The following is a 72,089-nucleotide window of genomic DNA, read 5'->3' as shown; positions in this document are numbered from 1 at the left end:
TCTCATCCTCATGTTCAGATTCCTCCTGTGGTATCTCCCTCCCTATCTCTGTAACCTCTTCCAGTCCGACAGCCCTCCAAGAGCTCTGCCATCCTCCAACACCAGCCTTTCCCACATCCACCACTTCCTTCACCACACCATTGGTGGCTTAGGCCTTATGCTATGAAACTCCTCCACCTTTCCTCCCCCTATCCCTCCTTCAAGACGCCTGTTAAAACTCACCTCTGAACAAGCTTTTGATCATCCCTCCCATTAGCCCTTTCCTTGGTTTGGAATCTATTTTTTGATTGCAACTCTGTGAATTGCCTTGGGAAGTTTATTTCTATATTAACGGCATTATAAAGAAATGCAAATTATTATTGCACCCGCGATGCCTCAGACTGTTTATCGGCACAAATATTGGGGGACTCGATTGGCATCCTTCCTTAAAACAAACAAACTGAATCATGTGCGCCTGGTGTCGCGGGCACATGCTCTTATCCATGAAATCAATCAGTGTTCACATCCTGATGGATTATTGATGAGCAGAAGTTAATCACCACAGAAACTAAAAGAAAAAGTACTGGAGCTTTGGCCAGCTGGCACTGAGCTTAAGGTTCAGTTCGATGCAACACTAAAACAGCCTTCGCTGAGTGAACCATGGACCAAACTGTCCACAGCTTGGGCTGGCTTGATTTGAGTAGAAATTGTCGGAGGATCAGTGAACCAGAACCCATCACTCAGCTGCACAACTGCTCTTGGAAGGAAATGAACAGTTTAACAATATTTATTCAGCAGAATAGGCCTTTTATTTGAATAGCTGCCAGCTGAAAGCCTCACACAGAAGGCCCATTAGTAGTTAGTTACTAACTAAAATTCTGGGTTGGGGAGAAGCCAGGGGAGTTCACGGAAAGTCCCAAGTAAAAAAAAAATGAAAGACTTGCATTTATACAGAGGTTTTCACATCCTCACGTCATCCCAAAGTACTTTACAATGCATGAAGTACTTTTTGAAGTGTATCACTGTCATAATGCAGGAAATATGGCAACCAATTTGCAAGACCCCACAAACAGCAATACAAATAGGGGCGGCACAGTGGCGCAGTGGTTAGCACCGCAGCCTCACAGCTCCAGGGACCCGGGTTCGATTCTGGGTACTGCCTGTGTGGAGTTTGCAAGTTCTCCCTGTGTCTGCGTGGGTTTCCTCCGGGTGCTCCGGTTTCCTCCCACATGCCAAAGACTTGCAGGTTGATAGGTTAATTGGCCATTATAAATTGCCCCTAGTATAGGTAGGTGGTAGGGAAATATAGGGACAGGTGGGGATGTGGTAGGAATATGGGATTAGTGTAGGATTAGTATAAATGGGTGGTTGATGGTCGGCACAGACTCGGTGGGCCGAAGGGCCTGTTTCAGTGCTGTATCTCTAAACTAAACTAAAAGCTAAATACTGCAGATGCTGAAAATCTGAAATATAAACAGAAAAGTCTGGAAATCTTCAGCAGGTCAGGGAGCATCTGTGAAGGGAGAAACAGAGTTAACGTTTGAAAGAAAGACTTGCAGGTCTGCGAACTTTCATCAAAACTGGAAAACGTTACAGAGGTAACAGATTTTGTGCAAGTACAGAGGCAGGGAAAGGGGGAAGAGGGGAAGGATATCAGGTCATTATCACAAATAGCAATGTGAAAACAACCAAGTTATCTGTGTTAGTGATGTTGATTGAGGGGCAAAAGCCTTGCCCAAGGCAGAAGAGAAAGGAAGCTCAAACTTGCAAGTAGAGGCCCTTTACCAGAACAGCATCTCTAACTGAATGTTAACCTGTCTATTTTCTTTACAGATAAACCAGCATCTATGAGTTAAAAGAAAAGAAGACTTGAATTTATATAGCGCCTTTCGTGACCATAGGACGTCCCAAAGCACTTTATAGCCAACAAAGCACCTTTGAAGTGTCATCACTGTTGTAAAGTAATTTTCAGCAATACTTATCTTTACTTCTACAGTTTAAATAAGGACCGTGGCAGTATCAGGACATTTTAAGCAGATACGTCAGCCTGCAGTAAAGCAGTGTACAAGTGAGGATGAAACAGATAATAAGAGGGTCTCTTACAATGCAGGCCATTTACTGCACCCATTATTTTATACTGAGACCAGCATACCCTTTGCTAGAGCTTGTCTTTCATTCAATAATCCTAATGTACATTCAGTGGGTTAAGGCTCTTGGCTGACACCTGCTCCTAACTATTTCCTTACCTTTTTATTAACATAATTACATGTGTTTTTCGCCATGAGTTGGAAATCCTTTTTTTATTTGGTGTAGAAAGTCAATTTGTTAGTTACTTTGTGCACACAATGTGCCAAGAGCCATCTAAAGATGATTGTCCTAAAAGATAAGGCATACAGGGGAGCAAAGAAAGTGAAGCGTAGTTTAGTAAACAGGCAAGCACTGGCAGCTGCCCCATTTACTGCCAATATTTACCCGCACGCTCTGCTTGGGAGACTAGGTACACAAACAACACTGATACAATATTGAAACAGCACATTTTATCACCTTTGTATTCTCCAACTCCTAGCACAGCCCAAGAGCAATGAAAAAATGGAAAGACATGGACAGACGCTTTGTTCCCAACCTAGTTGCACATTGTTAGAAACTAATTAAAATATAAACTGAAAGATTGCTATTCAAGGAAGATAAATGTTGCTGTTCCGTTGGACAAGAGGTTTAGAAGTTACTTCACTTTTACCCTTGAAAATTGATCATGGAAGAGCATTGCTCAAATGGAGACTGCAATCTACCTTCATCTCTCTCCCCTCTTTGCTTTTCTTCCTAATGGGCCCTGCTGGCCTCCTTATACCTCCCCCTCCCTCTCTCCACAGTGTGGACACATATGGTGAGCGAAGGCAGGCTATTTGACCGTGCATGCCATCACGATTCAGTCAGCAACCAAAACTTGCACACATGCACTTTTCAGCCAGGCTGACTGGGCAATGATCCAGGTTGGGAACCTTGACTGATTTTTCCTTTCCCAAGCACGCTGAGGCTAACTGTAGCTCTCGTAACTCTTACCCCAGTTCAGAGATCTGTAAGTTCAACAGAGGCCAAGGAATTGAACTTTGGGCCTCATTGTCCTAATGACTCACTACTACTGTCTTCTTTCAAGTCCCTTTTTTTTAAACCGCTAACATCCAGTGAGCTAGTCAAAAGGTTTCTACAGAGGTATACAAAATTTAAAAAATCTGCACACAAAAAAAACACACTTGAACAATTACAGTTAACTGCTTGACTTTCAGCAGAGGCAGTTACAAAATGGGTCAGTTACATTGGGAGTCCATCTTGTTTGAACCTCTACACAGCTGTTTACACGTATCTGAACACCAGATAAAAGGCCACATTTGCTAAGCAATAGACATTTTTAAACAAATCTCTGTCCACATCAAGCAGACCTGTATTGATTCCAACTAATTAAGTAATGTTATCAACTAATTTTCATTATCTACCAGTTAGACTGGTTTCTGTACACAGGGAAATAACACATTCATTAACAACTCACGTTATTATCTGATCCAGGACTGCGTATTAATCTAGTGTGCTTTACAGAGTGTGACTGTAGGTTTACACGATAGAGATAACAACTTTGAAATAATTCAAATTTAAAAAGCTAGAGTTTTTTTCTCTCTTTATGTCGACCATATTCAAGGATGTTTGATAGGGAAATCTTTTCACACTATATTCAGTGTCAGCATTGAACTTTCCCAGTCAAGTTCAGCATAAATAAAACTGCCTCTACAAACTGCCTCGGCCCCATCAAACACTCCTAGGCAAATCATAGCATGGGCCCTACCAAATTCATGACCGTGAAAAATGCATCACAGATGGTGAAATCTCAGGTCCTCCGTGAAATCGGCCATTTTGCGAATGTTGCGCATTTTACTGACTGAGACAAGGTTCACCTCACTGATTGGTAGATGTGGGAGGGCTTCCAGTGCAATTTTGAGAGAAGCAGTTTCAAGTATTAGAAGACAAGTGAGAATCCCAGAATGAGCAAATCAAAAATGGCCATTACTGCAGCACATCGAGTGAAAGAATTTGGAAGCCAAATTCTACTTGGTGGAATACAGTTTTGTACAAGCTGCAATGTTTCATTGGATCACACACTGCGGGCAACAGTTCCGCGCCGCTTAGAGTCTGAAAGCCATCGCAGCAGAAAGAGAGCATCCGACACCGCACTGCTGGAAAATGAACATGCAGAAAAACAAGCATCGATTTCATCTCTTTTTAAGAAGTTGACAGAGATCTCAGAAAATCGTCAGTTAGTTACAATGGAACTTGAGAATGCATTTGCAAGTGCCAACATACCACTAAAAAAACTTGAACGCCCAAAGCTGCAGGTATTTATTCAAAGCAATGTGCAAAATGGTGCTTGCTTGCCAAGTGCAAATAAACCATGATAGGACTACCTACTGAAAAGTGGCAGATGGAATTTAACCCTGAAAAGTGTGAGGTGATACACTTTGGAAGGAGTAATGTGACACGGAAGTATTCAATGAATGGCCTGACACTGGGAAGTTCCGAGGAACAAAGGGACCTTGGCGTGTTTGTCCATAGATCTCTGAAGGCAGAAGGGCAGGTTAATAGGGTGGTGAAAAAGGCATATGGGACACTTGCCTTTATCAATCGAGGCATAGATTACAAAAGCAGGGAGGTCATGTTGGAGTTGTATAGAACTTTGGTAAGGCCACAGCTGAAGTACTGTGTGCAATTCTGGTCGCCACATTATAGGAAGGATGTGATTGCATTGGAGGGGGTGCAGAGACGATTCACCAGGATGTTGCCTGGGATGGAACATTTAACCTCTGAAGAGAGGTTGGATAGGCTTGGGTTGTATTTGCTGGAGGAGAGAAGACTGAGGGGTGACCTGATCGAGGTGTACAAGATTATGAGCAGCATGGACAGGGTGGATAGGGAGCAGCTGTTCCCCTTAGTTGGAGGGTCAGTCACGAGGGGAAACAAGTTTAAGGTGAGGGGCAGGAGGTTTAAGGGGGATTTGAGGAAGAACTTTTTTACCCAGAGGGTGGTGACGGTCTGGAATGCCCTGCCTGGGAGGGTGGTAGAGGCGGGTTGCCTCACATCCTTTAAAAAGTACCTGGATAAGCACTTGGCACATCATAACATTCAAGGCTATGGGCCAAGTGCTGGCAAATGGGATTAGGTAGACAGGTCAGATGTCTTTAATGCATCGGTGCAGACTCGATGGGCCGAAGGGCCTCTTCTGCACTGTATTATTCTGTGATTCTGTGATACATTGTGAGGACAATTCCAACAAACTCTGTGGATGTGGAGAAAGCTGCGTGCAAACGTAGACAGGTGTTCACAGAACAGAGACAGGGAGTGAGGAAAGGGACAGTTGCAGGTTGCTCCATGCTCACATTCAACCACTGACTTCAGTGACTAAAGATTGTGACCTGTTTATAGTCAGCTTTTTACAATAGTTTTTCATTATACAATAAATGCCAATTGAAACCAGAAACCTCCTTTGCCTTTTTTTTGTTTTAAATGGATCTTTTTCATGGTTTGTTGCGACACCATGAAATTTTCAATTTAAATATGTGAAATCGTGAAATTCACGATTCTTAAAATGTCGTGACCATGAAATTAGTAAAAGTTGACAGTGAAGTTGGTAGGGCTTTAATCATAGCACAGGGTAGATGCAGAGTAAAACTTCCTCTACACTGCCCCTTCAGGCACTCCCAGCTGTGAACTAGCAGAGGTTAAACACAGAGTAAAATTCCCTCCGCACTGCCCTTTCAGGGACTTGCAAGGGTCGACCAGCACAGTTTAGATGCAGAGTAGAACTTTCTCTAGGTTGCCCATCAAATATTCCTAGATGAGGTATAATGCAGTGAATATTCAGAGTAAACCTAGCTCTGAAGTCCCATGAAACAGTACTGGATGAAAAGGAGCACATATTAGGTTCAGACCAAGGATCCCTTTACACTGACATTCTGTAGCCCTTACCTCACAGTTTAAATTCCCTATTTCCTATCTCAGCCATCCATGCAGCTTCTCTGAGTGTGTTTGCCAATTTGCACAGACTTTGTGCCGTGGACTATTGCCTGTGAAGAACCGGGCTGAGGCTGCTCCAAATTCATTTCACATTGGACCCGTACCGCTGGCAGTCTAGGCTGAATCAGGTTCCATTAGTGAAGAACGAGTGTTCTAATCACCAATCCATTTTCATTCTTGCTGCTGATTTCTTTCCCTCCTGGGTTTGGTGCCATCACAATTGCACACCACAGGTTTCTGATGTCAAAGGAGCAAAATATATAGAGACTGTTAGAACCTGTTGTCCAGTCATTTTCATGCAACGTCACTGAGATTAAAAAAAAAGTATGGCATCCCAAGAGGTCTGCAAGGCCCACCATTCCTTGCCTAATGTTGACATTCCAGGTCTCAACGATGCCACCATCGAAGCCTGATCATGACCTTACAAAGAATCAGAGAGGAATGAAGCCTTTTCAAGTTAGTATCTTTGTCACTCAGCAGCACTTCTCAAATGTCCAAGAGTGAATCTGCTCCCATCTATCGCCATCACTGAAAGAAAGGAGAAAGTCAAGATAGTGAAAGAGGACAGGATACAAGCAGGAGAAAGAGAGAAGCAAAAGAAGAATAAAGAGAGACAGCAGCAGTGAAAGAAGACAGCATAAGAAATGAAGGATGGCGTGAGAGAAAAACAGAAAGATAAGTCAGATTGTGAGCAATTAAGAAGGGTGAAAGAACATGGGAGACTATGAGTCATCAGCTCTTCGTCTATCTGGCCTGGGTGTCTGTAGCACCATTGTATTGTGGTGAGAATTGTATATCCAGCATATTATTTCTATTGCTGTTCATTTTTTATAAATACAAGAATTGTGATAGAAGCAGGTCCACATATCACTGAAAACTATAACATTTCTGTATATCTTTCTATGTGAAATTTCCAGCTTGCCAAAGTGCCATGAATTTTAAAATGAAACTTTTGGCTGCATCTGAAAGAGGTCTCAGTTTAAGTAGCGCTCAGTACTCTTTGCAGAATAGCTGATCACTCATTGGGAGGGCCTCACCTCTGTTTACACTTCTCAAGTTTCTGAAATGATGATGTATGCAAGTTTGCTACTGTAAGAGGGAACTGAGCTCACTGTTAATAATCTCTGCCACCAGTAAGGTGTTAGATGGAAAAGAAAGACTTGCATTTACATAGCACCCTTCACAACCGCAGGATGTCCTAGAGCACTTTACAGCCAATTGTCATCACTGTTGTAATGTAGGAAATGTGGCAGTCAATTTGTACACAGCAAGATCCCACAGACAACAATGTGATAGGGACCAAACAGTCTGATTTTAGTGATGTTGGTTAAGGGATAATATTGGCCAGGACACCAGGGAGAGCTCCCCCACTGTTTGAAAGAGTGTCATGGGAACTTTTACATCCATCTGAAAGGGCAGCCAGGGTCTTGGTTTAAAGTCTCATCTGAAAGACAGCACCTCCAACAGTGCAGCACTCAATCATTAGTGTAATAAAGCATAAACCTAGACTATGTGCTCTCATTATAGGAGTGGAATTTGAACCCACAACTCTCTGAACCAGAAGCATGAGTGCTACCACTGAGTCACAGCTGACAAACACAAGACTGCTTCAGGCAAAACAAATGTACAGTCAGAAAGTGAATTCAAATACAATGTTGTCTGTGCACATGGTCTCCTGGACTAGTTTTGATTGCCAAAGGAGGAATTTTCAGATTTTTGTCTCTAATTGGCCTTGTTTTTTTTTAGCTGACTTTCCGTCTCTCCCAGGAGAATAGATGGCCCGCAGTGCATTGGGAGTTTCTTGGGCATGATGGATAAGACATCACAACTAGATGAGGCAGACTAGAGAGACTTTCCCTGTCTGACATTTTCATATGTTCGTGTCTACAGGGTGTATGCAGAACAGATTATGGCATTCTTCAAATGCCTGGAGAGGTCAAAGAGCATTTTGCAGGACAGACCAGGCCAGACAGAGTCTTCCAGGTTATCATTGTCTGCTGCATGGCCCATGATTTCACCTTCCAAAGACGATTAGCTTTGTGGGGTGGAGTGGAGGAAGAGGCCTATTGACAGCCAGCACAGTGAGGACAATAACTCAATAGTGGGCACTGCAGAAACAGCTTTGCTGCCAGGAAAATTAATGCACCAGGCTGCCACAGAGGGGGCAATAAGTAAACTAACCTGCAAATGCTGGTAATATGAAACAAACAAGAAGTCAGCCAGTACCAGCAAAGAGAAAACAGGTTATTAAAATTTAAGGGTACAACATGGCATCCAACCCAATCATTTCCCATTTGTGCAGTAGGTAGTGGACCAAAACATCACCCCCAACAACATCCTCTAGCTAAACTATGGAATCCCACTCTTCCATGCTGCTGCCATGTCATGCCCCAGCTGATAGAAACTCTCTGGGCAAAGCTGAAATAAAAGTGCAACCAATTTATTTCTCTGAAGATGTGTGTTGAGTATTTTTAACCCCTGTGATTCCCTCTGATGACAGTGGATGGCATGTGCCTTCTGGAACCTATTTTAGGGCTCCTTCTACATGTTTCCCCCATGAATAAAAGGATCATACAGCACAGAAGGAAGCCACTTGGCCCATCGTGTCTGGGCTGGCTCTTTGAAATGGCTATCTAGATGGTTCCATGCCCCTACTTTATGCCTATAGCCCTGTAAATTTCTCCTTCTCAAGTATATATTTACGATTCCCTTTTCAAAGTTGGTATTGATTCTGCTTCCACCATCTTTTCAGGCAGTTTATTCCAAATCATAACAACTGGCTCAGTAAAAACAGTTCTCCTCATTTCGCCCTGGAAGAAGTACATGAAGCAGATCACTGTTGGGCCTCTGTAGGGCACCTTCTAGATAGAAGTAGCCCTCTACCTCCTTGTGACAGGACACAAGCTGGTTCTTTCTTGTCACTGTTGCGGTGGCAAACCTGGCTTTTTGGCACATCTATTGTTATTTGATATGGAGGCCTAGAGGGGCCAACACCTAATCAGAGAGAAAACTGCTTCAGCTGTCCCTGCTCCAGCTGTGGCTTGGTGATAGTGCTCTTGTCTCTGAATTAGAAGCTTATGGGGTTCAAGTCCTACTCCAGAAAGTTAAGCACAAAATTCAAGCCAATAGCTCACTGCAGCATATAAAGAACACTGTCCTATTGGAAGCTCTGTTTCTCAGATGAGATATTAAATCAATCCTATCTTCCCCTTAGAGTCATAGAGAGATACAGCACCAAAACAGGCCCTTTGGCTCACCAAGTCCATGCTGACCATCAACCACCCATTTATACCAACCCTACATTAATCCCACTTTCCCTCTCACATCCCCACCTTCCCTCAATTCTCCTACCACCTGCCTACACGTTGGGCAATTTTTACAATGGCCAATTTACCTATCAACCTGCAAGTCTTTGGCATGTGGGAGGAAACCAGAGAACCCACACAGTCACAGGGAGAACTTGCAAACTCCACACAGGCAGTACCCAGAACTGAACCTGGGTCACTGGAGCTGCGATGCTAACCACTGCACCATTGTGCCACCCTGGTAGGTAAACATTACAACAGTGACTACACTTCAAAAGTACTTAATTGCCTATAAAGCACTTTGGAATGTCCTAAGCCTGTGAAAGACATGATATAAATGTAAGTCTTATTTCTATTCATTATTTTATACTCCTGCTGATGACCACTCCCTCAGCATTTTCAATGACCCTTATAGCTTTCATCCAATCCACCAGCATGGTAATGTCAGACAAAGGAGCCCCGCATCTCTATCGCACTGGTCTGTGTATCCACCAGGAGATACGCCCATTTCTGCCACCTGGGGTTCTGCTATAGGGACAATGTTCCTTTAAAAATTCCAATCTCAGAGCTCCACTGGGACAATGTTCCTTTAAAAATCCCAATCTCAGAGCTGCACTGGGACAATGTCCTTTTAAAAATCCCAAACTCAGTGCTACACTGGGACAATGTTCCTTTAAAAATCCCAATCTCAGTGCTACACTGGGACAATGTCCCTTTAAAAATCCCAATCTCAGTGCTACACTGGGACAATGTCCCTTTAAAAATCCCAATCTCAGTGCTACACTGGGACAATGTGCTTCTCTTGACTCAATACCGAGATGGATCAGTTTAAGGTGATTCACCTCACTATAGCTTTAAAGTTATGCCACACTTTGCAGTAAGTCTAATTCATCAGGAGCTGCACCTTTGTTTTAAAATGGGAAAAGGGCCAGCAGCAACATGAAGCTCAAGATAACGCTCAGTGAGAAATAAAATCAGACAATGAAGCTGAGAGCGGAAAACTGTCTGTGTCAGACCAATATGACCTGTTGACTGACGTGCTTCCTGCAAGGTGCTCTATCTGCTCCAAGTGATGACATCTCTTTCCTTTCCATTTTCATCACAGCCTCTAAGAGTTGCCTTGAAATCTGCACGTGCACACACTCCAGTCAACAAAGCTGCCTTGACCTTCGCTATTTAGTTTGGGGACTGTAAGCACTGGTGTTAATGTGGATGCTGAATGTTGCCTCCAGTGTTATGGTGTCTCTGCTCATCATAATGTACTCACACTTTCCATTAAAAGTTCATTCATATCGCAGCTTGCCCAGATTTAAGATTGGGAAGAAATAAGAGATGCCATTGCGTTACAAGCAGCACCAATGTTCTAAAGCACCAGAAAAAAAGTAGGATGTAGGGTTACACCATGTGATGTTTCACACAGTGTATATATGTTTGACCGTGAGGAGAATCACACTCGAGTCTGATCCTGACTCATTAAAGTCACTCATTAATACCATAAAATTGGTTGTCTCCTTTTGTTCCTCCCTCACTTGCTGTCGCTGATCCTGGAGACTGAAATCTGCGGGTGATGATCACATTGTGAATCTCTGCCCAACGTGTCAACAGTTGCTACATTTTCCTCACGCCATTGTAAAATGGAACAGGTAGATAGGGGCAAGACCACTTTTGACATCAAGGGCAATTTGGAGATTTGGAACATGTGGTGCACATGACCCATGCCAAAAGAAACCTAACGGTTATGCCTATGCAAGTGGATGAAAGGGTTAATCACGTCTTCTAAGGACAGAATGTCCAGTTGCTTGCTGCGCCTTTGGCTTCAACAAGTCTGTCTAGTGACAAACTACAATTGAAGGGGTTAACACCCTCTATTTTCAGCAGCCTAGTGAATGACTGATTATAACTCGGAATAAAACAGACACACTTCTGACAGGCTCAGAAAAAACAACCAACAATGGAGTGCCCTGTGTGGCTTCTCAGTCTGTTCCTGCACCCTCCCTACTGTCTCCTCACAGTAAAGCATTACTGCCATCTGCTGGCTGTAATTACCCATTATTCTCTGAAGAAGGAATTATACTCTGAAGAAGGAATTTTCCTCTACACAAGATCAGGTGGCAGGTTGTTCAACCTTGCCCGTCTAAGAGCGAAGTCCAAAGTACGGAAAATCCTCATCAGGGAACTCCGCTTTGCTGACGATGCTGCTTTAACATCTCACACTGAAGAGTGCCTGCAGAGTCTCATCGACAGGTTTGCGGCTGCCTGCAATGAATTTGGCCTAACCATCAGCCTCAAGAAAACCAACATCATGGGGCAGGACGTCAGAAATGCTCCATCCATCAATATTGGCAACCACACTCTGGAAGTGGTTCAAGAGTTCACCTACCTAGGCTCAACTATCACCAGTAACCTGTCTCTAGATGCAGAAATCAACAAGCGCATGGGAAAGGCTTCCACTGCTATGTCCAGACTGGCCATGAGAGTGTGGGAAAATGGCGCACTGACACGGAACACAAAAGTCCGAGTGTATCAGGCCTGTGTCCTCAGTACCTTGTTCTATGGCAGCGAGGCCTGGACAACGTATGTCAGCCAAGAGCGACGTCTCAATTCATTCCATCTTTGCTGCCTCTGGAGAATACTTGGCATCAGGTGGCAGGACCGTATCTCCAACACAGAAGTCCTCGAGGCGGCCAACATCCCCAGCTTGTACACACTACTGAGTCAGCGGCGCTTAAGATGGCTTGGCCATGTGAGCCGCATGCAAGATGGCAGGATCCCCAAAGACACGTTGTACAGTGAGCTCGCCACTGGTATCAGACCCACCAGCCGTCCATGTCTCCGCTTTAAAGACGTCTGCAAACGCGACATGAAATCCTGTGACATTGATCACAAGTCGTGGGAGTCAGTTGCCAGCATTCGCCAGAGCTGACGGGTAGCCATAAAGACGGGGCTAAAGTGTGGCGAGTCGAAGAGACTTAGTAGTTGGCAGGAAAAAAGACAGAGGCGCAAGGGGAGAGCCAACTGTGTAACAGCTCCGACAAACAAATTTCTCTGCAGCACCTGTGGAAGAGCCTGTCACTCTAGAATTGGCCTTTATAGCCAATCCAGGCACTGCTTCACAAACCACTGACTACCTCCAGGCGCTTATCCATTGTCTCTCGAGATAAGGAGGCCAAAGAAGAAGAAGAAGAATATTGTTGGAAAAGACACCCAGAATAGTCGCCAATTCGATCCTCTTGTTCCACAGGACTTATTTAGCCTTACACCCACTTGATTGTAGCCTCAGTCTGAAGCCTTTAAACTTTTAAAACTTAAATGTGAAAGTCCCATCCACTCTTCTCCAGCACTCAGAGTTATTGAGTGACCAGAGTCGAGTACATGCATAGGACTCGCGGTGGGCCGAAGGGCCTGTTTCTATGCTGTACGACTCTATGACTCCTTTGTTGCAGGGCAGCGAGCAATGCATAGCTAGTAATTTAACACTGGCCTGTCAGCCTCATATATACAGGTATTAAGCAGTGACAGGTACCCGTGATAAGTCTTGTGGTTCCCTGAGCTTCTTAAAACATCACACTTTAGACAGAGATACTGGAGCTTACATCATATTTTTTCACATATCCATTTGTGGTGGAATGATACAACGTGTGCTTGGTACTGTTACAAAAGTGCTTCCATTTTCTAATATTTTATTTTTTTGAGGGCTTGTGTTAAAACTGAAAAGATTCCATGGATGTGTTTTTTTTACCAAGATTACTTGAGATGTTGTTTGAAAACAACCTGTGCTGGAAATCATGTGCTTTCGGTTCAATAAACAACAGAAACCTTGGTGACCTGGGGAAGATGTTTACAGCGAAGCCACATGTCAAGGTTTATGGAGGTCAGGAGGTTGACTTTCTGTTTTGGGGTTTGGATTGTTTTCAGTTCAGTTGGGGTGTGAACTGTTTTGAAGACAGTTGGTGTTTTGCCTGCCAAGGAAAATTAAACCACCTAGCTCACCTATTACTCTACCTCTTGAAAGAAACCCTGCAAAGATCCAGTGTAGGAGAGCTAAAATCCCTGGTGCTGCATCTCCCATGAGAAGCTGGAAAAACCTGCCAGATAAATTCTCAATGCTGCCTGAAAAGAACTGCTTTAGAAAAGATCCCAGTGACTCGTCTCCGTATATCCAGATGCCAGACCAAAAGGGACAACTGACTTCCTTCCATATCTTCTCTTTTTTTCTTCAAGAATTAGAAAGTATTTGGCTAAAGTTTTTTTTTGTCTTTTTTGTAACAGATCTGTACACAGAGAATTTCTGTATTTTTTTCAGACTGCGTATGTGTGTGTGTGTGTGGAATTTAAAAAGGGAACTTTCATATTTAAATCTGTGTGTTAATGCTTTGCTTCATTACTGGTTAAGTCTTGTTTGATAATAAACTGATAATTTTGTTGTTTATTAAAGAAACTTGGTTGGTTGGTGTATTCTATTCTGGGATAAAGAGTAATGTATATGATTGATCATATCGGTAACTGGGTTAACAATTTCAAAATATATGTTGTGACCTGCGGAGAAGTAGGACTAGAAAAGACAGTGCACTCCTCTCACCTTGGTTGTAAAAGTACGCAGGGTATAGTGCAGTAGTGTGATGTGACATTCTTAAAATATGTATACATATGCTTGAACAATATAGGCCAGAATTTTACGCCACCCCAGCGAGCTGGATGGTGGCGGGTGGGTGTCGTAAAATTGAGCGGGAGGCTCCGGGAGGCCTTCCTGGCCCACTCCCGCCTCCACCCCACTTTCTGTGGGCCACGGGGGGAGGGGACGAGAAACAGGCCGCCCACCAATCAAGGCCCTTAAGTATTTTGCCTGTGGCAAGCGGAAGTCCAATAGATGTGAAAGGCTGCCCAGTGATACCTGGTGGCCTCTCAGCGCACCGGGGGCAAGGGGGGCTCCTGCTTCCCCAACCACCCCCAGGACCCGAGACACCACCCCCCCCCCCCCCCCCTTCCTCCCAAACAACCACCCTTGCCTCGCCGGTTCGCGACTGATTCCCCCACCGAGGAAAACCAAACATACCTTCTGTCCTGGCTCCATGTCCTTGGCTGGGCTGCAGTCCCAGCAGTGGCCACTGCTACCGGTGGTGCTGCTGGGACTAAGCTTCCAGCCCGATGACTGGCCGGCAGCTCAATGAGGCGGAATGTCCTGCCTCAAGTTGGTGGAAGTCCCACCTCTGAACAATTAAAGCCCGGGGACCCGTAAAATGTGGCTTGGATCCCTGGGCTGCGCAGATGCGGGTTCACCACCAACTTTTATGTCGGTGGCCAGCTCCCGTCCGCCCGGCGTAAAATCCAGTTCCTAAGTCATTTTGGATAATTTAACAATATCATATACCTCTTTCTTTAAAAAAAATTGCAATACCTTTTTACTTGTAACATAACTTTTCCAAACATTAATTTGTTCTTTTCTTTTGGCTAATCTAAAGAAAATTTGCAATCTGGCACAGACACAATGGGCCAAAGGGCCTGTTTCTGTGCTGTATAACTCTATGACTCAACTTTTACAATTAAACTTGTAATTCTGAACACTTTATTCATGATATAGTTCCAGAGGTAAGATGTTGTGCCTCCATCTCGTGGATTTTGTTGTCGTCATCCCTGTCTATGATGAGTTGGTGCTCTGTACTGACAGTGTTGTACATGTTGCTCCTGGTATTGTAGAAGTTGTGCTTAATGTTGGTTATGTTGTCAATGTTGCACCACATGTTGGAGATGTTGCTGATGTTGTGTCACTTGTTGGTAATGTTGCTCATGGCCTTCTCTCGTTTACCAGTTCTGTTGTGGGCTGAATATGGACTCTGTTCCTTCTGATCAGATTTCTGGTTTCAGTCTCTATGACATATGATCTTGGATTCTCAGCTTCACAAAACATTTTGCTGTGTTCCAGATTTTCTGGATTGGATCCTGTACATGCACAATTTGTCCTCTCAACAACTCAGACAATGATTTAGCATGTTTGTTGAAATGCTGACTTCCTTCTACCTGTGCATCAGTGATTTGTCATCTTACTTCCTCATGGTCAGTTGGAGGATGTATCTTGCTTGGTAGAGTTGTCTTGTATTTTCTGCCATTCAATAGCTCTGGTGGTGATTTCATATCGGCCATGAGAGGTGTGGCTCAGAGTGACAATAAGGCAAGGTTTGGGTCTTCCTTTGTCTCTCGCCATTTTATCAGGGTCTTCTTGACTGTCTGGATGTGTCTTTCTATAAAAATGTGTCCCCTTGGGTAATATGGTGATGAGGTTATGATGTTGAATCCACACTGTTGAGCAAACTCCTTAAATTCTCTGGAGAACTGAGTTCCATTATTACATATCACCTTTTCTGGAATCCCTTGCTCAGCAAACAGCACATGCACTGCTGTGGTGATTTGTTGTAGCTCTCAAATCTTTTACCTTTCTGATGAATGGGACCTTTCCGTAATAGTCCGCTACTATCAGATACTATTCTTGGTTTTGCATGAATAAGTCGGCTCCCACAGTATGCCATGATCTGGGTGGTACCTCACTAGCCATCATCTCCTCTTTCGGCTATGTGGTTCTATATTTCTGGCATATGCTGCGTGTAGATACCATTTTTTCAATGTCTTTGTAAATATCTATCCAGTACACAGCTGATCTAGCTCTAAGCTTACACTTTTCCATTCCCATGTGGCCTTTTTATATCCTCTGCAGAAGTTCTCTCTACATCATTTTGGGTATGATGATTCTGGATCCGGTCAGCGGACCACCGTCTTCTAGTGAGATGTCATCTCTGATTGACCAATACTGCTGTATCACTGGTTGTGTTTGATGCATCTTTTCCAGCCAGCCCTGAATCACTTGCTGAGAGAGCACCTGTAACTCTTCGGTCTTTATTGATCTCTTCTCTGATTTGACTCAATTTTGCTGGTATCATGTTCACTAGGTGATGTATATTTATACCTAGATCTTTTATCTTGTTTTTCTCAGGCAGCGACAGACAAGATGGGGCATGCGTTAATACCATTTCTCTCTCTGGTTTGTATTTCAGAGTGAAATTGTAACTCTGAAGCCTCAAGAGTAACCTCTGCAGTCTTGCTGGTGCTCTTCACTGATTTTTCTGTTCTAGTGGACGACGATCACTCTCCACTATGAAAAATCTCCATAGAGATATGTATGGAATTTCTCACATCCATTCACCACTGCCAAAAGCTCTCTTTCTATGTTGTCATATCTGGTCTCAGCTGATGTTAGACCTTTGGATGCAAATACTCTCAGCTTTCTTTCTTGTACAGGGTCGCTCCCTGTCCTTTCGGAGAAGCTTCTACTTGCAGAGTGACAGGTTTTGCTCTGTTGTAGTATGATAGACTTGTCTCCTTGCATATTTGAATTTACTGAAACTCCTCTCATGTGACTGACCACTGGTACTCAACATCTCTCATCAGCTCTTATAGGTTTGCTGTGTGCTTTGACATGTGAGGTATGAAATAGCTCATGTACTGGATCAAGCCAAGAAAACTTCTCAACTCTTTCTAATCTCTCAGAGCTTCTATTTCAGAGATAGCTGTGACTTTTTCAGGATTCAGCTTGACTCCATCAGGTGTGTAAACCATTCCAAAGAATTGGCATTCTGTCACCTTTACAATGCATTTGTCTGCATTTAGCTTGATCCCAGTTTTTTCTGGTTCTCTTCATGGCTTCATGTAGGTAGTAGTTATGATCTTTCTCAACTACACCATAGATCTGGATATCATCAGCTATGCCAATTGCTGCTTTGCATCTTCGGTACGTTTCATCTATTTCCTGCTGGAACATATCCTGGCTCACTTTAAGGCCAAAAGGTAGACGCAGAAATTTGTACCGTCCAAAGGATGTGTTAACTGTTGCCAACAGTGAAGATTCCTCATCAAGCTTCATGTTCCAGTAGATGTTTCTGGCATCAAGTTGCTGAAAACTTTTACCCCACAGTGCTGGCAGGATCTTTTTCAGTGTTGCAGTAGGTTAGTTATTCCTCTTTATTGCTTGGTTAAGATCTTTGGGATCCATGCAAATTCATAGCCGTCCATTTGGCTTCTCTCACTATGATGGAATTTACCCAATATGCAGGCTCTGTGGCTCTGGCAATCACTTTTTCTTCCATCTCTGAGTTCTCTTTCAATCTTTCCTTTTAGCTATTGGTTTCTTCTCGGGGTCAATGGTGATGTGATACTCAAAATCTTCAAAGCATCCAACTGTCTCATCCAAACACTCTGAACATAAGGAGGCTACAAAGGGATATGGATAGGTTAAGTGAGTGGACAAAGATCTGGCAAATGGAGTATAATGTGGGAAAATTGGAAATTGTCCATTTTGGCAGGAAGAATAAAAAAGAAGCATATTATCTAAATGGTGAGAGATTGCAGAGCTCTGAGATGCAGAGGGACCTGAGTGTCCTGGTGCATGAATCGCAAAAGGTTAGTGTGCACATACAGCAAGTAATTTGGAAAGCTAATAGAATGTTATCGTTTATTGTGAGGGGAATTGAATACAAAAGTAGGGAGGTTATGCTTCAGTTATACAGGCCATTGGTGAGACCACATCTGGAGTACTGTGTACAATATTGGTTTCCTTATTTAAGGAAGAATGTAAACGCATTGGAAGCAGTTCAAAGAAGGTTTACTAGAGTAATACGTGGAATGGGCGGATTGTCTTATGAAGAAAGGTTGGACAGACTAGGCTTGTATCCGCTGGAGTTTAGAAGAGGCGACTTGATTGAAACATATAAGATCCTGAGGGGTCTTGACAGGTTGGATGTGGAAAGGATGTTTCCCCTTGTGGGAGAATCTAGAACTAGGGGTGACTTTAAAAATAAGGGGTTGCCCATTTAAGACAGAGATGAGGAGAAATGTTTTCCTCTCAGAAGGTTGTGAGTCTCTGGAACTCTCTTCCTCAAAAGGCAGTGGAAATAGAGTCTTTGAATATTTTTAAGGCAGAGGTAGATAGATTCTTGATAAGCAAGGAGGTGAAAGGTTATAGGGGGTAGGCAGGAATGTGCAGTCGAGGTTACAATTGGATCAGCCAGATCAGATCTTCCTTGCTTCTGATTGGAGAGCACTTTTCAATGGATGTACTACCTTCAACCTTCAGTGATACCTCCTTCATCTCATTGAGATCAGCTGCAGCTCTTCGCAAATGCTCAACCCCAGATAGCTGGACCATCTGTTAGAGTGACGTAGAATATATAGTTAACATCTTTTTCCTAGTGCGTCCCTCTGATTTGGGTCAATGCCAACTGGCAAATCTCAATCTCAACATATGCTGTCAGCATGACATTGCTTGGTTTCAAAGCATCTTTCTTTGGTTAACGATTCTCTTTCAAATGCTCAGTAATGATCTTCTGGTATAGCCTGAGTGGGATGACGTTACTCTGTGCTCCAGTATCAAGCTTCAGCTTCAGATTTATGGCTGTGGGCTTACCTCTCACATTCTTCCTGATCCATATAGTTGTGTAAATTTCTTTTCACTGGGAAGTTTTGCATCCAGATATTCCATGTAGGTCGAAGATTCCTACGTCTATTGTGTCCTCAACCTCGCCATCATCTTCCAGAGTTTGGATGTTTTGGTTTCTTCTATTTCTCATTTGCCCTGTTTCTCTGCCTCTGGTAATTCCTTTACCATCTACTTTCTCTGTCCTGCACATCTTTTCTCAGTGATTTGGCTTTCCACAAGCTCTGCAGTTTGATCCGTATGCAGGATATTTCTTTCTGTCTGTGAACTCATGTAGTTGTCCCCATATCTTGCACATCTTTCTCTCTCTCTGGTGTGAATTCCTTTGTTGTTGTTCCATTGCATCAACCCTGTTTCCTTTCCCATAACTGAAGGCTAACCGTTTGGGTAATCAGCATCTTCATCTGTCTACTCATGGCTTCATGTTCTCTGGCACTGTCTACAGCCTGTGCTATTGTAAACTTGTCCTTTCTAATTAGAGATTATTGTACATTAGGGCGTGCAGTGCCTCGAATGGACTGATCTACCAGTCTTTCATCCATGTCCTTGAATTTACACTTGCTGGCTACGTTTCTCAATCTCATTAGGAAATTGTCAATAGGCTCACCTTGTTCCTGTCTCAGGCTCTGAAATTCATAATGGCAGGTTCAATGGTTTGCCTTGGGCTGAAGATGTGTGCTGAATTTCTCAAAAATCATGCCAGAGTTTTTATTATCATCCTCAAGCATTTCCCAGCTGTTGAAAAGATCTAATCCTTTCTCTCCTGTCCACAAAAGGATGTAACTGACCTTTTCCTCTTCACTAGTGCCTTTCAGAAAACTACTGAATGTTAATTTGCACTTTTGCTTAAACATTTCGAATGCCTCCACAAAGTCATCGGCCTCCCAATTCATCATGGGCTGGAACCGCACGTTCATTGCTGTGGCAGCAGCCATCTCATTTTTCTTTCACGCAATTTATAGTTTTTTTTCCAATTCAGATTTTTTCACAGTCAAATTCAGCATTGACATTTTTCATAAGGTTTGAATTCTATTCACAAACAACTTGCTGCCACCATATTATGTCTTCTGCTTCCCAGAGCGTCTTAAATAATCACACTTTAGACATAGATACTAGATACTGAAGCTTGCAGTATATTTTTGCACATCTTTGCATGTCTGGTGGAATAATACAATGTCTGTTTGCACACAGGTTGCAGTGTGGTAGTGAGTGATGTGGCATTCTAAAGATATATATATATATATATATATATACATACATACATACATACGCTTGAACAATATAGTTCCCAAGTCATTTTGGATAATTCAACACTATAATGCAGAGGTTCCCAAACTGTGGATATTTTACTCCTGGGGGTTCTGGAGACATTTCTAGGGTTTACATAGGAGAAATTGTGCTAATGTTCTGGGGGCATGGGTTCAAATCCCACCATAGCAGCTGGTGGAATTTAAATTCAATTACATTGAAAGCTAGTTTCATGGCACCATTACAGAGATTATCATTGATTGCTGTAAAAACCCATCTGGCTCACTAATGTCCTTTAGGGAAGGAAATCTGCCATCCTTACCTGACCTACATGTGGGGTGGTACTGTGGTTAGCACAGCAGCCTCACAGCTCCAGCAACCCGGGTTCAGTTCTGGGTACTGCCTGTGTGGAGTTTGCAAGTTCTCCCTGTAACTGCATGGGTTTCTGCCGGGTACTCTGGTTTCCTCCCACAACTAAAGACTTGCAGGTTGATAGGTAAATTGGCCATTGTAAATTGCCCCTAATGTAGGTAGTTGGTAGGGAATATGGGATTACTGTAGGGTTAGTATAAATGGGTGGCTGATGGTCAGCACAGACTTGGTGGGCCAAAGGGCCTGTTTCAGTGCTCTATGACTCTACATGTGATTCCAGACCCACAGCAAAGTGGTTGACTCTTAACTGCCCTCTGAAATGGCCTAGCAAGCCATTCAGTTGTCAAGGGCAATTAGAGATGGGCAACAAATGCTGTGCTAGCAACACCCACATCCCATGAAAGAATAAAAAAAATGGATTTAGTGGCTTATGCAAGTAATGAACCATTTGTTTCTTTAATTCATTATTTTTTCATTGTGTGTGGGTGTTTGTATGTAAAGTAATAAAAAGTTAGGATATTTCCTCTGCCTGTTGTATTTTACTGAAATGCAAGGGCACTTGATGCGGCACATGGACACGCGGGCGTGTTTGTCATTTCTTTGAGCTTGCTAGCATGGGTTGGAGGACTCACCCTCTTCCAAACTACTTGGAGCTGGCAGAGTCACCTGGAGGAGGAGACTATCACCTGCACTTACCTGGCCTTTTGCCTGGAGAAGCGAGACAAGCTGCTGACCTCGGCAATTTACTTAGAGGCTGGAAATGGACTGGCAGGGTCTAGATGAACGGGGAATCAACCGCCGACCATGAGCTCTAAGAGATCCCCATATCTTCAGCCTGGCTGCTCCAGGGAAGGGGGAACACATCATCCAGCCCCACAGGGAGTTGCTACACCCTGAGGGGAGCCTGGTTCCTTCAGGATCCCGTCACCGCTAATTGATGTAAAGGAACCAGGAGTAGCAGGAGAGGCTAGACATTTTGCAATACTGTGTAGTGCGGGGTGGGATACTCTGCTAAAATCTAAGAAATTCAGTGTTCTCATACTTTTAAAAGAATCTAACTCTCGCTATCACAGAGTCAGAAAATGTACACCTCATTTAACACTACATTAACAAAACATATCATTTACATTTTATATAAATGTGTGATGATAGCACATACATTGAAAGGGTTATTGTCTTGATAAAAAAACATTTAATTGATCTGAGCAGATACAACACGATAACCTGAATACCAAATGCAACCAAAAACTTGCATTCATATAGCGCCTTTAATGTAAAGAAAAATGTCCCAAGCAACATCAAAAATGGAAGTTGGCAGGGAAAGGAATGTGAGCCCTGGAAGGAGAGATTAGTAGGGGGATGACCAAAATCTGTCCAAAAAAATGGGCTTTAGAGAAGACTTTTAAAGGAACAGAGAGTGGTGGACATGCAGAGGATGTTCAGGGGAAAGAGTGGAGCCGATGTGCAGAAAACAATTTAGAACTCAAACAATCACTCCAAACTGTGTCTATGCTCAAACATCCATCACATTAATGGTGGGTAGTACCATTAAGCCATTATTTAAGTTGCATATGTGTATTATAATTTTTACAATAATAAAAACAAAATACTGCAGATGCTGGAAATATGAAATAAAAACAAGAAATGCTGGAACCACTCAGCAGGTCTGGCAGCATCTGTGGAAAGAGAAGCAGAGTTAACGTTTCGGGTCAGTGACCCTTCTTCGGAACTGACAAAAATTAGAAATGTCACAGGTTATAAGCAAGTGAGGTAGGGGTGGGGTAAGAGATAACAAAGGAGAAGGTGTAGATTGGACAAGGCCACATAGCTGACCAAAAGGTCATGGAGCAAAGGCAAACAATATGTTAATGGTGTGTTGAAAGACAAAGCATTAGTACAGATAACGTGTTAACGGACTGAATATTGAACAGCAGCAAGTGCAAACATGAAAAAAAACAGTGGGTAAGCAAACTGAACAAGCTAAGATGAAATGAAATAAATGCAAAAAAAAATTGTAAAAAATGTAAAAAAGAAAAAAAAAAGAAAAAACAATTAAAAATGAAAGTAAAATGGGGGGCTGTCATGCTCTGAAATTATTGAACTCAGTGTTCAGTCCAGCAGGCTGTAGCGTGCCTAATCGGGAGATGAGATGCTGTTCCTGGAGCTTGCGTTGATGTTCACTGGAACACTGCAGCAATCCCAGGACAGAGATGTGAGCATGAGAGCAGGGGGGGAAGTGTTGAAATGGCAAGCAACCGGAAGCTCAGGGTCCTGCTTGCGGACTGAGCGGAGGTGTTCCGCAAAGTGGTCACCCAGTCTGCGCTTGGTCTCCCAAATGTAGAGGAGACCACACTGTGAGCAGCGAATACAGTATACTACATTGAAACATTACAAGTAAATCGCTGCTTCACCTGAAAGGAGTGTTTGGGGCCTGGGATAGTGAGGAGAGAGGAGGTAAATGGGCAGGTATTACACCTCCTGCGATGGCAGGGGAAGGCGCCATGGGACGGGGACGAGGTGGTGGGGTTAATGGAGGAGTGGACCAGGGTGTTGCAGAGGGAACAATCCCTTTAGAATGCTGACAGGGGAAGGGAGGGGAAGATGCGTTTGGTAGTGGCATCACGCTGGAGGTGGCGGAAATGGTGGAGGATGATCCTTTGGATATGGAGGCTGATGGGGTGGAAAATGAGGACAAGGGGAACCCTGTCACGGTTCTGGGAGGGAAGGGAAAGGTTGAGGGCAGAGGTACGGGAAATGGGCCAGACACGGTTGAGGCCCCTGTCAACAACAGAGGGGGGGAATCCTCGGTTGAAGAAAAAGGTCATACCAGAAGCACCGTCATGGAAGGTAGCATCATCAGAGCAGATGCGTCGGAGACGGAGAAACTGGGAGAATGGAATGGAGTCCTTACAGGAGGTAGGGTGTGAAGAAGTGTAGTCGAGGTAGCTGTGGAAGTCGGTGGGCTTATAATGGATATTAGTAGACAACCTATCCCCAGAGATGGAGACAGAGAAGTCGAGGAAGGGAAGGGAAGTGTCAGAGATGGACCATGTAAAGGTGAGAGAAGGGTGGAAATTGGAAGCAAAGTTGATAAAGTTTTCCAGTTCGGGGCAGGAGCAGGAAACAGCACCGATACAGTCATCAAAAAAGAGTTGGGGGAGGGGGCCCGAGTCGGACTGGATCAAAGAATGCTCGACCTATCCCACAAAAAGACAGGCATAACTAGGACCCATGCGGGTACCCATAGCGACACCTTTTACTTGATTTTTACAATGCTTGGGCCTGAAAGGGGTGAAAATATTAAAGCAGTATGCCAGTAGAATGCAGGACAGGAGAGAGTTTGGCTTGACACAGCAGCAGGACTTCAGTGCTTTAGCTGACATGGAAGCAGGGCAAGAAGAAAACCACTATTCTAGATGGAAGCTAGGAACAGATGCAGGGTTTTTTTGCTTCCTTTGAGTGGAGCAGCGGAGAACTGTTGATTCTTCAGAATCCCAAGGGGCAAAACCCAAGAACCCCGTTACGTTGCAGCAGTGGTCTGAGATTGACCCCATGTGGTGTGGCTGTGACAGATTAGTGTTACACTGCCAGTTAGTTCTAACTGGGGCGGCACAGTGAGCCTCACAGCTCCAGGGACCTGGGTTCGATTCTGGGTACTGCCTATGAGGAGTTTGCAAGTTCTCCCTGTGACTGCGTGGGTTTTCGCACGGTGCTCTGGTTTCCTCCCACAGCCAAAGACTTGCAGGTGATAGGTAAATTGGCCATTGTAAATTGCCCCTAGTGTAGGTAGGTGGTAGGGAATATGGGATTACTGTAGGGTTAGTATCAATGGGTGGTGCTTGGTCGGCACAGACTCAATGGGCCGAAGGGCCTGTTTCAGTGCTGTATCTCTAAATAAATAAAAAAAAAAATCGACTGCTCTGCTCAGGGTGGATAGAGATATATATGTATACTCTAGCGTGCATGTACGGGCATCAGCACAATGACTTCAAAATGCTGCTCAAAAGTTTATGCTGGGAGAGAGAACAGACAGTCCCATCCAAAAGATTCAAAATGAACTTTAAAATGTTGCCAGGAACCCAAATGCAATCCCTAGAATCCTTGACTTCAGATTGCACTTCATTTAATACCGATCCAAAACCCAACCGCAGCAAGGTTCGCTCCCGAGGTGGTTCGATTGCTACTATCTGTGGGGAAGCAGATCTGAATCAATTTTGAACCTTGCAGTAATGGTAGTATAATTGGTTCAATAGTGACAGAATTGCAATTAAAGCTCACACACATTGCTACTGTTGCAAATTGCCTAAGAGGGGATGCAATGATGAACATACATGCCTGTTGGCTATTAGCAAAGGGATGCAGTGCTATCATACATATGCCTACTAGTTATTAGCAAGGGGATGCAGTGACGGAACATACATGGCTGCTGGTTATTAGGGAGGGGGTGCAGTAATATCAAATACATGCCTGCTAGTAATTAGCAAGGGAATGGAGTGACATAATGTACATGTCTGCTTTAAAAAAAGCAGGGAATTTCAGTGCAAATGTGAAAAAAACATTGTAACACTTAACAGGGCAAGTTCTGTATGTCAGTATGGAACATGCCTGCTGTGTACTTTTATAATGGAGGCTCTGTCTTTAAACCATTGCTTGGAAAACGTCAACTTTAATTAGAGGTCAATTGACATCTTAAATCAAGACAATCCCCAAAGGGTTGCTTAATGCTCATAGACATAAATTCCTGAGGTTAGCTCACAAGTCATCCCATCATCCGAGGATTGGCAGATCGGGCTGTGTGTGAAAAAAAAAGGATCAGTAGGAAGCAGTACAGGGACAATACTTGTCCAAAGACAGGAGATTTTCAGATGGAAGAGAGTGACTGGTAAAGGTTAGTGAACAGGGACATGTGATGAGATGTGTTGACATTCCTATATTTATCACAGTTAGCAGTGTTTGGAGGAAAGCAATTGAATTTTAAAGAAAAACACTGCTAACGTTTATATAGCCACAGCAACATCTCCCAAGAGCAAACCTTTTTTGATGCCAAATTTTTACCAGGATAGTGCAGCTGTCTGCCTCTGGTCATCAAATGAACAAATCACCATTTTTTTTTAAAGGATAAAAGTTTAATTAGTTATCTTTCATTAAATTTCTATAACATTTAGATACAAGTTCTCAGGAAAACGCTACACATCAGGAGTAAAGTTCTATAAGGCCGCAAAATAGATCCTTTCAGTCATGTACATGGCCAAGTCCCATTCACCCATCACTCCTGGGCCTGTACGTGTTCCCCAATATATTGAATGCTAGTGATGGGAAACGGAATACCTTCCATTATTGGCATCCAAATGTTAACATTGTGCATTCCTTGGCTCACGCGCAGGTTAAAGAACGAAGCTATTACTCTAACCAGTGACTTAGTTGCAACTTGAAGCTTTCACCTCTTGCAGCCAATGAGATTTCCACTTCTCGCATACACATTGTGGCCAACTTTGTTCCAAATTTCAAGTGGCTTTGTAAAGTTTTCACATGCTAACTAAAAAAATGCTGGGTGGGTAGTGTCCCAAAGTTGCGTATGGGGCAGAATGGAGCGACAATCAATCAGCAGCAGTGATGGAAGGTGTTGTCGACAGCGTTATCAGGTGGCACTTACCAATAACTTGCTCACCAATGCTCAATTTGGGTTGTGCCAGGACCACTCGGCTCCAGCCCTCAGTACAGCCTTAGTCCAAACAGACAAAAGAGCTGAATTCTAGAGGGGGAGGTGATTGTGACTGCCCATGACACCAAGGCAGAATTTGACTGAGTGTGGCATCAAGGAGCCCTAGCAAAATTGAAGTCAATGGGAATCAGGGGAAAACTCTACACTGTCTGAAGTCATACTTAGCACAAAGAAATATGATTGTGGTTGTTCAAGGCCAATCATCTCATTCCTAGGACATTGCTGCAGGAGTTCCTCAGGGCAGAGTCCTAAGCCCAACTATCTTCATCTGCTTCATCAATTACCTTCCTCCATCATAGGATCAGAAGTGGGGATGCCTGTTGATGATTGCATAGTGTTCATGCATAGATTGCATGCGCCATGGAGAGTGTTCAGTTCCATTCGCAACTCCTCAGATACTGAAGCAGTCTGTGCCTCCATGCAGCAAGACCTGGACAACATTCGAGCTTAAGTGGATAAGTGGCAAGTAACATTAGTGCCACATAGGTGCCAGACAATGACTATCTCCAATAAGAGAGAGAATCATTTCCCCTTGACATTCAACAGCATTAACATTGCTGAATCCCCCATCAACATTCCAGGGCCACCATTGACCAGAAACTGGACCAATCACGTAAATACTGCGTCTACAAGAGCAGGTTAGAGGCTGGGAATTCTGCAGTGAGTAGCTCACCTCCCGACTTCCCAAAGCCTGCCCACCATTTACAAGGCACAAGTCAGGAGTGTGATGGAATACTCTCCAGTTGCCTGGATGAGTGTAGCTCCAACACTTAAGAATCTCAACACCATCCAGGACAAAGCAGCCCGCTTGATTGGCATCCCATCCACAACCTTAAACATTCATTCCCTCTACCACCAGAGCACAGTGACAGAAGTGTGTACCATCTACAAGATGCACTGCAGCAACTCGACAAGGCTCCTCCGATAGCACCTTCCAAACTCATGACCTCTACCACCTAGATGGACAAGGGCAGCAGACTCATGGGAATAGCAATCACCACCTGCCAGTTTCCCTCCAAGTCACACGCCGTCCTGACTTGGAATTGACATTCCTTCACGGTCACTGGGTCAAAATCCTGGAACTCCCTCCCTAATTGCACTGTGGGTGCACTTTCACCACAAGGACTACAGCAGTTCAAGAAGGTGGCTCACCACCACCTAATGGGCTCAGTATCGCACCAAACAGGAACATTGGAGATTACAAGCTCCTTGTTATTTTAAAGGCAGTAAAAATTAAAATGAAGGCAAAACCACTTTAAAGATAAACTTTGATGACTCTTTGCAAGAAAGTCAACATAAATGATGTTTACTTATAAAAATTATCGATGCACAGCACAGTCTTAAAATTTAAAGAGTACAAAATATTTTTAAAATCCACACTGCACATGCAGCAATATCAAGAGTTCTTAACAGTGTAAAATCAGTTATAAAGCTTTAGTACATTTGTAAGATAATGTTCACTCCAATTTTAGATACAGGTATCCTTTTTAAAAATGTAAAAATGGCATTGTTGGGACAGTAGTTTTCATCCAAACACAGATAAATAAGAGACTACATGGTAGATATCCCAATTTCTGTTAAGAAGGTTGATAGTCGGAGACATAACTCGTGATGATTTTATTTTGGGTGGGGTGGGGGGGGGGGGTTTGTGTCGTGGAGAAAAGGGGGACAAGTATCTGCGTTCAATAGCTTTCCATCTAAGTGGCCCACCAAAACAATCCAGAGACCCACCGCCATCTTCTGCTTCCACCCTACCAAATTCGTCAGGGACGTCACTGTCTCAGTTAAAAGGCAGTGTAGAAAGGCCTCTTTTACAACTTTTCCTCTGCTTTGAAACTGACACTTAAAAACAAAATACATTCTTTAAACGGACCAATCACACAGAAATAGCTAGGTGGATGCAAGGCATGGGAACCCACCCTAAGAAATCTCAAAGCATCTACTCAATCTCAGGACTAATGTATTTGAGACTCTGCAAATGGGAGTTTGTAAGGCTTCAGCCTTGCTATTACTACATACACAGGCAATGGTGTTCCTTGGCTGTATCACCACTAGGAGCCAGAGAGACTGTTAATTGTCTTCAACCTTGAGCTAATTTGATCACAATACCAACAAATTTAAAGCAATGCTGCACTCTTCAGTGCTAGTAACAGCATCATTAAATGACATCACTTCACTGTAGTAAGTTTATTAATATTCACCATGGCAAGATCCACACTTCAACTGGTTGAAAGGCTCAAAGTAAGAGCTGGTGATTGAGCTAGTTAGTTTCCAGGAAATCACTCTCGGCTACGATTATTGGTGTTCAGCCAGTGAAAGGACAGGTAGGCTTGGCAATGCTGTCAGATTAACAATCATGGCACCTTTAAAGTGGAGCTAACTGTAAAACAAAGAACTGAATCTGGGAAATGCCAGCTACAGCCTGTATTGTTAGGGGCCACAAGAACAAACCATCTTGATGTGATGTGGGGTGGAAAGGGGAAGAAATAGTTTATAAGTTTAAACTGAAAAAATTGTCCTAAATGTGTCTTATGATTGAGCCATTCCACATAAATTAGATCTCTCTCATGTGATAGAATACTCCCTTACATGGCAATGAAAAGATTTCCATTGGAAAGACTGAGATCTTTCTTGACCCTGAAATCCACAATGCACTAGATCAGATCCTTGTTGTCTACTGCTTACTGGCACCATGGGGTATTAATCACACAATGATGCATTGCTCACTATCCCATTTACGCAAGGGCAGAGTCCAGTGTTAATTATTTCTTGCAAACAGTATCTGCACCGTTGACATCTTGCTGCATTGCTGCATCTTTATATGCTTTGCAGTTAGGGAGGAGTCAGCCACAGAAATTTGATTACTTGAGTTTAAAAAAAAAATTTGACAGGGGAGTCACATTTTATATCTTTGTGAAATAGGTCATGAGTAAATGAAAGATGTCGTATCCTCAGTTGGCAAGGACTTAAAATATATACACAAATAATGTGCACTACACATCACAGTCAGTTTACAACAGAATCTTAGCCTAAAACTGGATATAATCCTTAACCTGTGCTGCCTTCACTTCACATACTCTGTTGCTGTACTGGTTAATGCTACTCCAGGGCCTCATGATTTATTTATTTTTTTTAAAACATCTTTCTACTAGACCCAGCTTTCTCTTTTCTCAGCTTGGTACGTCAATATATTTTGTCATGGAGCTGTAGTGGACAGATTCAAATTATTACACATTCTCATCTGTGATCAGAATCACATGGGAGAGCAGAGAATGCCAGTTTCCAGTTCTCTATATGACAGGTGATGTAAGAGAAGGGAAAAAGGATGGAGGGAATTTTTAAAAAGTTTAAACAAAGTACTGCTGTCTTTACAGGAAGAAACAGTTCAGTTTGCGAGATGGCTTCCCACTAGCTGTGGTATCCTGGCAGTGCACCGTAGGTTCATTTGCAAACATCTAATTTGGCTTTCTTAGGAATGAAAACCTATAGAGAAAAATAATGAGCAGCATTCTCATTAACCTCACCACAAACTTTACCATTGCCTGGGTGAAGACACCTCATCACAATCTAATCTAGATGCATTTTTTCTGACTGGTTACTGATCAGAAACGAGGATGTTGCTCATCAGTTTTCTCAATATCCTACTCGTCATTTAAACCGGTTTTACAATATTACTTATCCCTCAAAAAAAAGGAGATATCAAATTATTTAATACATTTAAAAATATTTACATTATGTTGATTTGTTTTTTGAATTAAAAATCCCTTCAGGGCAATGTGCCCCATTCATTATTTTTGCGTCCAGTTTCAGCAAAAACAGAATCAAATTGCTAGACGCCAAACTGGAAGCAAAGGCCACATGGGGTCAAGTACAACATCTAAAAGCCTGACCCTCCCAAAAGCTCTTGATGTAGGAAAAACAATTTCCCGACATACCCAGCTCTTCCTGTTTGAAAATACTAATACATTCTATCTGCCCACATTAGCCAAGGCACCATTAGACTTCTAGGATTAGCCTGAACCTTGAACTTTGGGGTGGGTGGGGTTATCAGAGGTTCTGCCCATGATCACCATCCAGTGCCTCATGCAAGAAGATATGTGTATGGACAACAGATGAAGACAGGGTCAATCTTTACACCATTTTCAACAAGAATTGTGGTCAGACTATTGAACTATGGAGGTTGTGCTGCTATCCACAGATCAATAGTTAACAGCACTCACTCAAAACTCACAAAAGGAGAATGGGTACTTGGATGAAGGGCTGATGGTGTAATAGAACTTTTTCCAACAGTCAGCAACTTCAGAAAAAGAAAACAAAATGGTTTTAAAGATTTTAAGTCTTATAACTGATTTTTACTGTAATTAGTATCACATTTTGAAAGGTTGGCGATGGTTAGCACCCTGGACCTAAAAGTAAGTCCTTTTCAGTATAAATACAGAAGTTTTACAATTATACGTGTTGGAATCAGGATTTTAGTGATTGCATTCATATTAAAATGGCTGAAGCCAGCGTGGTGCTCGAAGTACCAGTTGTTCATTCATACATATACTGATGTAGTACTTCATACAGAGGACCTACAGTTTGCTGATACATGAAGATGAAGCTCTCTAATGATCCAGTGAGCAAAGAGATAACTTGGTGTAACACCAGAAAGTCTGTGCTTCCAGACCTGTTGAAGCAAAGGGTCACAATACATTAACTGATCTCAGCCAAGGCAGCACTAGCAAGGGAGTGCTACACTTGAGAAGGGATCTAAAAAAAAACACTGCACAGCACTATCCAGTGACCTCTGCTCGAATGTGCACATCTGTAGCTGTCAGGAAAGACTAGGATCAGGCCCTACTGTGGTCAAACACTCATTGCATAAAGCCATCACAGCACAGTGTCAGCATGCTGTTTGGTCACGAATGGCATCACTGTTTGACCCGATTCTGGTCTTGCTCGTCATCCACATCATAGCAGAGGGAACCCCAGCCATCTTCCTCAGAACATCCTTTTGCTTCAACAGGGGTCAAATACTGAAAATGACTAGTTTAGCAATGGCATGCGACAGCAAGAAGTGGGACTGCCAGAGCGATTGGCGAAAGCATTCGTCCTGGTTAATGCTCACTGTATTACATTCACACCTAGCTCTGACATCCACCTGCACGTTCATGCAGAGAAAAACCGTGCCCACTGTGTTGTCGATCTTAAAGGAGGACCTTATGACTTTTACGAGCTGCCCATCCTTCTGTCTGACAGCCCTATCGCTATCTATGGACCAGCACTAGTTCTGATGAATAGCCAAAAGGTTCAGACAAAACCACGAGCTGGCATTTACTCCTTTTTGAATGCTTCTTAATCAGTCAGGTCTCAGTCCAATTTCCATCATGCAACATTTCCAGATACTGCCCTGGTTATCTCAAAGGAAGAAAGGTTTGAGGGCAGGTACCACATGGAATTGTTCTTTAAAAGTGACACAAGACCACGTCACCAACATACAGCTTGCAATACTACTGGCAACAAAAGTAAATTGTTTCACAGTATCTGTTCATAGTGCAATGCACAGAAAGCGGCATTTAACTTTATTTTGTAATTATTCTCATATTACTTCTCCCGCCTGCTCAATGCAAATGTGTGATGGAAGAGGTGGACAGACAGACATTCTCCCAGGCTTCTACCAACTGACCACAAGATTGGGAAATCACAGCATGAAGAAAGCTGGCACGTTGCTCCTGCACTATCATTCAGCAGGACAGCAGGTTGGTAAAACCAGCGATCTGTGCTGCCCGTCTATGCCCATGTTGGGTGGAGGAAGGCGGCTGTCAGAAGGTCAAATCACTTCTCAAATGGACAAGGGACCTTCTACTAAATTAATAAAATAAAAGCAAAATACTGCAGATGCTGGAAATCTGAAATAAAAACAAGAAATGCTGGAAATACTCAGCAGGTCTGGCAGCATCTGACCAGTGACCCAGTTCTGATGAAGGGTCACTGACCTGAAACGTTAACTTTGCTTCTTTCTCCACAGATGCTGCCAGACCTGCTGAGTATTTCCAGCATTTCTTGTTTTTATTCTATTAAATTAAGACTGTTATGCTTAAAATAAATTCTTCAAAAGGCATAATGGTTAAAACCTCTTTGCATTCCAAATCCATTTTTCTTCGGTTCCCCATGTAACAATAGTCTTCATGGTTTCTGATGTTACAAATTTCAAGATTTGGATGGAAGGAGAACGTTCCTCTGCTACACTATGACTAATGGTAGAGTTGGAACATTCGGGAATAGCTCATTACCATGCAGGAGGTAACCTGTGAAAAGATCATGTCTATTAAATGGCCAAAGAGAAAGTGAGAAAAAGAGAGTCCCATTCCTTCTTCTCACATCCAATCACATCTTTGTCAATCTTGAGATTAGGTCCCGCCTCCGACGCTCTCCTGCCCAGGATTTGCTCTTTTTCCGCAATTTCAACATTTGCTCCTGGAAGTCTTCATGGTCCATGGGACAGTACTCAGGTGGGTCGCAGTGATTCTGCAGTACAGCAAACAGGAATAAAATCAGCCAGACCATAATCTAGAGTCAGTTCATCATGAGACAGGTCACCAAGATATCATTACCATTTCTGATCAAATCCCTCCCCCATCACCTGGGAAACACCAACATAAAAGCAATGCCCTTACAACAGATGATACATACCATACTATCAGATTTAGCATGGGGTTCTCTGTAGACAGCATGAAGCAAATGCATTTTATTTCCAATTAGAAAATAAAAACATAATTTCATTTTCCTGGACTCTTAAGTTACATAAGCATGTTCAAACAAAAAAAAAAAATCACAAGATTAGCAATGGTACCTTAAAATTGTTCCTCTCATCCAGCAATCTTTGCAGTATACTGATAAAGATTTCAGATATATAAATCTCTCAGATGGAATAGTACCTCCACAAAGCTGGTTAATGTCAATCTGAATTTTTCTGTACTTGCCTTTAAAAAGGTCCTCCACATCCATGCAACTTCCCATGTTCTCTGAGGAAAGAACGTGGGGTGGGAATGGCGAAAGGATGAAGACTGAAGGACTGGCTTCCTGACAATTTTATATGGAGAGTCGAAAGGTAAAGAAACTCTGGTTTGTTAGTGCAATCTCACCATTACACCTAGTCCTGATCCCGAAGCTACAGATGTCAACAGCAAGTTGGAGTATGGTAAGAACCAAAGGCAACAAAGGGCATTTGGTGGTGGTTAGGATTAATCTGGCTTATTTCATTTACACTTTGTGGATAATTACTGGAATCAAAGTGGGGGGTGGACAAAGAATAGAAATCCAAATTCACCTTCTATTTGAATATGCTGGCCAGGATACTGGAGAACAGCTGCTCTTTTTCAAATAGTGCACAGGATCTTTCGCTTTCACTCGGCCCAGCAAAGTCAGAGCTTGAGCCACTTTCAAAGGATGGCAGTTCCAATAGTGCAGCACTCCCTCAAAACTGCATTGAAATTTCAGCCTAGATTACGTGCTCAAGTTTGAAGTGACTCTTCTAACTCAGGCAAGAGGACGAGCAACAGAGCCATGCTTAAAAGGGGCATGATGAAGGCACTTGAATTCATACCCTTACATTGAGTTAATTTACTGCATAAACAATCTACAGAAACAGGTCATCAAGTGCACTAGACATGATTCCTCCATCTTTCCAGGAAAATGGCAAGCCATTTCTTACCGTGAACTGAGGAAAGAAAGCCTTGTATCCTCCTTTTAGTATGTAGAGTTCTGGATAGTATAGATTTGGGTACTCGTTCATACTTCGGTCCTCCTCCCGCACCAAGCGACACCTTCAAGGAAAATGAGACCAACAGGTCTGTACATTGCACACACAAAGCCTCTCAATGTGTGAATTAAGTTAAATTTAAATTTTCTGTGGTAATGTGCTTCTTCCCACCTGTCCCTTCCTGAGGACATGGTACAGTTCTAATCAATATTTATCCCTTAAATGAACACCACTAAAATAGATTATCTGGTCATTATCTCATTGCTATTTGTGGGAGCTTGCTGTGCACAAATTGGCTGCACTGCTTCCAACATTATAACACTTCAAGGTACTTCATTGGTTGTAAAATGCTTTAGGATGTCAAGAAAAGTAGTATATAAATGCAAGTTGTTTTTCAAAACCATAGCTAATTTTCCCTCCTCTTGAGCCAGGAATGAAAAAGGGGGTTGAACTACTGGTCTCTATGGATAAATAGCACATTGCTTGGTGGTTAGGTGTACTACCCAAGCAGGGAAGACCAAGAGTATGTTTAAAAGGGATTTAGTCAAACTTTCTTCTGAAATTTTAAACATAAAATCTTTACTTCATAGCCCCTTGCTCTTAACCATGCTTATTTCATCTTTTATCTTGTAATGCCGCCCCCCCCCACCCTTACATTTTACCACCAACCCTACTGCAGAATTCTTCCCTATTGTATCATGGGGCAATTCCATTCATATCTGTGATATCATTACAGTAATTGATTCTATCTTTATACTGTGACTGACCCCCACTCACCCCACCTGTCTACTTAGGACAAGCTTGAAAATGCCAAAACTCATTTTAGAGAACGCCCTTTAAAACAATCTGCAAGAGGAAAATCATACTTGGCTCTAGCCACATTAAATGAACAAATCTTTTCACAGTGATGGGACAGAGTACAAAGCTCAACAGATTGTGGCAACTAGTCCCTTGTTAATGAGGATAGCTCACCTGGTTCTAACCTTGCTACACAAATCAATTATCTGTTGAGGTTTCACTTCAGTCCTGGGTCCCAGAAATTACGAGGCTGTCCACAACTGTGCCAAGTCCCTTCTCAACCTTCAGTCTATCTTTAATACTCTTTCAATGGAGATTAAGAAAACAATTCATGCAACTCACATCTTTGGTCCTCGCTCTGATGAAAATTCACAGTGGAAGATTATGATCAATCTCTTGTCTTTGGATTTGGGAACAATGGGTTTCTTCAGGAAATAGTCGACTGCATCATCTGCTTTGTGAAAGTTCAGGGCACCCTAGGAAAGTAGAAGCAGCAAGAGTATCAGCTTGGATAAAGAATTAGCAGGACTGGTTCGAACTAGAAACATTATTCCCAGCCTGGGACTTCTCTACAAATTACAAACAAGTCAAAAATGCAATTAAAAATACACAACTGCCAATTAGACTTCTGCAATTAACTCAGACCCTCACACGATTGGGTATATTTGAGCCCTGCCCATGTTGGGAGTTCATAGTTAGACACATGAGGAAGCACATCCTGGCTGCTCAGAAGGAACAGAGCTCTCAATCAACTGATCATTTGCTTCACATAACCGGTGAGAGGGGGAAGGGGGGAAAACAGTGTGAAACAAAATGAAAAAGAAAAGTAGAAATATTGATTTACAATTGGTGGCAGCATGTTACCCATGTATCCTTGCTTTGTTGAGAAATAGTATGAGTGCAGGTAACGTGGAATTAGAAAGAAAAAAAATATACTTGTTCATTTGGTAGCCATTGCACTTACCTTGATATGTCCTCCTTCAAACTCATAAGGGTACCGGCAGTCAACGATATAGACTCCTTCTAAAAGGTGGTCATATTCTCCACAAAGCACCTTGGCCATCTGTGAAAGTCAGATTTTACAGCATGCATCCTTTATAGTAACTTTCTGTTCTTGTAACTAAAATACCCACACATCCTTAATGGTCTGCCAGCTGAAAGATCCCAGGGTCTGGTGCATAGCATTCATAGACCAGGTCTACACTAAACCTGAACAATCATTTTTTCCAAAAACACAGGCATGCATTCACTGAAGGATATGAAAAGCAAATCTAAACCTTTTTGAGTGTGAGGGTGAGAAAATGCAATGTTGCACTGTTAGTAACTGCATCTCTATACCAGTGAATCACAGTCTAAAATATAAATGGTGCTGGGCAAAAGGACCGGAACACTAGAAAACAGCAAAGGGGAATCAACAACATCAATGAATTAATGTACATGATAGTATCAATACATTTTTCCAAATATCAGTTACAGGGCCATGTGTTGACCAAGAGTTTGGAGAGTTGTTTAGATTGTGAAAATAGATCAAAGGCTATACTCCATAGTTATGTCAAAAATTTGTAACAAGCCATCACTACCCCAACAGTAAAGGGATACTAACATCAATGTCCTCCATTACCCCCAACACTTTGTCCCCTTCCCACAGCACCTTTCCATGCAACCTGCCCTTTTACTTCCTCTCTCCTCACTACCCAAGGTCCCAAACACTCCTTTCAGGTGAAGCAGCGATTTACTTGTACTTCTTTCAATTTAGTATACTGTATTCACTGCTCACAATGTGGTCTCCTCTGCATTGGGGAGACCGAATGCAGATTGGGTGACCGCTTTGCGGAACACCTCCACCCAGTGTTGGTGACACTCTGGGAGCAGAAAGCATGACCCTGAGCTTCCGATTGCTTGCCATTTCAACACACTCCCGTCATGCCCAAATGTGTGTCCTAGGATTTCTGCAGTGTTCCAGTGAACATCAACGCAAGCTCGAGGAACAGCATCTCATTTACCGATTAGGCATGCTACAGCCTGCCGGACTGAACATTGAGTTCAATAATTTCAGAGCATGATTGGGCCCTCCCCCCTTTTTATTTTTAGTTATTTTTTCTTTATTTGTTTATTTTTTTTTTTATCATTCATTTTTTTCTTCATGTTTGTGCTTTGGTCTAGGGCTGTTCGTTTGTCTGTCCATTAACACCCTCTCTGTACTAATGATTTGTCTTTCAACACACCATTAACATACCATTGCCTTTGCTCCATGACCTTCTGGTCAATTATTCTTTGTGACCCTGTCCTATCAACACCTTCCCTTTTGTTATCGCTTGCCCCAGCCCCGCTTTATTTGCTTAAAACCGATGACATTTCTAACCATTGCCAGTTCTGATGAAAGGTCACTGACCTGAAACGTTAACTCTGCTTCTCTCTCCACAGATGCTGCCAGAACTGCAGAGTATTTACAGCATTTCTTGTTTTTACTTCCAACATCATGGAGCTTGGCCAGAACACCTGGCAGGGATTTGGACATGTCCTATCTAGAACCTGGTACTCTGCTGCCAACATGCCATCATTTATATGGACTTACTTCAAAAGATCCATGGCCCCAACTCCATCAAGTCAATTGAGCAACATTATTCAATGAGTCAGAGTCAACACCTTTGAGGAGAAGACTGTCAGACTCCCAGACTGTCACCAACTTTGTTCTATAACTAGACACTCAGAGATGCAAAAGACTGCTGATTTCAGTCAGGCTCTCTAAGCGAGGTCTCTTTACTATTCCTCCCCTCATAGTACGAGCATCACAGGAGGCATGAAACATTTCTACAACAGTTTCAAATATAGTGCAGTATCCCAAGCTTGTTTTTTTCCCCCCACTCTGCAATTAATTTACATTCTAACATCAGCAGCACCACGTAAAAGATTAAACTCACCGTTTCCGGGGTGATGTATTTCAGATCCTCATGCCTACCCATTACCGTGGGTAATGCATACACCTGTCAATAAAATAAATCATTAGCACCAGAGCAAGCACCTCAAAAACACAGGTCAGGCTTGTAAATGTCACATCAGCCAGGATCCTGGTCTAGGGGCGGATCTCATTACTAATACTTCCCCTCAGATAGAACAAGAGCATCATAGGCAGCGGCAACAACACTTATTTGACTGTTTTAACACTGTGACATATCCCAAAGATTTCACCAAAGTTTGAAAACAGGCACTGATCGGAAATGGGGGTGGGGGAGGGGTGGGGTGGTAAGCTAGGTGAGGTGATCAAAGGAATCATCAGACCTGCCCCATGGGATAACTCCTTCCTTTCTTCCTCCCTAGGGTGGGAACGGAAATCCTTTGCATCCACTTACACAACTGACAGCAGGAACTCACCATCTGCGAGTGGTAAAAAGGGATAGGTTTTGACACGGCTTTCAAAGGTGAGGTGGAGTTTATGGAGAGTTACAGACCGCTGGGCCACAGTAGCTAAAGGCAGCACCATTGAACATGCATGAATTGTTCCCAAAATCTGGTATTTGTAAAGATTTTGAATTCTTCTCCAATAAATGTGAAATATTTAATATTAACGTAAATGATCATGTTGAACTTGCTCACTGCTCTACCTGTGATTTATGCCAGAGACAGCTGACTCACTCGATAAAGCACATATATCTGACATCCTGGTCAAAAAGGTGCAATAACCTCCAGTCTAGTGAGTAAAGGTAAAGGTAGTGCCTAGAATAACAGAAAGCCATACAGAGCAAAGGATTCCAGGATCAATTCCTGGATTCACCAAGTCAGCTGTCAAAGCACCAATTGGGGCAACATTAATTGGCCGTAGTGCTTGTGGGTTACAAGGACGGGAGGAAAAAATCAGCTAGCGTGCTCTTTCCTGAGGGTTAATTTATGAAGACAGGCTGCATAAACTTGGGTTATATTTGCTTGGGTTTAGAAAGTTGAGGGGGCAATCTGTTGAGGTGTTTAAAATAATAAAAGGATTCAATAGAGTTGATATAGAGAAGCTATTTCTTCTGATTAGGGAATCCAGAACAAGGAGGCATAATCTTATTAGAGTTCGGCCATTCAGGAGTGAAATCAGGAAGCTTTTTTTTTCTAAACAAAGTAGTAGAAATCTAGAACTCACTTGCCATTAAAATACTGTAGAATACTGGATCAATTGAAATTTAAGACTGAGAGTGACATTATTATTAAATAGGGTATCAATAGATATGGATTGAAGGCAGGTAAATAGAGCTGCGGTACAGATTAGCTATTATCTAATTGAATAGTGGAAGATGGAGTGGCTGAATTGTCTACTCCTGTTCCTAAGTTCTCTGCTGAAAGGGGTGCATGTGTGTGCACAAGCCCACAATTCATTAGCCTGAAAACACTCTTCGTCAAGGCTCCCATGTAATGAGTGCCTTTGATGGGGAGGCATGGAGGGCCATCTGACACCTGAACTACATCCAACAAAAGTCACCAGGCAAGGGTTGGGGGGTGGTGGGGGGTTTGTGGGGGGGCTGCAGGAGAAAGATAAAGAAAAAATTTCAAAGGATGTTGAAAATCTCACTTTGGAAAAGTTCCCTATGAGCTCCATGGGGTTTCTCTCCTCATCCAAAACCTTTGTCACATCGATATTGCAGCTAGTCATGGCTGGTCTCTGCAGGGAAAGGAAAAACAACAGTTGTTCAAGAATGGTCATAAATTTTTTCAAACATGTAAAATTGGACATAAAAGAATTCTACAAATCAACCTTGAAGACCAAAAGCCAACTATAAAGAGATGCTCAGGATGTCCAAATCCCCTGTACTGACACCCCCCCCTCCACTCCACAACCTGCCCTGCATGAAGGGGGTAATGTAAGAAAGACTGAAGTATACCAATGCTGCATCTTAGTGCCTTTAAAAAAAAGAGCTGAAGAACCGATGACGGTCATAAGTCCACCACCCCGTCTGATTACAGCATTGGACTGGCGACCCAGCGGTCACGAGTTCAAATCCACCACCCAGTCATTCTTCATACTCTCCAGGATCAAAAACATATGAAAAACAAGGTCACACACCAGCTTGAACTCAACACCTCAACAACATAAAACTAAAGAGAATCAAATACTGAAGAGAAATAAAACCAACACCGGCCATTTCAATTACATACAGCAGGCAGCAAACACCAACCTTCAAGGTTGCTGAAAGGATAAAGAAGTTGATGCATTTCCCCAATTAGGCCACAGTGAATTCACATTTTTCTATTTGGAGTAGACAAACAGTTCCATGAATGGAATCCCATTATTTTCAAGATGGCACTCAATCCTGGGAATAAACGGCACCTCCTGTGACAGTTAAAGCACGCTCCATGCTTAAAATATTTCCTGCATCTCCAAGTCTTCCCCCTCCCCATCAATAATCTCATCCATACAACACAAGAGGGCACACAGATGAAGTGCCCAAGGCCCCTGTAATTGGGCAGTGATACACAGTACTGGGAGCAGTTTATTTTGTAGAGAGACAGAAGTGGGGTTGGCGATGGTGGGGAGAGGGTGAAAGTGAGCAAAATGAGGACATCATCTGATTTCTCTTGGCTTGCTTTGTACCATCTTCTCACCACATTCTCTCCCGCCAGCGCACTGCAGACAGCATGGTGGCGATTGATGACATAGCATGTGGGGAGTCATCAGAGTGCAGCATATTAACTGAATAACTGTTTCCTCTGCTTCAGGAGTCAAAGGTAAGGGTACATCTATTTAAAACGGTCCTTTAAGAGGATGAAGAAATTGAGTCAGAAGCACTTTCTTCACACAGTGTCACTGGAGAATGGGATGCTTTGCCATAGGGTGTAGTGGAGATAAAAAAAGGACATTACATCTAAAATGAAAACTGGATAAACACTGGAAGAAGAGGAAGGTACACTGCGATAGAGGAAGTCCAGGCAGGGGGATTAGTATTGTATTGCTCAAGCAAAAGATACAGCATGTACACAATAGGCCAAATAGCTTTCCTTTGTGCTGTGAACTTCTGTGGTTCTAACTGAGTAAGCAATCAGAAGGCTTCTTTACCATGAACTGGTCCTCCTGCCTCTGCTGATCCTCGTCCTGCGAGGGATTTCCAAAACTCTTCTGCCGTTTAGCCTTCACTGGAGTGTCCATTTCCCTAGATCGCTCCAATCTTTTCAGGAAAGGTCTATGCAACTTCTCCGGCATAGAGGGGGACCGAAACAGGCCTGGCCGACTCCTGCGGACTGGCACCTAACAAAGAAACAAAGCAAAGAACAATGAAAAGTAGAAACAATTTTATGAATATTTGCATGCCCTGTCTTCTGCAGAGTCCTCCCAACATGGAAGATTTTGGTCATTCAGCCCAGCCCAGCTCTCGTGACTATCTGTGGAACTCAGGACTTCAGAGTCCTTCTGAAGTACAGGATGGCTCTTTCAACACTCAGAACTGTTGGAGTTAAACTCCTCGCCTCGTTTTAATGAGATTAATACAGTCCTGCACACAGGAACAAAGCTTCTCAAATGATTGCCCACAAAATAAGTTGGAATCACTGGAATGTCAAGGAACAACTGTTAATTTGTTATGTGATTGTGGTCACACCTCAGGGAGAGAGTAGTCATCATAAGTGTAAACAGCTGCTGCTGCTACAAAACACAGAATAATGTCAAAATGAAGAACATTTACTATAACAAATAACCAAGAGCAGGGAATGATCCTGAGCATAATATTAACAAGAGGCTCAGGCAACTAGACAGTGCATGGGGTTCTCATATAATACTAGCAGCAACTGTCCAAAACGTAGCCCATTTCTCTTCTTCCCTCATCTCCAGCTTGATAAGAACCCCCTTTATCTTTAAGAAAAACACACCAAGTCTCTACTGATTACAGCGCTGGACTAGCAACCCAGAGGTCACGAGTTCAAATGCCAATGACTAGTTGTGTAATTGAATTTAGAAGATCTGAATTTATAAAATAATACCATATAAAATGAATATGAAAGCTGTCAGATCGTCATAAAAGCCCAACTGGCTAATGTCCTTCAACAGACAGACCTGCCACCTCTACCTCGTCTGGTTTCCATGGGAATCCAGTCCCACACTTGGTTAACTATTGATAACCTCATGGCGGTTCCAGCCTTCCCTCAATGGGTAACACCTTCACTTGTAAGTCAGACATCCCTCTCCAGAATCTTGAGCACATAACCTAATCTAACATTTCAGGGTAGTACTGAGAGACTGCTGCACCGTCAGAGGTGATGTCTTTTGGATGAGCCATTAAACAGAGGCAACATCTCTTTTGGATGGCATAAAAGATCCCAAGGCACCGTGACAACAACCAGGGATGACTTTAAGTGCCTTGGCCAACATTTATTCCTCAACCAACATCACTATGAAAACAAATGCTGCAGTACATTTAAACAGTGTGTGCATTTCATGGAATCATAGAATGGTTACACAGCACAGAAGAACATACGGCCCATCGTGTTTGTGCTGGCTCTCTGTAAAGGCTGAGTTTTCTGACAACGCAACCACTAGGTGGCACTGTACTAGCACATGCACAAATGCAGGCTGTTCCACAGAAATGTCACTGTCTGCGACGTGCAGGCAGCTGCCAGGATTAAAGACGGCGCTGCTTAATTTATCACAGAAGAACACCTTCAACCCATGGCAGCACACAATGGACATGTTTGATACTCGGAGAACATTGCAGTGTTTAAAGTCTCATCAGAAGGACAGCACCTCCGACAATGCTGCACATCCTCCGTAATTCAGCAAGGTTTCAGTGCCATCCTGCTCTCCAGCCGCTCGCTCCCCGCTTCTCCCCCTCCCCCCCACAACCCTCCATCCCTCCAGACGCTAGCTCTAGGTCACGGGCCGTGCCACTTCCCTCCTCTCGGCTACTCACTCCTACATCATTCCCGTCACCCCTCGTAGCCCACCTTGCTTCTTTGGGTGGCACAGTGGTGAACGAATGAACTTTAGAGCGAGCAGCCAGAGGGTCGGGGGGGGGGAAGTGAAGAGCGAGCAGCCTAGAGCGAGTGGCCAAGGGGAGTGGGAAAAAAAAAAAAAAAAAGAGGAAAAGAGCGTTGTTGGTCCTAGCAAGACATAGGCTGCACATGCGCAGCATCTCAGAGCATAGGAGACCGTTTGCGTATGTGTGCAGCTTTGAGCGCTCTGATGACATCAGTGGGTCGCTGCGTTGTCAGGAGTCACTTTGCTGTGCAAATGCAACTCAACAAGTCCCACTCCCCTCCCATTTTCCTGCAAAGTTTCTCTCCAAGTGCTTACCCAATTCCCTTTTGAAACTCCAATAGTGTCTGCCTCCACCTCACTCTCAGGCCATGCATTTCAGATCTTAACCACTTGCTGTGTAAAAAAGTTTTCCTCATGTCATTGTTGGTTCTTTTTCCAATTACCTCAAGTCTGGTTCTCGACTCTTCTGCCAGTGGGAACAGTTTACCACTACCCCAACTACCCCATCCAGACCCATGATTTTGAACACCTCTATCAAATCTCCTCTCAACTTTTTCTTCTCCAAGGTGAGCAGCCCCAGCATCACCAACCTATCCACATAACTGAAGCTCCTCAGCTCTGGAACTATTCTCAAATCTTTTCTCCACCTTCTCTAAAGCCTTCAGATCCTTCCTAAAGTGCAATACCCAAAATAGACCATTACTCCAGTTGAGTCTGAATCAGTGTTTTATAAAAGTTTCATGATTTTGTACTCTATGCCTCTATTTAGAAATCCCAGAATCCCATTGCCTTTTGACCACTTTCTCAAGATGCCCTGCGACCTTCAGCTATTTGTGCACATATACCCCTAGGAACCTCTGTTCCTGAACCCCCTTTAGAATTGCGCCCTTTCTTTTATATTGCCTTTTCCAGATCTTCCGACCAAAATGAAACACTTCACCTTTCTCTGCTTTAAATTTCATCTGCCACTTGTCTATCCTTTCCACCAGTCTGTGGCCTCTTGAAGTCTATCACAGTCCTCCTCATAGTTCACTATACTTCCACGTTTTGGTTCATCCACAAATTTTAAGACTGTGTCCTGCATACCCAAGTCATTAACATATACCAAGAAAAGCAGTGGTCCTAGTACCAACCCCCTGGGGAACCCCTGCTATATACTGTCCTCCAGGCCAAAAAAACAACCGTAACCACTACTCTGTTTCCCGTCACTCAGCCAACTTCGTATCCATGCTGCCACTGTCCCTTTTATTCCATGGGCTTCAATTTTGCTGGAAAGTCTATTATGTGGCACTTTATCAAATGCCTTTTGGAAGTCAATATACACCCCATCAACTGCATTATCCTCATCAAAAAACTCAAACGAGTTAGTTCAACACTATTTGCCTTTAACTTATCTGCAATGGCTTTCCATGATTGATCTGCACTTGTCTAAGTGACTGCTCATTTTGTCCTGGAATATCGTCTTAAAGTTTTTCGCACCACCGAGGTTAAACTGACTGGCTTGTGGTAGCTGGGTTTATCCTTGCTCGTTTTTGAACAAGGTTTTTTTTGCACACTTCAAAGTAAACAATTGGCTGAGTAGTAGTTTAGGACAGCCCAGGCATATGAGGGGTGCTTTTTTGGTCTTGCAGGGCAACTAGGAATGGACAATAAATATGGTTTTAAATTGCCCATGTTCCAAGACCAAATAGAAAATAACAATTAGGAGCTAGGCTGCAGCTTCACAAACTCCCTTGTGCTTTAATGCATAGCACTATCAAGAGATCACAAAACCTCACAGCAAATTAGCTAGAAATTGCAGAGCAGAGGCATGAGGTGATTTTACAGGCGAGCGGCAGATAGCATTAGAATTGCTATCTGAGAAGAATCAACCCACTATCAGTGAAAACCCTAAATACCAATCACACAACTCAAAGAAACCCACAGACTTAAAGACTTCAGCAACCTGGAAACACGAGAGGATCTTTAGCCACCTATCCACATACAGTAAAGTTTCCTCAACACTCAAAATTCTTACCATGCTTATGTCCATCCCCTGGTTCATCAGATCGCTGGTGAGAAGAGCAGCCATGCTTGAGGACATGGTCATGTTCACATTCCCCTGCACAATAAATATCAAAGCTGAAACTGTGTCATGCTAGGTCCCCACCTGCCAAGAATGAGGCACAGTAATTTTGTCACGAACATTGATTTTAAACAGTTACTGGAGTGAAGAAAGGACTTGTTAAACAGATCAGCCATGGCTGGAAACGATATTTGCATATTAACAGACAGTGTTTGGAAGGACAATGCAGCCGTTCCCTGACACATTCAACCCCACAATGGACTTTTGATCACCAGACATTGAAGGTGGGGGAGCTCGCATTCCAGGTTGACCGCTAAGATAGCCGAATACACAAACGGACATGGTCAAACCAGCTAGTCACATGACTAACCTGCTGAACAACCTGAGTTTTTTTGAATTTATACAAACAATTTGGGCAGAAAGTTGTTTGCTCCTGGACTGAAGATCTCTCCTGTCTGCTCCCATCTCTTTCTCACAAGCCTCTGAATCCACTGAAGCCACATGAACCCCAAGAGAGAAAAGTCTCGTACAGCAAATGAGGAATAATAATACTGGGCCCCAACGAAAAGCAAGATCTACCTACAATCAAAGACTCTACAGTAAGCTTGAAGAACTGTAACAAAAACTCTTCAGATACTGCCTCAAACCTTTCCACTTTATTTTCCTTCTGCTCTTTTCTGTCTCTATTTGCATGTGTGTATCGCATGCACATGCTGGCGTGGGCGCGTCATGTATCCGTAGGCGTTAACCAAATTTGAGTTGAAGTTCAAGTTTAATAAATTTCAACTTTTCTTCTTTAAACCTAAGAAAGCCCGTTTGTGCTGGTTTTTTTGCCTTATAATTGGAAAGTAGTGAACAAGGGTTCACCAAGGGAGAGCTAAAAACAGTGTGTTTAAAATTAAACACTGATTCAGTAAGACCAGGTGAAGGCTGAGAGGGAACCCTAGACACCTTTCTCACATGGTCGTAACAACTGTCATTGCTCATTTACAAGCAGCATATTTTATATTCATTATATAGCAGTATATTAAACAGCAATTCCATCTCGGTGGCCGCAAATCGAGATCAGAGCGAACAACCTTGTAACACAAAGTTAGTAAACATCTTTATAGTTTAAACTGTAATGGAATATCTTCAATATCATTTGAAGTTGTAATTTGCACAGAAATTATAAATTTCACTTGAATGATCACAAATCTGGGATCAAATTATTTATATTTAACATTTTTAAAATGGAGATTTCTACTTTCATCTCTCCTATCATGACATCACTGACTCTAGGTGAGTTGCAGTTCCCCAGTTGTCAGCAGTCTTGTGGTAACTCAGCCCATGCTTCATATGCAAACCCAGGCCAGGAGTGTCAGCTGGGTGTTAACTGTGAAAGCATCACTGCTGAGCTCCATCCTGTTCTCACTCTACATCCCATGTTCACACATCCCAGCAGCAGCCACTGTATTTTTCCCCTCTCTAGGAAGGGCCAATTGTCACAACCCATCTGCCCCCAGAACTAAGATTGGCTACCTCAATAGGTGACAATACCTGGCACTTTCTCTTTTTACTCTCGACATTCACTTGAAATGAGATGGTCATCTGTAACAAGGGTGGTTTTCTATTCAGCAATGCAATCAGCACACATGTACTGGCCAGTAGATAATTAACAGCCAAAATGGAAACAGAATGAAGAGAGGAGTCTTCCACAGGGATTAATGACTTTAGGATAAGGATTTTTGCATTACCTCTGTATCATTCTGCATCAATTCCGAAAACACATCATACTTGCTGTCTTCATGTATGGGATCATCCAAGCAGGGAAGCTCTGTTGACATCGCACGACTGACTCTTTCCATCTCAAAGTCATTCTAAAATTTTAAATTACAATCACAGGAATAATCTAAGATTGAACATGAACAGTAACCCACAGTGTGCAGCAAGATTGCTCATCTTAAAGCCTACAATTTAGTAAAAATTCTCATTTTTAAAATCAAACCTTCAAGTTGACAGACACATCAGACAGTAAAGTGATAAATGGAGTCATGAACAGTGCTATCAAGTGTCACATACTCACCAATAACCTGCTCAGTTTGGGTTCCTTCAGGATCACTCAATTCCAGACCTCATTACTTGGTCCAAACATGGATACCAGCTGAATTCCGAGTTGAGGAGACTGACTGCCCTTGACATCAAGACATCATTCAACTGAGTGTGGCATCAGGGAGCCCCAGTAAAACTGAAGTCAATGAGGTCAGGGGAAAATCTCCTGTGGCTGAGGTCATACCTAACACAAAGGGCCATGGCTCTGATTGTTGGGGACAAACCATCTCGGCCCAGGACAATGCTGTACGAGTTCCTCAGGACAGCATCCTAGGTCTGACTATTTTCAGTTGCTTTCTCAATAAGCTGCCCTCCATCAGAAGGTCAGAAGTGGAGCTGCAGTGTTCAGTTCCATTCACAATTATTCACGATAATGAAGCAGTCCATGCCCTTGTGCAGCAAGACCAGGACAACATCCAGGCTTGGGCTGATTAAATGATAAGTAACCAGACAAATACCTGGCAATGACCAATTCCAATAAGTGATCAACTAATCACCTCTCCTTGACAGTCAATAATATTATCATCGTTGAATCCCCCAATCAACATCCTGGGGTTTATCCTTAACCAGAAACTCAACTGGACCAGCCATATAAATGTCCTAACTACTAGAGTAGATAATAGACTGGGTATTTTGCAGTGAGTGGATTACCACCTGACTCTGCAAAGCCTCTCCTCTGTTATAGCTCAGATAGCCAGTTGGTGAAGGATAGATAGTACTGGACCCAATCTTTACTCAGTCTTACATTTATTTGCACAGTTGAATGTTACCAGGATTCACCGCCTGACTCAACCACACCACATTTTTGATAAATATCTCTTTACCTGTGCCCCATTTAATGCCCACCACCAGCATAGAATTATACAATAACTTCCTCCACCTACAAGGCACAAGTCAGGACTGTGATGGAATACTGTCCACTTGCCTGGTTGAGTGCAACTGCAAAAACACTTAAAGCTCCACACCATCCGCCACCTTACGCATTCACTCTCTCCATCACCGGTGCACAATGGTTGCAGTGTATATTAGCTACAGGATGCACTGTAGCAACTGCCAAGATTTTATGGCTGTACCAATTGTGATCACAATTCCGTAAGCTTTAAAATACTCATGGACAAAGACGAGAGTGGTCCTAAAGGAAGAGTGCTAAATTGGGGGGGAAGGCCAACTATACCAAAATTCGGCAGGAGCTGGGGAATGTAGATTGGGAGCAGCTGTTTGAAGGTAAATCCACATGTGATATGTGGGAGGCTTTTAAAGAGAGGTTGATTAGCGTGCAGGAGAGACATGTTCCTGTGAAAATGAGGGATAGAAAGGGCAAGATTAGGGAACCATGGATGACAGGTGAAATTGCGAGACTAGCCAAGAGGAAAAAGGAAGCATACATAAGGTCTAGGCGGCTGAAGAAAGACGAAGCTTTGAAAGAATATCGGGAATGTAGGACCAATCTGAAACGAGGAATTAAGAGGGCTAAAAGGGGTCATGAAATATCTTTAGCAAACAGGGTTAAGGAAAATCCCAAAGCCTTTTATTCATATATAAGGAGCAAGAGGGTAACTAGAGAAAGGATTGGCCCACTCAAGGACAAAGGAGGAAAGTTATGCGTAGAGTCAGAGAAAATGGGTGAGATTCTAAATGAGTACTTTGCATCGGTATTCGCCGAGGAGAGGGACATAATGGATGTTGAGGTTAGGAACAGATGTTTGATTACTCTCGGTCAAGTCGGCATAAGGAGGGAGGAAGTGTTGGGTATTCGAAAAGGCATTAAGGTGGACAAGTACCCAGGTCCGGATGGGATCTATCCCAGGTTACTGAGGGAAGCGAGAGAGGAAATAGCTGGGGCCTTAACAGATATCTTTGCAGCATCCTTAAACACGGGTGAGGTCCCGGAGGACTGGAGAATTGCTAATGTTGTCCCCTTGTTTAAGAAGGGTAGCAGGGATAATCCAGGTAATTATAGCCCGGTGAGCCTGACGTCAGTGGTAGGGAAGCTGCTGGAGAAGATACTGAGGGATAGGATCTATTCCCATTTGGAAGAAAATGGGCTTATCAGTGATAGGCAACATGGTTTTGTGCAGGGAAGGTCATGTCTTACCAACTTAATAGAATTCTTTGAGGAAGTGACAAAGTTGATTGATGAGGGAAGGGCTGTAGATGTCATATACATGGACTTCAGTAAGGCGTTTGATAAGGTTCCCTATGGTAGGCCGATGGAGAAAGTGAAGGCGCATGGGGTCCAAGGTGTACTAGCTAGATGGATAAAGAACTGGCTGGGCAATAGGAGACAGAGAGTAGCAGTGGAAGGGAGTTTCTCAAAATGGAGACGTGTGACCAGTGGTGTTCCACAGGGATCCGTGCTGGGACCACTGTTGTTTGTGATATACATAAATGATTTGGATGAAAGTATAGGTGGTCTGATTAGCAAATTTGCAGACGACACTAAGATTGGTGGAGTAGCAGATAGTGAAGGGGACTGTCAGAGAATACAGCAGAATATAGATAGACTGGAGAGTTGGGCAGAGAAATGGCAGATGGAGTTCAATCAGGGCAAATGCAAGGTGATGCATTTTGGAAGATCCAATTCAAGAGTGAACTATACAGTAAATGGAAAAGTCCTGGGGAAAATTGATGTACAGAGAGATTTGGGTGTTCAGGTCCATTGTTCCCTGAAGGTGGCAACGCAGGTAAATAGAGTGGTCAAGAAGGCATACGGCATGCTTTCCTTCATCGGACGGGGTATTGAGTACAAGAGTTGGCAGGTCATGTTACAGTCGTATAGGACTTTGGTTCGGCCACATTTAGAATACTGCGTGCAGTTCTGGTCGCCACATTACCAAAAGGATGTGGATGCTTTGGAGAGGGTGCAGAGGAGGTTTACCAGGATGTTGCCTGGTATGGAGGGCGCTAGCTATGAAGAGAGGTTGAGTAGATTAGGATTATTTTCATTAGAAAGACGGAGGTTGAGGGGGGACCTGATTGAGGTGTACAAAATCATGAGAGGTATAGACAGGTTGGATAGCAAGAAGCTTTTTCCCAGATTGGGGGATTCAATTACTAGGGGTCACGAGTTCAAAGTGAGAGGGGAAAAGTTTAGGGGGGATATGCGTGGAAAGTTCTTTACACAGAGGGTGGTGGGTGCCTGGAACGCGTTGCCAGCGAGGGTGGTAGACGCGGGCACGATAGCGTCTTTTAAGATGTATCTAGACAGATACATGAATGGGCAGGAAGTAAAGAGATACAGACCCTTAGAAAATAGGCGGCATGTTTAGATAGAGGATCTGGATCAGCGCAGGCTTGGAGGGCCGAAGGGCCTGTTCCTGCGCTGTAATTTTCTTTGTTCTTTGTTCACCCAAACCCATGACCTCCACCACCTTGAAAGACAAGGGCATCAGGTACGTGGGAACACCATCACGTCCAAGTTTCCATTCAGGTCACGCACAATCCTGCCCACAATATATGAACATATGAATTAGGAGCAGGAGTCGGCCACTCGGCCCATCGAGCCTGCTCCACCATTCAATAAGTTCATGGCTGAACTGATTACTCCACATTCCCACCTACCCCCGATAACCTTCCACTCCCTTGCTGATCAAGAATTTATCTACCTATGCCTTAAAAATATTCAAAGACTCTGCTTCCACTGCCTTTTGAGGAAGAGAGTTCCAAAGACTCACCACCATTCCTTCATCATCACTGGGTCAAAATCCTGAAACTCCCTTCCAAACACTGTGGGAGTACCTTCACCACACAGATTTCAGCAGTTCAAGAAGGCAGCTCAAAACCTACCCAAAAGCAACTATGGATGGATAGTAACTGCTGACTTTGCCAGCAACACCCATACCCTGACAATTGATTTTTAAAAAAACATTGAGATCTGTTTAAAAGTCCATAACAATAGCTGAGTCATTAAACAAACTGTCGGGCGCAGCTGATCCAGAACTTTTGTGGTCACTGACCCATTCAGACCAGAAGGTCCCAGGTTCCAGCCTTGATATGGTGCTGAATTAGTACATCTCAGTGGAGCGGCCCCACAACTGGCCTCAGTGTCCTCGGGCCTCAAGGGAAGGAGCAGTGTCAAGTTAAAAAGAGCCGTGTCATCCAATGGCACTCATTGTTCTCAAAAGAACAGCAGTGGGCGGGGAGAGACAAAAGAAAACAAACACCAACATGGAAAAATTGAAAGTTAAAAACAAAATACTCAATATCCCTCAAAAACACCTGTTTAAGTTGGACTCACCAGAGAGGACATGGAAGATGTTGTTCCACAGACTTCTGGGTCTTGCAAGGGGATCAAGGTTGTCCTGGGAGCTGGAGAAATGGGTCTTTTAAACCAGTCTCCGTCCTAGAAGAGGATCACATGAATTCCATTAAGCATTGTTGGTGAACTCTATACATTGCAGTCAGCTTCAAGTCTGGTCTGCTAATTCAGTATTCGAATTCTACCAGTACACACAAACCCAATCACCACACATGAACCAGTTTCTTTAACTGAACTTTTTGTGATTAATATCCTTTGTTTTTTAAACTGGATATCCGTTGTCAAGAGTAATTACCGTGATTGCGTTATCAAAGCCAACAAAGACGATCAGTAAAAAAAAAAGGGATTTGGAATTAGGGAGCAAGTAGCAAATTGGATTAAAACCAATTAGAAGGGAGGAAACAGTAGTCATTATGGGCTACTGTTCCGAAGAAGGGTCACTGACCCTTCTCTTTCCACAGATGCTGCCAGACCTGCTGAGTGATTCCAGCATTTCTTGTTTTTGTTTCAGATTTCCAGCATCCGCAGTATTTTGCTTTTATTTTAGTCATTATGGGCTGTTTCTCCAAGCGGTTGGAAGAGGGCAGCAGTGTCCTACTGGGTCTTTTCTGGGATCGCTTCTGTTCGCTGTGTATATTAATGATTTGGATATAGGGCTTGAGGGAGTGGTATCAAATTTTGCAGATGATATGAAAATAGGAGGCACAGTAAGTAATTCTGAGAACCAAAGGAAGCCACATGAGGACATTGATTAAGATGGCTTAGTGCAGAAAAAAGTGGCAGATGGAACTCAAGGTCAGTAAATGTGAAGTGGTACATTTTGGTTAAAAAATGTCATACCTTGAATGGGAGAAAATGGGTGATGTGGAAGAGCAAAGGGATTTAGGATCACGTTCATACAATATTAAAAGCAGCACCTCAAATGGGTCAGGTCATTAAAGAAGCTAATAGCTTATGAATTTTATGGCAAGAGAAAATCAAGATATAACAGTGAATCTACATCAATCTTAGCAAGTGTACACTTGGGAGTATTGTGTGGGGTTTTGGGACTCCACACGATAGAAAGGATATTGAAGCAAGAGAAAGGGTAGAGTGTTGATTCACTATGTTGCTCCCTGGTATGAGGAAACAAAAATAAGACAGACTTCAGAAAAAATGGGGACTATTTTCTTCAGAACAGATGCAACTACAGAGTCATTTGATAGAGGTGTTTACAATTATAAAGGGATAGTAAAAGAGAAACAGACTGCTTCCACTGATTGAGGGACATCGATATAGGATTAAACACAAGAAATGTAAAACAGAAAGGAGGAGAAATTTCCATTTTAAAAAGGACTGTGTATTGTGGGGCTGTGGAATGCACTGCCAGAGTCAGTGATTGAAAACAGAGACCATGTCAACATTTTAAAGAAGGTTGGATAGGTGGTTGAAAGAAAGGGCATGAAACAGACAGGCACATAGCATTAGGACCACTTGGATGATAAACACCAACAGAGTGGGAATGGGAGAGCTATAGTGATAGGGGATTCTATCATAAGGGGTACAGATAGGCGTTTCTGTGGCCGCAAACATGACTCAAGGATGGTATGTTGCCTCGCTGGCGCTTGGGTCAAGGATGTCATGGAGTGGCTGCAGGACATTCTGATGGGGGAGGGTGAACAGTCAGAGGTTGTGCTTCACATTGGTACCAACGACATAGGTAGAAAGAGGGATGAGGTCCTGCAACAAGAATTTAGGGAGCTAGGTAGCAGATTAAAAAGCAGGACCTCTAAGGTTGTAATCTCTGGATTACTCCTGGTGCCACATGCTAGTGAGTTTAGAAATAGGAGGATAGAGCAGATGAATGCGTGGCTGAAGAGATGGTGCAGGAGGGAGGGCTTTAGTTTCCTGGATCACTGGGTCTGTTTCTGGCGAAGGTGGGACCTGTACAAGTTGGATGGGTTGCACCTGAACCGGAACAGGACCAACATCCTTGCTGGGAGGTTTGATAGTGCTGTTGGTGGCGGTTTAAACTAATTTGGAAGGGAGATGGAATACAGAGTGGAGGTACAGTAGGGGGTTATGCACAGCCAAAATGTAGAAGAGAAATTAAGTCAGTCTTGAAGGCAAAGCAAATACAGACCTGTTAAGGCACAAGCAAATAATGCAAAGCTGGATTGCATCTATTTTAATGCAAGGAGTCTTACAAGTAAGGCAGATGAATTGAGGGTGTTGATTAACACATGGGAATATGATATTATTACTATCACAGAGACATTGTTGAGGGAAGGGCAGGACTGGCCTTCCAGGGTATAGAATCTTCAGGTGTGATGGGGGGGGGGGGGGGGAGGGGAGCTTGGGTATGTAAAAGAGGAGATGGCATTGCACTGTTGAAGGAGTCAATTACTGCAGTAAGGAGGGATGATATCCTAGAAGGTTCCTCAAATGAGGCCATATGGGTACAACTTAAAAACAAAAAGGGGGCAATCTCTTGGCTGGGAGTGTACTACAGGCCTCCAAACAGTCAGGGAGAGATAGAGGAGCAGATATGTAGGCAAATCTCAGAGACGTGTAAAAATAATCGGGTAATAATAGTAGGGAATTTCAACTTCCCCAATGTTAGAGGGGATAATATTCGTGCAAAAGGCTTAAAGGGGGCGGAATTCTTAAAGTGCATTCAGGAGAGCTTTTTGAGCCAGCACATGGAAACTGCAACAAGAGAAAGGGCAGTAGTGGACCGAATCCTCGGGAATGAAGCCGGACAAGTGGTAGAACTGGCAGTGGGGGAAAGTTTCAGGGATAGTGACCATAACGCTAATATTTAAGGTAGTTATGGAAAAGGACAAAGATGGACTGGAAATAAAAGTACTGAATTGGGGTGGGGGGTGGGGGGGGGGGGGGGGGGGTGAAGGCCAATTTCAATATGATAAAACAGGATCTGGCCAAAGTAGACTGGGAGTAGCTACTTGTAGGAAAGTCTACATCAGACCAGTGGGAATCATTCAAAAAGGAAATAGTGAAAGTCAGGGCCAACATGTTCCCATAAAGGTGAAGGGTAGGACCAACAAGTCCAGGGAACCCTGGATGTCAAGGGATATAGAGGATTGGATAAGGAAAAAAAAAAAAGGAGGTTTATGGCAGATACAGAGCGCTGAAAACAGCGGAGGCCCTAGAGGAGTATAGAAAGTGTAGGGGAGTACTTAAAAAAGTAATTAGGAGAGGTACCATTATTCAAGAAGGGTAGCAGGGATAAACCAGGCAATTAAAGGCCAGTGAGGCTAACATCTGTGGTAGGGAAACTATTGGAAAAAATTCTGAGGGACAGGATTAATCTCCACTTGGAGAGGCAGGGATTAATCAGGGATCGTCAGCATGGCTTTGCCAGGGGGAGATTGTGTCTAACTAACTTGATTGAATTTTTCGAGGAGCTGACTAGATGTGTCGATGAGGGTAAAGCGTTGATGTAGTCTACATGGATCACAGTAAGGCTTTTGATAAGGTCCCACATTGGAGATTGGTTAAGATGATAAGAGCCCATGAGATCCAGGGCTATTTGGCAAATTGGATCCAAAATTGGCTTAGTGGCAGGAGGCAGAGGGTGATGGTCGAGAGTTGTTTTTGTGATTGGAAGCCTGTGAACAGTGGTAGGGATCGGTGCTGGGACCCTTGCTGTTTGGAGTGTACATTAACGATTTAGACGTGAATATAGGAGGTATGATCAGTATGTTCGCTGATGACATAAAAATTGGCAGTGCCGTAAATAGTGAGGAAGAAAGCCTTAGATTACAGGACGATATAACTGGGCTGATAAGATGGGCAGAGGAGTGGCAAATGAAATTTAATCCCGAGAAGTATGAGGTAATGCATTTTGGGAGGATTAACAAGGCAAGGAAATATACAATGAATGGTAGGACCCTAGGAAGTATAGAGGGACCTTGGTGTACTTGTCCATAGATCACTGAAGGCAGCAGTACAGGTAGATAAGGTCGTTAGGAAGGCATATGGGATGCTTGCCTTTATTCACCGAGGCATAGAATATAAGAGCAGGCATGTTATGAAGGAGCTGTAGGCCACAGCTGGAGTACTGTGTACAGTTCTGGTCACCACACTATAGGAAGGATGTGATTTCACTGGAGAGAGTGCAGAGGAGATTCACCAGGCTGTTACCTAGGCTGGAACATTTCAGCTATGAAGAGAGACTGGATAGGCTAGGGTTGTTTTCCTCAGAGCAGAGAAGGCTGAGGGGGGACCTGATTGAGGTATACAAAATTATGAGGGGCATAGATAGGAAGAAACTTTTTCCCTTAGTGGAGGTGCCAATAACCAGGAAGGCATAGATTTAAGGTAAGGGGGCAGGAGATTTGGAGGGGATTTGAGGAAAAACCTTTCCACCCAGAGGGTGGTTGGAATCTGGAATACACTGCCTTGAAGGAGTGGTAGAGGCAGGAACCCTCACAACATTTAAGAAGTATTTAGGTGAGCACTTGAAACGCCATAGCATACAAGGCTCCAGGCCAATTGCTGGAAAATGGGATTAGAATAGATAGGTGCCTGATGGCCGGCACGGACATGAAGGGCCTGTTTCTGTGCTGTACAAGTCCAACACGTACCCATTAAGCAGAACAGCCATTTTCGTATTGTAATATATGTAATTATGTAACATCATGGTGGTTGGAATGAACATGAGACTGTCTGACATAGCTTCAGCATCGACTGTGTGTGTTAACTTGCTCAATTTTTCTCAATCAATCACCATTGCCAACTCTGCCACCAGCATTTTCTGTTTGAGAAAAAATATTTTTTAAAAAACAGATGCTACAAAGCTATTTTTTTTGGCCTCTACCAGATTTCCAAGAGCAGCTCAAAAGAACTTGGGCTCTGTTGCATATTCCAAAGTCAGCTCTTATTGGGAATGAGCCCACAGCATAAAACTGACTATATTAGGATGGATACAGTAGGAAATGAAAGTAAGTGTCTCGCTGGTGTAAATAGGTAAAAAGAGATTCATTCTGTATGTAATCCATGCTAAACTAGACCTGTGAACGTTTGACGGGAAAGTGCAAAAGGACCTTTATCTTTCTCCCAACATGTGCTGCATCTATGACACAGTTGACACCTCTTTCAGAGTGCCAACACAGGCATAGTGGGCTGAATACCCTCCTGTTTTGTAAAATTCAACCTCTCTATGGCCTGGAAGTAAAATGCAGACAGACCTTTATCCTGCAAGCACATGTCACTCATACTAGCTACAGATAAATGTTCCAAATGATCGTCATCTTGACACAAAGCAGCCAAACTGCAGCAATCTTCTAAAAATCAATACATACACACAGTTTGATGTGTAATAGGCACTTCCTATAAAACCAATATAGAATCCGAAAAAAAAAAAACACTCTCCTTACATTTTCCTTGTTGTGGCCCTGGCTTCCGAAATCCATATAGTACGGGACCTGGTTCTGTGGGCCAGACACGCTGAACATAGGACTGCTGCAGAGAACCTTCGGCTGCAAGGCAAATATATTATTTCTATATATTGTTTTTTAAAAACAAAGTGGAATTTGTGTTAAACATATTCATTTGCCATATTCTCCTCAGTTAAGCTTTTACTTTATGCATTGGGGAGGGGGTGACATGGAATATGCTGTGGAAGTCAGGGTCACACAAAGGACATTAGCAAGACCATTGAGTTTTTAAAATAACAATCTGGCTGCTTTTAGGGGTTTTATTTCTGGTACCGGCTCACAATGACTAGATTTATTGAATAGAGTTTCTCAAATTGTCAAGAAGGAATTTGAACTCGCAAGCCCCCAAGTAATAGCCACCACACGACTGTATCAATTCCTAGAGAGGTTTGTGTTTGAATATTGACTAATTCCTGTATATGAGCATTACTAAAGCAATTGTTAAGAGCACACAATTTAAAAAATATAATCAGTTTCAAATTCTTTCCTCTTCCTTTCCCCTTCCCCTTAAAAATAAAAGTCACTTTGTTTGAGGGACCATGCACAGATAACCAGGCTTTTATTAAAATGTTTGGAAAGAATGGCTAGGACAAGGCTATAAATGTAGCCCCATCTTCTGAGTATTCCTATACTTCAATGGTTTCCAAACTGATTTTTTTTAGGAGAATTTGAAACCATCAGTTTACTTCCATTAACCCCACATTCCAAAATCCACTATTAAGAGTATTCAAAAAACAAAAAAAAAAAGGAACATTTAAATACAAAGATAGAAATTAAGTTTAAAAACCACTTCTCCCCATCTCACCCCTCTCCTACCCAGATACCACAAACAGCCTCACCACAACTAAGCACAGGTTCCGAGAGCCCCAGTGTCCACCTCTCTCAGTGTGCTCTCCAAATTAGACAGCTATTGTGCCAGTTGCTTTTATAGGGGGAAACCCCAGGAATATTCAGCTCTGCTCCTTGCCCCCTCCTCATGCTTCATAATCTACAGTGGCGCAGTGGTTAGCACTGCAGCCTCACAGCTCCAGCGACCTGGGTTCGATTCTGGGTACTGCCTGTGTGGAGTTTGCAAGTTCTCCCTGTGACCACGCCAGGTGCTCCGGTTTCCTCCCACAGCCAAAGACTTGCAGGTTGATAGGTAAATTGGCCCTAGTATAGGTAGGTGGTAAGGGAATTGAGGGAAGGTGGGGATGTGGTAGGAATATGGTATTAATGTAGGATTAGTATAAATGGGTGGTTGATGGTCGGCACAGACTCGGTGGGCCAAAGGGCCTGTTTCAGTGCTGTATCTCTAAATAAAATAAAATAAAATAAAAATCTGACGTTATTTCTCACTGGAAATGCATGTTCTTACCAGTAGTTGTTCTGTTCTTCCCATGGGTTGCTTGCTGTAAAAAAAAACACATCAGCAAAGATATAGTTATACTCTATACCAGAGACAGCAATAACCAGCGGTAGGGCTGTTTAAGTACTGGGGTGACAAAAGGCCGGAACTGAAGCCACAGAGAGAAATTCACAATCAAATTCTACAGTAAATCAAACTGTGCAGGTAAGGAGTGCCATCGTAGACAGGAATCTTTAAGTGCTCCATATCAAACTGTCAGGGTTTTTCCAGTTAAGATCAGTGGAGCAGCTTCAATGCAGTGCTGAGGGAGTGCTGCACTGTCGAATATGTTGTCTTTCAGACGAGACTTTAAACCGGTGCCCCATCTGCCCTCTCAAGTCAATGTAAGAGACTCCATGGCACTAATTGCAGATCAGGACAGTTCTACCTGGCGTCCTGGAAAATATTTATCCCTCGATTTAGCAGTACCAAAAACAGATTATCTGGTCATTATCTCACTGCTGTTTGTGAGATCTTGATGTGTACAAATTGGCTGCCACACTCCCCAAATTGGAAAGTGAATATGCTTCAAAAGTGTAGCATTGGCTGTAAAGCACTTTAGGATGTCTTGAAGTCATGAAAGGCACAATACAAATACAAGACTTTATTTTTCTTTGGAAAGAGGCAACATTGTGCAATCATTTGGCAGATGTTTCGAGCAGCAGCTATGGCTTAATCAAGTACTATTTTTTCTCCCACAATCCAGAGAGACTGTGGGAACTCCAGCTGAAGTTACATAGTTCAGTCTGACCCACAGTGCCTCTGTCACTGAACGGGAGGAGGAGAGAGGAGCAGGGAGGAACCTTCTCAAAGTTAACTATGAAGCATACTCAATCACAATAGGGATCTCTGAAGAGGAACAAACACCAAAAGTATTTTTAGCCTGTTTTGGGGATTGACACCAGTTTGCAGATGTCTATCAGGATTGAGTGCGGTCAATTTAGGATGACATGTCACTCATATATTTTCATTTTCTTCAAAACAGGCGTGGTTTTCAGCATGAAAGGAAATTACATTTCAACATTCAAAGTAGATATCCAGAGAGCGAGAGAGAGAGAGAGAGAGAGCGAGCACTCGCCAGCCTGGAATGCTGCATCCATTATAATGTGTGTGTGGATCTCATTATCCAATCTATATGGATTTCTCTAGTATACTCTGTTAAAGATCTCATCCAGTCAGTAGCAGCACTTTTGAACATTACTTACAATTCACCAGACTGTGCATCTGTTAGACCAGGTGAGTCAAGGCACAAACCTGAAACAAAGAGAATCTTGTATATATTTATTTATTTCCTCATCGCCATTATATTTCCATCTGTTTCCCCCCACCCCCATTTAAACACTTGGAGCTCTCCTCCACTATCTGTTCACAGTTGCAATTCTGCTAGAATGAGCTAGTCAGAGTCAGATTCTTCTACATTTCCTACTCATTCCAACCAAGACACAGCCAGAACCACCTCAGGACTAGCTTTAGAGAAGGTGAGGGCCAGCAAAAAACTGAAGCATTCATATTTATGACTTTCAGTCAGAGGTGAACATTAGTCCTAGCTCAGTACATGGCTCTGACCTATGGAATTATCAGTTCATCCCTCAATTAAATCCCCAGCTTAATGCATCGAGCCCATTTGATTCCAGAGGCTAGAAGACACCCAGCATTTTAAGATGGATTTGCGTCTGTAACAGAAGCATTATATCTGTGCGTGCAAGGGGCACCATTTTAATTACAAAACTGGTGAAGCTCCATGGCATTGCTCACAGTGAGGCACAAGTTACTGCTTCAGCTCAGGGGTGGGGAAGGACTACCAGAGCGTGAAAGTAGTGCACATCTCTGGAGAGACATTTTGAAAGAAGTTTCTAAGACTTCTGTCCAAAAACAGCAAAACAGTTACATTTTGATTTGCTTCTGGAACACAAATAAATTTGAGCTTTATTCACTGCAGCTGGATAAATAGGCAGCGCTGCTGCAGAATTAAATACAAATGTAAATTATCGTTATTTTGTTTATATTGAGAATTGAGAAATTAGGCCGAGGTGCTTTACTTATCCTGGTTTTGTTTTCTGTGAACCAGCCTCAAATTTTCTTGTAAAGTTTTAACCTCAGAAAGTTGTAGCATATAGCTCTTCTCAAAGCATTCAGAAAACAAAAAAAAACTCGAATATATTCTGATGAAAGGTCATTGACCTGAAACTCACTCACTCTCTCTCTCCACAGATATTGCCTGACCTACTGAGCGTTTTCTAACATTTTCTGTTTTTATTCCAAATATATAGTTATAGCCTAAGGAAAGAAATGCTTCGGCTTTTTGCATTGAGAATAATAAATTTGAAGAAAAGTTTTACTGACCCTTGCCTATGAACTCTGGAGATGCTGACATCTCACCTCCATTACTCAGATTTGACATGTTCAGACAACGTTTTGGAGTCTCACTGAAAGAGAACAGAGAGTCACTTAGCTGCAATTCATATGATACCGTCCACTGCTCAGTTTTTGACCATCACAGTCAACTTTTAATTCTTACTTGTTAAAGGTGACTAATTAGATTCTCATTTGAGCTAGGTAAGCAGCATTAACACATTCTAACTGTTTTTTGTTCTTGTTTAGAGACAGAGGAAGACACCACTTGGTCTATGGCACTAATCTAGCATCAAGCATAACAAATTACAGCTCCAAAATGCTTCAACTATTTCCAAACATATCTCCCCTTATATGCACAATTTGTTTTCTCTTGACTTGAATAGTACTTCTAGCCAATTTACTGCTGATTGAGAAATGTCTTTAACCCATACTGCCAGAATTTTGACTCCTTCTGACTTAAGTGGAAAAAAAAATTCAACACTTCTGCCCACTCCCCTACTGTTTCACTTCTGGAACATTCATTCTAGATCCCCATACTAGCCCAATTACAGAGATCTAAATTTTGCCCGAAGTTCATCTGATCACACCTTTTTTCTTTAAAAAAAAAAGAGTGTGGGGTACTTTAACCTCAGCCCAAGAGGAATTTAATCATTCTTTCACTTTCTCTGACATCAGTCTGCATCCAATTCTAAAGGACCTCTGATTTTTCAGCTTATCTTTTAACTGAATAACTCAGTAATAGGTCAGAACACAATTTTCTAGCTGTAGTTGCTACCAGCCTAGCCTAAATTATCACATATGCGTTCCTATAAAAACAACTGCCATATCTCCTGTTCCACACAGCAGACCCAGCCTGAAAGCTTTTCTCGTTCACTACAAAGCTGCTGTAATTGCCCGTTTCATTTCGTCAAGTCACACAAATGCTGCAGCCTCTTTTCTAACCACATGGTTATTATTCTCCTAAGCCTTCCCCTTAAAATATATTCTTCCTTTTTACCATTTCCTACCACTCTCTTCAGTCTTAAAACACTGCCAAAGTTTGCTAGCTTCCAAATGTCCCAATTGCCTACAGGATCTCAGCATTCCCCAAAACATAACCTAACCCTGAACTAAGCCAAAAGTAATATTACTCAGAAGATGTCTAACTGAGACCTGCTCACTTGGGATCAGACGCTAATTAAATTTTCCATTTTCTTACCCCACAAGAGGAGGTGACATCTCTTCTGTCATGGTTCAATGCTAAGTATTGTATACCAATGCACTGTACAGTTTCAGTGTTAAAAAAAGTCATTTCCCTATCCAATAGGGTTTCCACCAGGAATGTAATAAACACTTCTTTGTCATCTTTTATCCAATAAAGGGGTCGCAGAAGTGTCTTAAAGCTGGGCATTTTTGAAGCTCACTTCATAAATGTCCTTGTCTTCAGAAAATTCAATTGCATTGTTTAAATCAAATTGCCCAAACTAGAGTGCTTTTTTATTTATTTATGAACATACAAATTAGGAGCAGGAGTAAGCCGCTCGGTCTTTCGAGCCTGCTCCGTCATTCAATAAGTTCATGGCTGAACTGATTACTTCACATTTCTGCCTACCCCCGATAACTTTCCATCCCCTTGCTTATCAAGAATCTATCTACCTCTGCCTTAAAAATATTCAAATAGTCTGCTTCCACTGCCTTTTGAGGAAGAGAATTCCAAAGACTCACGAACCTCAGAAAAAAGTTCTCCTCATCTCGGTCTTAAATGGGTGACCCCCTAGTTCTAGATTCTCCCACAAGGGGAAACATCCTTTCCACATCCACCCTGTCAAGACCCCTCAGGATCTTATGTTTCAATCAAGTCGCCTCTTACTCTAAATTCCAGAGGATACAAGCCTAGCCTGTCCAATCTTTCCTTATAAGACAGCCCGCCCATTCCAGGTATTAGTCTAGTAAACCTGCTCAGTACGGCCTCCAATGCATTTACATCCTTCCTTAAGGAAGACCAGTACTGTACACAGTACTGCAGATGTGGTCTCACCAATGCCCTGTGTAGCTGAAGCATAACCTCCCCCGTGATAAACAATATCATTCGATTAGCTTTCCTAATTACGTGCTGTACCTGCATACTAACCTTTTGCGATTCATGCACTAGGACACCCAGATCCCTCTGCATCTCAGAGCTCTGCAATCTCCCACCATTTAGGTTATATGCTTTTTTTTTTATTCTTCCTGCCAAAATGGACAATTTCCCACTTACACATTATATTCCATTTGCCAGGTCTTTGCCCACTCACTTAACCTATCTATATCTCTTTGTAATAAAAGCAAAATACTGCGGATGCTGGAAATCTGAAACAAAAACAAGAAATGCTGGAATCACTCAGCAGGTCTGGCAGCATCTGTGGAAAGAGAAGCAGAGTTAACGTTTCGGGTCAGCGACCCTTCTTCGGAACTGACAAATATTAGAAAAGTCACAGATTATAAACAAGTGAGGTGGGGGTTGGGCAAGAGATAACAAAGGAGAAGGTGCAGATTGGACTAGGCCACATTTGGTCAGCTATGTGGCCTGGTCCAATCTGCACCTTCTCCTTTGTTATCTCTTGCCCAACCCCCACCTCACTTGTTTATAATCTGTGACTTTTCTAATATTTGTCAGTTCCGAAGAAGGGTCGCTGACCCGAAACGTTAACTCTGCTTCTCTTTCCACAGATGCTGCCAGACCTGCTGAGTGATTCCAGCATTTCTTGTTTTTGTTTTATATCTCTTTGTAGCCTCCTTATGTCCTCTTCACAAGTTACTTTCCTACCTATTTTTGTGTCATCAGCAAATTTAGCAACCATACCTTCATCTAAGTCATTTATATAAATTGTAAAAAGTTGAGGCCCCAGCACTGATCCGTGTGGCACACCACTCTTTACATCTTGCCAACCAGAAAATGACCCACTTATGCCTACAGTTTTCTGTTAACTAGCCAATCTTCTATCCATGCCAATATGTTACCCCCTACACCATGAGCTTTTATTTTCTGCCATAACCTTTGATGTGACACCTTATCAAATGCCTTCTGGAAATTTAAGTACAATACATCCACCGGTTCCCCTTTATCCACAGCACATGTAACTCCCTCAAAGAACTCCAATAAATTGGTTGAACATGATTTCCCTTTCACAAAACCTTGTTGACTCTGCCTGATCACCTTGAATTTTTCTAAATGCCCTGCTATAACGTCTTTAATAGTAGCTTCTAACATTTTCCCTATGACAGATGTTAAGCTAACTGGCCTGTAGTTTCCTGCTTTCTGTCTCCCTCTCTTTTTGAATAAAGGAGTTACATTCGTTATTTTCCAATCTAACAGAACCTTCCCCGAATCTAGGGAATTTTGGAAAATTAAAACTAACGCATCAACTATCGCACAAGCCACTTCTTTTAACACCCTAGGATAAAGTCCATCAGGACCCGGGGACTTGTCAGCCCACAGCTCCAACAGTTTGTTCAGTACCACTTTCCTGGTGCTTATAATTTTCTTGAGTGCCTCCCTCCCTTCCATTTCCTGACTTACAGCTAATACTGGGATGTTACTTCAATAGTGAAGACCAAAGCAAAATATCTGTTCAATTCATCTGCCAGCTCCTTATTATCCATTATTAATTCCCCAGACTCATTTTCGAAAGGACCAACACTCACTTTATTAACTTTTCTTTTTAAAATAGCTACAGAAACTCTTACTATCTGTCTTTATACTTCTAGCTAGCTTTCTCTCGTACTCTAATTTAACCTTCCTTATCAATCTTTTAGTCATTCTTTGCTTTTTTTAAAATATTCTGCCCAATCTTCTGACCTGCCACCCATCTTTGCGCAATTATAGGCTTTTTCTTTAAGTTTGATACTATCTTTAACTGTTTTAGTTAACCACGGATTGGCGGGTCCTACCCTTGGGATTTTTCTTTCTTGTTGAAATGTATCCATTCTGTGTATTCTGAAATATCCCCTTAAATGTCTGCCACTGCATCTCTATTGACCTATCCCTTATCCTGATTTTCCAGTTCACTTTAGCTAGCTCTGTTTTCATGCCCTCATAATTGCCCATATTTAAGTTTAAAATACTAGTTTTGGACCCACTCTTCTCTCCCTCAAACTGAATGTAAAATTCAATCATATTATGATATTATTTTATTCATCACAAAACAGAATCTTTCCGCTTAATACTAAGCTTCCTCCTCTTTTCTTCAACATCATCCTTACAGTATTAAACCACCGCATCCCCATTTGGCTTTAGACCAGTATCTACCCTACATCGAGCAAGGCATGCTCCAAACAGCCACTTAATGACAAAAGTTTTTTAGTATGGAGCAGTTGTGACTGACTGCCTAACAATGGAATCAAATCATATAACCTGCCTGTGCAACAAAGACACAGCTTGCATTTATATAGCATCTTTCACATAACCCAAATCCCTAGAACTCTTTACAGGATGAACACTCAACACCAAGCAGAAAGTGGCAGTGAAGTTAAGGGAAGTGAATTGAAGCACAATTCACAGAGTAAATTTTGAGGAGGTTTCTAAAGGCAAGGATAGCATAGCAAGACCAAGAGTTTAGGAACAGAATTCCAGAATTGAGGATGTGGTGCTGAAGCATCTGTTGCTAATGGGGTGGGGGAAGAATATACAGTAAATCAGAAGCAAAAGAGCAAGCCAGGACACAGGACTAGAAAAGATTGAAGAGAGATCTGAAAATATGGAACGTGAGCAGCCTAATAAACGTCTCCACCTCAGTCGTGGTCTTCAATATCAACTTTTCCAACCTGGACCCTGTTGGATTAACCTCTAAGGGGAATGATCCTCAGCCACACAACAGTAAGCACCCTGCCCAGTCCAATTTTCCATTAAACGTTTGTCTGACGTCAACAGCTCTGGCAGGTTGAATCTGGGAGGTTGCACAAAGCAAGCGCACCTCTATTCATTTCCTAGATGTGCCCAAAACTCCAATCCGACTGGCAGAGTGTGCTGCAGATTTTAAGAGATATCATCTGGCTCCCCATTTCCTAAGGCTTCTCAATCAGCCCATTGAGCCTGAACAAAAGGATGGCGTCATGCTAGGTCCCCACCTGTCAAGAATGAGGCACATTAATTTTGTCATGAACATTGATTTTAAACTGTTCCTGGAGTGAAGAAAGGACTTGTCTTTTCCAGCCACGGCTGATCTGTTTAACATTTTCCTATTAACAGACGGTGTTTGGAAGGACAATGCAGCCATTCCCTGATGCATTCAACCCACAATAGACTTTTGATCACCAGATGTTGAAGGTGGGAGAGCTCGCATTCCAGGTTGACTGCTAAGATGGCTGAATAGACAAACAGACATGGTCAAACCAGCTAGTCACATGACTAACCTGCTGGGCAACCTGAGTATTTTTGACTTTGAACAAACAGTTTGGGCAGAAAGCCGTTTGCTCCTGGATTGAGAAGATCTCTCCTGTCTGCTCCCATCTCCTTCTCACAAGCCTCTGAATCCACTGAAGGCACATGAACCCCAAGACAGAAAAGTCTCCTACAGTGAACAAGGTTTAAGAATACTGGGCCCCAACGAAAAGGTTTTAGGCATCCTCCTCACCACAACGTTATGATAGATAGAAAGGGAATCAGACAGTACCTTTCCTCACTACTCAGTCTTTATGTGTTGACGTGCTAGAAGAGAAAGCACCCCTCTCATCCCACTTGCTTACCCATCACAGGAGCTAAGATTACTCATGTTGAGAGCACAATTAGGCACTGGTGAGGTCATAGACTCCGGGGAGAAGGACAGAGAAGAGTTGGCATCCTGGATAATGGACAGCAACTTCTTACATCCCAGTCGGAAACTCGGACTGAAGTCAGGACTGAGCGCCATGGAAATATCTTCACACTTGTCCATTATTGGTTCCAAACACCTGGGAGAGGAAAAAGCAGAGATGTGAGGCATTTATCTCTTTGGTAAGTTTAGATTCACTCAAAAGTAGAAATGTTTTAATACTTTCAATAGGTTTCTACCAGAGAAATAAAATGACGACCTGGAAAATAAAAATGTAAAACATGAGCTCTTGTGTGATTCCTGCTCCATTCTCCTCGATGAAATGGATTAATCCAAAATTTCCATTGACATATATTGGATTGGCACTTCTGCAACACCCTTAAAAGAAAATTGTTCTGTAAAACGTTCAAGCAGTGTTCAATAATGCTCAATACTGCAAAGCAAAGGTTAGTCAATGTGGCTAATCGAAAGTAGTAGTAATTGGAGATGAAGTCAGGGATTTTTAGTTGCACATCCCTTTTCTCATCCCTAGAATGCTCCAAATCACTGCAACAGAAAGAGATGTACATCAGCACCCATGGTTCTGGCATGGTGAACTATTTCAACCGAGTGCAGGACAATCACCACAAGGGGAAACAAAGAGATGGCAGATCACTCTGGACAACTTGCTCACCCTCCCTGGACCTGGTTACTGGCTGGCATATCCCAATAAACCCCAATCGCCCAACACACAGAAAAGATGAACATCTGAACCCCTCCATTAGTTCACAGCTGCATGATTCAGCTGGTATCCATTATTCTCTACAAATATTCCTTCATCTATTTCCCAACACCAGTTTCTCTACTTAATCCTGGTATCTGCATGAAGAGCAACCAATTGGAGATGGACCAATGCTAGCTGCAATTGCACGATAGTCTTAGATGTCTGCTTGTTTATTTTGTTTTAAACCACAAGTATAAATGCAGCTTGAAAATCCCTAACATCCAAAACATTCCAGTTGTGGAATAAAAGTACCACTCCTATGTCGCGACAGCGACAAATGCAACATCCTTCAATCTAATTCATTTCATGGGTACAACTGGTGGGTACGTTACACATCAATTGCCACAAGGTTTGACTCTTTAGACAATGTACTGTGTCTAAGAAATTACATAGGGTTGGCTTTAACTATCCATTTCAACTTCCAAAATTTGCAATACTGTTATGCATGCCCATATGTGACAAGATTGCAGGATAAGGAGACATATGCTGCTGGCACATTGAAAGCAAATTAATTTACCGCTCTTTAGTGATACTAACAGACAAGGGCCACAAAGGCATTAGATACAGAGCTAACATTTCTGACATTACTAATTAAGTAGTGATGATCTGAACATTTCTCAACACCTCACGGTCATGTGCTTTCCTCTTCAGTTGCTCGCAAGAGCCTCCAATTTTTTAACCTCCATGAGAAATTAGCAATATGACTAGGGAAAAAGCACATGAGGTGGCTTCCTGTTGCCTTCTTCATGAGTGTTTTTAAAGGAAACAGATCCTCTAACTGTAAGCAGCCATTATCCCTTGAGATTCTAGCTCTTCTGCCATCACCACTGGAAATTCGCTGGTTCCATTTTTGGCCGTGGCTTGGAACTTTGGGCAAAGGACCCTTACCTGGGCAACTCGCAAAAGGGCAGGGACGACCACCCCCCCGAGATTTCAAATGACCCTGCTACCCTAATTACAAGTTAAAATCTAAGCTAAATCTAAAACAACTACTTTAAATGAAAGCTAAGGAGAGAGAAAAAAAAACTTGTCTGATGATTCAGTGAGTAAATGAGAACCCAGTTTCGAACTGAGCAAGAGGGACTAATTGGATGGGCTGCGAGATCTCAGCTGGGAACAGCAACGGGGGTGCAAAGATTTATCCCTGGGTTGGGAACATGAAAACTAGATACGGCTCGTGGACAGTAGCCAGTGACCTCCACTGGAAAACACAGCAAGTGCAGATCTCACGGAGGACAAGGTTGAGCTCAGCTACAGTGCTTTCCACAATCGAATACCCTAACACTGAGCTCACTAAAGAAGAATGGCTATTTGGGCAAAATGTTGGACAACTCCCAGCACAGGTGGCACTGCATCTCAGTATGAGGTATTCTCATCAGGACAGCAATGACAAAACTGAGAAAATAATTTTGTCAAACACTGTAGAGGCTCCAATGGAATCATTGGGCTATTTACATGGTGATCATCATGGCCGCTAACACTTTAGATTAGAAGATTCACCAGAGAAGCTGATTTTATTAATGTATAAATATAGAGTCATGTGAACTGATCAACAACATTAGAAGCAGGCACGATCAGATGAGAATGGAGCTGAACCAGTCCAAAATATTGACAGCACTGATAACCTCTTTAAAAAAAAACTCATTTGGAGAACAAAAACAGATACACTTTTACAATGAACAATGAGCCTGGACGACAGCTCCAACAGCTGTGTGGAGCCATTTGAACCTGTGATCCCCACAGTTGTGGCACCAGACATGGTGTTCCAATGCACTGGGTAACATTACAGTCAGTCCATCCCTCTTTCAAAGTGTATAAAATAGAACTACATAAACACTGTATTCTCACTGAAAAATCACTTACCTCTTCAGATTTGTCAGAGAGCTGTCAAATGTCAAGATTGCATTTAGTTTACAGGTATATCCGCTACAAGCCCCTGAATAAGCATGGATTTCTTTCTGGCTCTAACCAGTCAGACATATGGCATGGTTTCTCCAAATCTATATGATTCACCAAACCCAAGCCAAGCTGGCACAGCTTGGAGCTGTCAACTGTTGTTGCCTATTCTCTTGAATAGCGCCCACCCAGCACTTGGTAAAGAGGGGCTGTTGCCGTCCACCACCAAATACAGAGAGGCGTTTACTTTTCCTCTCACACACCCATTCCTAAAAGTGGAAAGGTTTCACATGCATCTTCTCCCAACTCTCAGTACAGAGGATCTGGTCTCTTCCTTTCCAAATGTAACTGTCAGCACCCGTCTTTCCTTCTCTCTCTCTCAGCCTAATTCCAAGTAAACAGGGTCCCTCCTCTCTCTCTCTACTTCCCAGCATACAGGGTCTAGTCTCTCTCTTTCCTACCCTAATTCCCACAAAACAGGGTCTAGTCTCTCTTACTCTCTCTCTCTCTTACTCTAACTTCCAGTATAGAGGGCCCAATCTCTGTCTCTTTCTGAACTCCCAGAATACAGGCCCTACTTTTTCTCACTCACCCTAACTCACAATACACAGGGTCTACTCTATCTCTCTCACCCACTCACTAACTAACTTCCTGTGTACAGGGTCCCGTCTCTCTCCCACCCTAATTCCTGGTATACAGGATCTAGCCTCTCTCTTTCACTCACTCAAACTGCAATGTACACAGTCTACTCTTTCTCACTCACAACTCCCAGTATACAGGGTCTAGTCGTTCTCTCTTACCCTAACTCCCAGTATACAGGATGTAGTCATGCTCTCACATCCTAACTCCTAGTATACAGGGTCTATTCTCTCTCTCACCCCAACTCCCAGTATACACAATCGATCGGTAACTCTCTCTCTAACAGTATACACAGTCTAGTTCCTCTCTTTCTTACTCTAACTGCCAGTATATAGGTGCTGTCTCCCACTCACCCTAACTCCCAATATACAGGATTCTCTCTCTCTCCCCCTAAATCCCAGTATATTGGGTCTTCTCTTTCCCCCAATTCCCAGTAAACAGGATCGCCTCTCTCTCCCCCCCCCCCCCCTTAATTCCCAGTTTCCAGGGTCGTCTGTCTCTCTCTCCCGCTAGTTCTCACCATACATGATCTCTCATTCACTCGTTCTTGTCCTAACTCCCACTATACAAAGTCTCGCCCTTAAGTCGAAAACACAACGTAGCATCAGTCTCCGCCTCTCATACCCAGAGTTTATTCTTACTCTAAAGCCCAGTACTCAGACTCTAATCTCCCTCTCTGCAGATACATTAATTACCATGCTGCCCAACCACAGCTCCTGCTTCCCCACTTCTGCTTTCAAATGGATTTTAAATCTGCCGCACCAACGCGGACACTCCAGGAGCCAATGCTGGTTCTGCTTTCGGAAGCCACCAATCACTGACTGCTGCTGCATCTTGCGTCATAGAGTCTGTGGACCCGCCCCTTGGACTCGCTGATTGGCCATTGATGGGCTTCCCATTGCTGATTGTCACAAGCTGTATAATTGGATCAAGCCAGTGCCAATCAAGCCTCAGCTTCCTTAAAGGTCAACGGTGTACAATAAGTAGTTTGGTGACTTTCTATTATAGCCTCCCAAACCTCACCTTGTGTGGTCAAATATTCTTAAAAAATTGTTTAGCAGGTGTGAAAACAAAAGCAGATGCAATGATGTGGATGGCATAAGGGGAAGGGGGTGGCAGGGGAAATGCACAGTCCTAGAATCATAGAATGGTTACTGCACAGAAGGAGATCATTCAGCCCATCTTGTCCATGCCAGCTTTCTGTAAGACCTACACAGCTAGTCTTACTCCCCTGTCTTAGCCCTGCAATTTTTTTTCTCTTCAGATAATTATCCAATTCCCTTTTGGAAACCACAGTTGAATCTGCCTCCACTACACTCCCAGAAAGTACATTCCAGATCCTAATATTCAGTGCGTAAAAAAGATTTTCCCCATGTCGCCTCTGGTTCTTTTCCAATCACCTTAAATTCGTGTCCTCTGCTTCTCGATCCTTCTGCCAATGGGAACAGTTTCTCCCTATCTACTCTGTCCAGACCCCTCTTGATTTTGAACACCTCTATCAAATCTCCTCTTAACCTTCTCTTCTCTAAACAGAACAGCACCAGCTTCACCAATCTATCCTCGTAACTGAAGTCTCTCCTGGAACCATTCTCGTAAGTCTTTTCTGTACCCTCTCTAATGCCTTCACATTTTTCCTTAAGACAAAGTGCTTAACTGTACAATGAACAAAACAAGAATCATTCCAAAAAGTTAGCACTGCAGCAGATGCAGGCATAGCGTTTGCTGGAGTGAAAAGTTGCACTGACATCGTGGTGAAGTCTCAGAGCAGGCTGTTGTAGGGCGCAGTCTGTCAGACACAACTCACTGGGTTTGCCACAGCTTGTACAGGATTGGACTATACATGTTTTGAGTTGGCTGTTTAAAATTTTCTAAATATGTAAACTGGACACCAAAAGTCCATTTAAAAAAATAATGGCAACTTATAGAGCACCATCACTAAAGAGGCATCACAATTAAGATGCTTCCTAACTTGGTGTTAGGAAAATGGATACCGAACAAGTATTAGATAGGGTGACTGAAAGCTCAATGGAAGATTTTGAAATGTTTTTTGAATATAGAGAGGTAGACAGTTCAGTTGCGCCAAAGGGAGCACCTGGAAGGGGAATGGGGCTGCTAGAAATTCTAGAGATTGTTGGGGAAATACAATGAAGGAGTTTATTGATGAGGACCAGGATTTTGAATTTGAAAATCAGTGTGATCGCCAAACAGGGTTTAGCATGAAAAAGGATACATGTGGCAATGTTTGGACGATTTGGAGTTTATGGAAGATGGGAAAACAGTAAGGAAAGATAAAATACTCAAGTGTGGATGCAACAAAGACATGGGTAAGCAGCAGCAGACAGCCTGAAGTAGGGGCACAGCTGCATAATGTTACGGAGATGGAAGTAACATGCAACTTTGGTGGTCAATAGGAAGTCAGCTTAAAGCTGAATTCACAGACAACCAGGACATCACAATTATAAATTCTTGGACTTAGTCTGAGAGTGTGACTGGGGAGGAAAACGGAGTCAGTGGCAGGGGAGCAGAGTTAATGTGGGGGTTTATGACAATGGCTTTGGTCTTGCTAATGATGAGCTGGAGGAAGTTGTAGTTCATCTCACCTAAGACTTAATGTAAGACAAGGGATCTGACTGCATGGCAGCCATTGCGGTGTTGGGGCAAGGGTGAGAGGGTGGACATTAAGAAATGGTGGAGAGATAGAGCTGGGCCTCATCAGCATACACCGGGAAGCCTGTCCTATGCTAATGGGTGATGCCATTAAGCGACAGTATGTAGATAACA

General features: G+C 42.9%; 2 protein-coding genes across 4 annotated transcripts; one reads left to right on the top strand and one right to left on the bottom strand.

Moving 5' to 3' along the window:
- Positions 1-4,025: 4,025 nt before the first annotated feature.
- LOC137375690 (CGG triplet repeat-binding protein 1-like) lies at positions 4,026-4,421 on the top strand. Its single transcript, XM_068043078.1, has one exon. The coding sequence runs from the start codon at positions 4,026-4,028 to the stop codon at positions 4,419-4,421; it is 396 nt and encodes a 131-aa protein (XP_067899179.1).
- A 21,193-nt stretch (positions 4,422-25,614) lies between these two features.
- Positions 25,615-70,052, bottom strand: LOC137375804 (M-phase inducer phosphatase 1-B-like). 3 transcript variants are annotated; one of them, XM_068043281.1, is made up of 17 exons: positions 70,004-70,052; positions 68,637-68,657; positions 65,946-66,149; positions 60,231-60,313; positions 59,093-59,141; positions 57,858-57,891; positions 56,441-56,542; positions 51,039-51,143; positions 46,447-46,569; positions 44,663-44,746; positions 40,735-40,923; positions 39,253-39,342; positions 37,625-37,687; positions 35,668-35,766; positions 35,046-35,179; positions 33,858-33,969; positions 25,615-32,671 (listed from the first exon to the last, which is right to left on the bottom strand). In XM_068043281.1, the coding sequence occupies exons 3-17, from the start codon at positions 66,131-66,133 to the stop codon at positions 32,531-32,533; spliced, it is 1,596 nt and encodes a 531-aa protein (XP_067899382.1). In that variant the 5' UTR covers positions 66,134-66,149; positions 68,637-68,657; positions 70,004-70,052; the 3' UTR covers positions 25,615-32,530. The 3 variants fall into 3 exon arrangements, with proteins under 3 accessions (XP_067899382.1, XP_067899383.1, XP_067899384.1); XM_068043282.1 differs by lacking the exon at positions 35,668-35,766 and having other exon boundaries at positions 68,637-70,047; XM_068043283.1 differs by lacking the exons at positions 59,093-59,141; positions 60,231-60,313 and having other exon boundaries at positions 68,637-70,047.
- Between the last annotated feature and the right edge of the window lie 2,037 nt (positions 70,053-72,089).

Source organism: Heterodontus francisci, chromosome 12 (genome assembly GCF_036365525.1).
Source record: "Heterodontus francisci isolate sHetFra1 chromosome 12, sHetFra1.hap1, whole genome shotgun sequence".
In the NCBI taxonomy this organism is placed as follows: domain Eukaryota; kingdom Metazoa; phylum Chordata; class Chondrichthyes; order Heterodontiformes; family Heterodontidae; genus Heterodontus; species Heterodontus francisci.
Note: the sequence above shows the minus strand (reverse complement) of the source record. Positions and strands in the feature narration are given on the sequence as shown.

Coding starts and splice junctions, on each gene's coding strand:
- LOC137375804 (XM_068043281.1), bottom strand. CDS start 66,133: ATGGACAAGTGTGAAGATATTTCCATGGCGCTCAGTCCTGACTTCAGT. Junction 46,570..51,038: donor CATCTTCCATGTCCTCTCTG/GTGAGTCCAACT, acceptor TTAAAATTTTAG/AATGACTTTGAGATGGAAAG. Junction 40,924..44,662: donor AGGGGATGGACATAAGCATG/GTAAGAATTTTG, acceptor TTTCTTTGTTAG/GTGCCAGTCCGCAGGAGTCG.
- LOC137375690 (XM_068043078.1), top strand. CDS start 4,026: ATGGCCATTACTGCAGCACATCGAGTGAAAGAATTTGGAAGCCAAATT.